This window comes from Anarhichas minor, unplaced genomic scaffold (genome assembly GCF_050575085.1).
Source record: "Anarhichas minor isolate MPS153535 unplaced genomic scaffold, ASM5057508v1 ptg000023l, whole genome shotgun sequence".
In the NCBI taxonomy this organism is placed as follows: domain Eukaryota; kingdom Metazoa; phylum Chordata; class Actinopteri; order Perciformes; family Anarhichadidae; genus Anarhichas; species Anarhichas minor.
Genome location: NW_027466469.1, coordinates 7105715 through 7177803, shown reverse-complemented (window position 1 = coordinate 7177803; position 72089 = coordinate 7105715). Strand labels below are relative to the sequence as shown.

At 41.9% G+C, this 72089-nt stretch overlaps 2 protein-coding genes and 1 pseudogene across 2 annotated transcripts; all 3 read right to left on the bottom strand.

The window, feature by feature from the left end:
• Positions 1–37: 37 nt before the first annotated feature.
• LOC142955261 (uncharacterized) lies at positions 38–6643 on the bottom strand (annotated as a pseudogene).
• A 7822-nt stretch (positions 6644–14465) lies between these two features.
• chia.1 (chitinase, acidic.1) lies at positions 14466–23906 on the bottom strand. The gene is made up of 11 exons (XM_076096820.1): positions 23888–23906; positions 22413–22442; positions 22098–22302; positions 19122–19178; positions 18837–19002; positions 17731–17855; positions 17043–17166; positions 16395–16577; positions 15449–15565; positions 15127–15253; positions 14466–14674 (listed from the first exon to the last, which is right to left on the bottom strand). Exons 1-11 carry the CDS (start codon positions 23904–23906, stop codon positions 14466–14468), a joined length of 1362 nt encoding a protein of 453 aa, XP_075952935.1.
• Positions 23907–29081: 5175 nt separating this feature from the next.
• Positions 29082–66470, bottom strand: cntn2 (contactin 2). Its single transcript, XM_076096841.1, has 22 exons — positions 66410–66470; positions 61183–61324; positions 60680–60855; positions 59367–59462; positions 56360–56572; positions 55430–55532; positions 55034–55215; positions 53361–53497; positions 51792–51921; positions 51074–51224; positions 47224–47351; positions 43356–43531; positions 41393–41513; positions 40157–40315; positions 39740–39889; positions 38211–38281; positions 37220–37454; positions 35585–35700; positions 34477–34663; positions 32379–32491; positions 30638–30806; positions 29082–29191 (listed from the first exon to the last, which is right to left on the bottom strand). The coding sequence occupies exons 1-22, from the start codon at positions 66468–66470 to the stop codon at positions 29082–29084; spliced, it is 3126 nt and encodes a 1041-aa protein (XP_075952956.1).
• Positions 66471–72089: the final 5619 nt, after the last annotated feature.

Sequence of the window (72089 nt, the reverse complement as noted above, 5' to 3'; positions counted from 1 at the left end):
ATGGTGTCAATGACCCGTGCAGGCAGGCCTGCCGCGTTCAAGTTCCACCTCTCACGGGCCAAGCCCAGAGAGCTATCCGGTCTGGGTGAGGGTGGTAGATCTCCCCGCCCGTCTGGGACAGAAGGTCCCTGCATATGGGGAGGGGCCACGGCTCGTCCGCTAGAAGCTGTATTATTTCTGCTACCCAATGCTTGGACGGCCACCGTGGGGCTATCAGGATTAGTGACAAGCCCTCTTCTCTCACCCTGGTTAAAGTGGGGGAGATCAGGCTGAGAGGGGGGAATGCATAGAGCAGCACATTTGGCCAGGAGTGGGCCAGCGCATCCACCCCCAGGGGTGCATGCCTTCACGTCCGACAGGGAGAAAAACCGCGGACAGTGCGTTTTCTTGCGATGCGAAGAGATCTACGTCTGCCTGGCCATATTTCTGCCAAACTTGCTTCACCACCTGCGGGTGGAGAGTCCACTCTCCGTACAGAGGGTTTCCCCGGGACAGAAGATCCGCCCCTCTGTTCAAAACGCCCGGAACATGTGTTGCTCGAAGGGACAGGAGCCTGGTGGTGCTCCACACAATTATCCTCCGAGCCAACCTGTGCAACTGCAGTGAGCGAGTGCCGCCTTGGCGGTTGATGTATGCTACCACCGTAGTGTTGTCTGTTTTCACCAGGACATGGCATCCTTGGAGAAATGTTTGAAAATGCTTCAGTGCATAAAACACTGCCCAGAGCTCCAAGGGGTTTACGTGAGTCTGAGCCTGCCTCGGGTCCCAGGTGCCATTCACTGTTCTGCCCAACATGGTTGCTCCCCACCCTGAGAGGGAGGCATCCTTTGTCAAGGTTACCCTGGATGACTGTCCCCAGGGGAACTCCTGACGTGAGAGCCGTAGAGTCCCCCCACGGGCGGAGCGCGACTACGCACGCTGGTGATATTAGGCTCGTTCGACTTAAGCCAGGCGTGCGCAGAATCGATCACCGGCGATCGGCGCACAATGCATGCTGGGTAGATTTGCGTCCGACGTGCTCCGACGTGATGGAAACGTGCGTAACGATGATCTCACGTGAGCGAGGCGGCCGCAGATTTTAGAGCCAGGCTATGCAGAATTGCTCTCCACCGACTGCATGACCCCAGGGCATGATGGGACTTGCGCTGACGTCATGATCACGTGGGCAACGATAACCTCACGAGAGCGGGGTGGCCGCAGATTTTAGAGCCAGGCGCTGCAGTTGCTCTCCACTGACTGCGTGACCCCAGGGCATGATGGGAAACTTCTTGCTGTCTTCGGATCAAAGAGCTGATTGGCTCTCAGATTTTCTTTAGTGGAAAAGGTGGGCGACCGTGGCTCACTGGGTTAAGAGGGTTGGCTGATGACCACAAGGTCGGCTGTTCAAGCCTTGGCCTTTGACGTGTCGTGTGCACTGCTCCCCATAAGTTAATTAAATAAAAATACCACTTTTAAAAGTCGATTTATTTTTTTGGAAAATCCCATTTGTGTGACCTCAACATATTTTGAAAATACATTTGTTACATTTGTGATTTTGATGAAATATAAAATATAAACATCTCATATGCCCGTTAAGATGATTTGTTGTTAAATGTATTAGTTATTTATTGTCTATTACAGTGGTTCTCAACCTTTTTTGTGATGTACCCCCTATGAAATATTATTTCAGCCAAGTACCCCCTAACCAGCATTTTTGGTTGAAAAAAATACACAGCGCTTGTGCCATCAGTGTCTGATTTAATAAACTGTCAACACTGAAGATTGCATTGCATTGAAGATTGCATTGCATTGCATTGAACTGAGTGCTTTTGCATTTACATTTTAGTGAGAAACTTGTGCTTCACTGAGGACCTTTGTCAGTCTTGGTGGCAGGGAGGCAACTGCTGTGATCAAGCTCTTCTCCAGGCATAGTCTGTTTCTTTGCTTTGTTTTGATCACAGTCATTGCAGTACACAGATCTCTATTTTGGATAAGAGCTGACTCCACTGGTTCGATCACAAACACCTGTTCAACGAAAGTGTGTACAATTTACACAGAGCTCATCTGTGAATATTGTGTGTGTGTAATTTTACAACAAAATGGAAATATATACTAATACATTATGTAGAGACTGCTCATAAGCTGCTTATAATATTACATACAATGTTCTCACAATCAATTCTAACATGTACATATATACTGGAGATATAAAATATCTTCCACAACATCATCTGGAAAATCAGCAACACACACACACACACAACAGCAATCACTGTGATGGGCACAATCTGTTGTCAATTGTAATGGGCTCCCCCACAGTAGATCTGCTACATTTCAAGCAGGTGTGGTAATTTCTTGTCAAGCAATTGGGTACATAAAGGCCCCTAAAGTACCTCAGTTACACCTGCAACAATGGACAAACTAACCCTTATCTTGAAGGATGGTGAAGGCTCCGTAGAGTTAAATATTGACAGGCAAACTCTAGATCGACTGACAACTGGTGAGTAAAAACAAGTAGGATACCTTTATAACTGTTATTTGTTTGTCCATTTGGATGGCCATCATTACCTTAAATCTGTTTCCAGATCCCACGTTTGCCAGGAAAGTAATGGCGGAAATAAGAGCTGGAGGACCCAATCAAGGTAAATGTAATTTTTATGATAATTGAATGCACAGGGATAATTCTTTTAAATGTTTAGACTATCTTTCGCTGCAGTAAACTCACAAATGGCAATGCATCAGATTTTTATTCCAAACAGTGTTGTCACCTATAGCCTCATTAACCTCAAACATTTTCACTCTGGCCTACAGTTTCCCCTATCTTAACTCAGGTTCCGACCCAGCCAGCAGCCACTTTCATTCTTCGCTCCACTCCTGTGCCCAGGCCTACAGTTTCCCCTGCCTTAACTCCGACCCCGACCCAGCCAGCAGCCACATTAAGTCCTTCCCCCACTGAAAGAAACCCGGAACCACCACAGTCCTCCTCTGCAGACAGCTTGGGCCCGTTGCCATCCTTGCAGCCAGAATGTCACGAATTCCTGACAGGTATTGTGTCTTGTTTTGTAATGGATTATAATAAATATGAATTTTTTTAACATTACTCTAATGTTTTTACAGAATTCAAACACCGGACCACACTTTTGTTACTCGAGCTTACAATGACTTACAAAAATGTGTACCACCGTAATAAAATATCATTTTACAAAAAATTGGAACAAGCCTTTAAAGGCAAAGGATACAAATTCACCAACGAAAAAATTCGGAAAAAACTGGGAAACCTGCTGACGACTTACAAAAGGGCCAAAGATCGATCTCGGGCAACAGGAGAGAGCAATATCACCTGGGAATACTACTTGGTAAGTGCTTGCTCTGTGTACACATCTTAAATGTTAGTTGGACTCTTGGTATCAATCTTCCATCCATTTTCCCCAGTCAGTAGTTTGCCACCTATAATTTAACTATGTAACATAGTTGTATCTCTGCAGACAAACGTGAAATAACCACTTTGTACATATGATTTTTAATGGAATCTTGTGTCCTTTTACAGCAAATGGATGACATATTTGGTGGCTCCGGGGTGGGGAGTGCACCTCCAGGGACGGTCCTTTCCACACCACTTTTCCCCAGTCAGATGGCATCAACTGTGGAATCGTGTGACGCTGACGAACAGCGACCCGGTCCTTCAACTGCCACGCAACACACAAGAGCACCTAGGGGGAAAAAAGGCAGCGAGCAACAGTCCTTTCATGACACCTACCAGTCCCACGCTGAACGAAGGACCAGTGCACTGGAGTCACTGGTAAGGCCGGAATTGGCGAGGTGGAGGCGACTGAAAGAGAGAAGAAGAGCGAGATTTGAAAAGAAAATGTTGACTTGTATGGGTCAAATGCTCAAACAGCAACAAGAAATGCTGAAACAGCAAAAAGAAATGATTGGACTACTGAAAGAAATAAAAAATGTTTACCAATATTCATGCGTCTGTGTTTTTGATCAATTTCATTAAGAAACTAACTCTACAAAACTAGCAGTGTTTGGCTGGTGTACCCTGACCACTATAACCACTATAACCACTAATCGACGATCCCCTGCTGATTTTGCCTGGGTTCTTGCACCCAGTTACCATGAGCTGCCACGTGGAGGCACAGCAGAAGTCTTGATGATGTAGAGGCACTTCAAAAGGGAATGTCTTTAAAATATTACAAGGTTGATTTCTACTTTGCGTTTGACCTGAAATGCCTCTCATCACCCTGTGGCATCCTGCACACCAGCTCACAAAAATGTGGAAAGAAAATTTTAACTGAAAGTAGTGTGAAGGTGTATACTGTCCTTATATTTGGGCACAGATCATGTCTCTGTACTGGGATGCATCTTGGTTGTTGGGCTGTGGATCATCAATGTCCTCTCTAAGTTGAAGACCCTGCTCATCTTCATCAAGTTGGTCACCTGACTCCAAACAAATGTGAAGGATGCAACATGCTGTGACAGTTGAACTGATATTTGCCACTTCCTTCATGTACAGACATTTGAGCCTTCTGAACTTGGATTTCAGGAGGCCAAAAGCATGTTCGATGGCCACACGAGCTGCAGTGAGCTTTTGGTTAAAGCGCCGCTGCCTGGCGGTTAGGTGGCCATTATCCCGGTAGGGTTTCATCAGTTTTCTCAACTGAGGATAAGCTGAATCACCGATGATGTGCATTCCCTCTGGGACCAGGGCCTGAGGATCCTCTTCCAAAAGCCATGCAACATCAGTGTTGCGAAATGCTCTGGCATCATGCCAACTACCAGGGTGGACCTACATTGACATGACAGAAGCGCCGTTTACTGTCACAGAATCCGGTGAGGATGATGGAATAGAATTGTTTCCGGTTATAATAGGCTATGGGATTGTTGCAATGTGGTTTGACGATGGGAATGTGACATCCATCGACAGCACAGACTGTATTTGGAAATCCAGCTGTTGCAAAGTGTAACTGGGACGTGTGGAGTGCTTCCCCTGTAGGCCACGAAATGTGATGGGACAGATGTGTATTGACCAGGGAACAGAAGTGATGGAGATGTGTTGAAAGTGTAGATTTTGAGATGTTGAATCTGTCTGCCACACCCCTATATGACTCCTGGTTGGACAGAGTCCACAGACAGGCGAGAACACTGTTACAGACAGGTAGTTTGGTTTGCTGTCTTTGCTGTTTATGTAGTGTGGTCCCAGCGTGGTCATAAGGTCCTAGTTAGCAAAGAAGAGAGTCAAACTGACATGCAAATATCAGTGATTATATTTAGCCTTGAAACGCTGTAGATAAGCCTACCTCCACTTGTCCTCTTGAGAGCCTGAAGTGACTTCTGAAGTCAGTGGCTCTGTACAGAGGGACGACCTCCTCCACAAAATGTGGTATTTTTGGAACCAACCTAGAAGAAGAAGAAGAATGAAGCTGATTCTTTAGAGAATTCTAAAGAACTCTTTAACCATATAGGGAACAGTTATTGAATTATGAAAACCATGTTTCACCACAATGCCATCCTTTTTATTAAATAATAAAAAATACGAATTGTTATAAATTACATTCCTTGATTATTCTACCGTTTTTAGTTTTATAATTTGCCTAACATTGGAGGATCATTAAACATGAGGATACGATGCTAAATTTACTTTCTTAACCGTGGCCATATGTTCTGGTTAATTTTAAATATTTAAATAAAACAAATCACCTTCTCCGTCCAAGTCCAACTTCATGGTAAAGTAGAGGGATCTCTTCTGCCTCAACTTCATCGGCGATCAAGAAAGCAAACCCTATTTCTTCAGCCAGTCTTCCAAACGTGGTCCGAAGAATACAGGTCATACAGATGTAATGGACAATACTCTCGCCTCTGTCAGCGTGACGCGATAAGAGAGCGAGTTTATTTTGAGACCTAGGTATTCTGTACATTGCGTGTGTTCTATCCGACTCTTTTTCCAATTTATATTGAACCCCAGATCCGTGAGATGTTTTATCACCGTGGCGGAATCTCTGACTGCCTGCTCCTGTGAGTGGGAGCAAATCAGGTAGTCGTCTATGTACGAGAATATTCTGATGCCGCTGTTCCTCAACGGAGACAGTGCAGCCTCCACACACTTGCTGAACACCCTCGGGGCTAATGAAAGCCCGAACGGGATGGCTAGGTACTCTTAGGCTCTGCCCTGATAGGAAAACCTGAGAAACCTCCGGTGTGCGGGATAAATGGCGATGTGGAAATAAGCATCCGAGAGATCGATTGTGACAAACCAATCCCCCGGACGAATCGAGCGACAGAGCACTCTGTGTGTTAACATCCTGAACGTGTATTTGCGTAGGTGCTTGTTTAACACACGGAGATCTAAAATGGGGCGGAGGGATGAGCCCCCCTTCTTCGGGATGAGGAAGTAACGAGAGTAAAAGCCTCGCTGAGCTTCCTCGTTCGGGACAGCTCTGATCGCTCGTTTGTTTAACAGGGATGCTACTTCGTCCTCCAGGACGTGAGCTGAATCCCCCTTGGCTACTGAAACCAACACCCCGTTGAATCTGGGTGGTTTCGTACCGAATTGTAGTCTGTACCCCCGAGAGATAGTGGACAAAACCCAGGGGTGCACTGCGCATGCGCGCCACTGATCCGCCCGGACAGCGAGTGGGCTGCACACACCCTGCGGTGACATCACCTCCCTTACCTAAAGGGAGCGGCCTTCCCTCGGAGGAGCGTGAGCTCCCCCTGCGGGAATTATGGGGCCATGACATGGTTGTGTTTTTATTTCGTTTTTGCCCTTGGCTCTTGGCCTGGCTGCAAAAATGCTAATTTTATTTCTTTGTTTGCTGAACTGGGTAGAAGTGCTTGGTGACACTGTACTGCCCTTCGCCTCTGATGCTCCTCCCCTCCTGAAACATGAACTCGGGGGTTCTATTTCACCTTCATCTTCTTCCTTTTCTTGGACGGAGGAGGAGAGGGAGAAGCAAGGCTGGTTAGGTCGTACGCTTCTTCTTCCCATCCCCAGGGTGGGGAGGGCGGTTTCTTGCTGCCCCTGCAGCAAAGGAGTGTTTGCCCCATGGTTTGGGGTTTTCTGAACGAGGCTGCCGTTTAGTCTGCTGACCAGCTGCCTGTCTATACGGTCTGGCACCCTCCTGTCTCCACCTTGTTGCTGTGGCTGTAGCCGCAGAGCCCGCCCTCTGTGTCTGTGGAGCGCGAGGGATGTGTCTCCGGGGCAAGCAGAGGTCAAAGGCTTCACCTTCTTGTTTCCTGAGGGTGCTGGTCTCTCATCTTTTCAAGAGCTGGACCAAACAGACCTTTGGCTGGGTCATATGCCGCATCCATGACCTCTGCCTTCTGAGCATCACCGAGGCCTGAGAGATTTAGCCACAGGGCTCTCTCACCTGAGACTGCCAGGCCCATTACACGACCGCAGCCCTGCACTGCACCCCGTGATGAGCGTAGGATGAAATCGTTAACCACACAAATCTCATCCCATAGGGTCGGGTTAGGTGCCCCTGTGTCCAGCTGACCACCCATCTGCTCCAGGATTTCTGCCTGGTATGCAGATAGCAGAGTCAAAGCATAAATGCAGACTGTGCCGCATATTTATACATTCTCTGAAAAACGGAGGCGGTGAGGCGATCTGTTTTATTTGGCAGAGAGATGTTTGAGGAAGCGGAGAGAGAGCGCCGGTTTGGGTGGAGGTGATACGCCACTGAAGGCTCCACTGCTGGGGGCTCAGCCAGACCCAGTTCCTCCTTCCTCTCGACTTCCAGCTTTGAGTAACCCCTCGTGGGAAGCTTACTCTTCAACGAGCTGGACCAGTATCTGCTCATTTCTTTCATACAGACAGGCACTGCCGGCAGAAGTTGTTTCGACGGCGGCTGGGCTGGTGGGAGCCTCTTACAGTCATACAGGTCTCTCTCCCCCCCTGTAGCATCCTGGGCTGCTGGCCATAGTATGCCCAACTTGGACGCGGCCCGTTTGCAGACCTCGTATAAGTCGCTGTCCATCGGGGAAACAGCGTCGGATGCACTAGGGCAGGGGTGTCAAACTCATTTTTACTCCGGGCCACATCAGCATCATAGTTTCCCTCAAAGGGCCGGTTGTAACTCTAAGACTGTATAAATGTAACGACTCCCTAACATATTGTTAACTAACTCTCTGCATTTGATTAGTTTATTAAAGTGTAAAAATATTGTACATGCAGTTATATAAATGTAAAATTATATTTAAGTACATTTCTGTTATTATAAATAAATAATTTTAATTTAGGGTTAAGAAACCCACATTACTCTATCAAAGATCAAACTTTTAAAGAAAATAACAAAGACAAATATCAAACACAAGTTATTACATTAACTTTGTTCAAAGCTATTTTTGTCACCTCTCTGCATCACTAATGTCCCTCCCTGCCGTCGTCCCGTGCATGGCAGCTACATCCAAGAGCTCCTCACTGAGAGTCAGGTCTTATAAACATGGATAGATGCGCTGTATCCGTGTTGTCTGTGCTTTCATCAACAGCTAATGAAGAAGACGAGTACCTGCTCATCTCTGTGTTGTTAGATTGCTGCTAGTTCCTGAACTCAGTCTGCGATTTTGTTTCTTCACAAACTGACATTTGTAAAAGTCTGTATCTGGTCGGAGCACACCTGCTCACACACCTTTAGCATGCACTGGGCTGTAGCTTTTGTACATATATTCTGCTGTGATTGCAGTCTGCCTTTTAATTCTTGGACAATTTGATGTTTTTCTTGGAGGCTAAATTTTGCTCTGTGTTTGGTGTCAAAATGCCGACGTGAATTGTATCCTTCATCACCGACACTGCCTCATAACACAGAAGACAGACCCATTTTTCTCCTTGAAGCACAAACATGTATTCGCTTTCCCCATCTTAAATTACATTTTCTTCCCTCTGCATCAATTTTTCTCTTCGTGGACATTTTGGGATCAATCACTTGTTGGAAAACCGCTTTACTTTTCCAAAATAAAAAATACATTTTTTTTTTTTTTTTTGCTGGTGGATTCGCTGGCCACATAAAATGACGTGGCGGGCCGGATGCGGCCCACGGGCCTTGAGTTTGACACGTGTGCACTAGGGGGTCTGGGCTGTTGGAGAGGAAAAGTGGAGTCATCCTCCTCTTCCTCCGTGTCATCCATTTCGAGGAAGTCAGAGTTGGCATCGCCCTCTGCGTCCTCACAGCCCAGCTCCACATCAAGGAGCCCCTCGAAAAGTGGAGGTATTTCCCTGCATTCAGCCTCCATCATGTCCGCCTAGCTCGCGGCAGATGGGTGGCTTGCGTGGTGGTTCCTGACAGGCACGGGTCCTGCTTATTGGATACCACCACTCTCAGTCTCCTTTCCAGGATTTTCTCTGGCATTGACGCACAGTGCAAACATGCCTGGGGGTCAGCCAGCACTGCATGAGCGTGTTTATCGCCCATGCAAGCTATGCACATAGGATGAGGGTCCCTGCCCGAGATGGACGCCCCGCATGACGCAGGGCACAGGCGGGATACAGCCTCTTTGGTCTTTGGTTCCGACCCTCTGGTGACTGCAGTCAAGTCAGCAGAAGGGAGCGAGCGAAGAACTTTAAACATTAAACATTTAACACTTAAACATTTAAAAAATGTGCCATTTGAAGATACAAATTCAATTCAGAGTTTTTGCTTCGTAAAATATCTTAATTGACCGTCAGTCAGGTATTATTAACTTCCAGCAACCCTCAAATCAAAGAATAAAGACACTTTACGCACAATTTAGGTGTATTTTCCCTTTAACTCAGGAGATGCAGGTAGCATGTTTTATACTTAATGTGAATATAATTAATTTAATCTCATTTCATTATGCAATATGTATACTTTGTTGGCAGCTTATTCTGAAAACCGGATGTTCGTCTGTAGAAAACCGGAAGTTGTCTCACGTTAATCTTTCCGCTAACTTTGCAAAGTTCTTCGCTCGCTCCCGATCTGTGCCGTTTGGTTGCGTTTACCGTAAGTTTCAGCGCATATGTGCACTACAATTTAAGTGTCTGCTGAGTTGACCACGGAGATCTGAGTGTCTGCTGACTTGACCGCAGTCTCTGGTGGGGGTAGCGGCCTTCGACATGGCGACTGGAAAGGGAGGGAAATACTAAATAATCAGCCGTACAGGGCGCGCCGAAATGCGTAAGCCTGTCGGCCAATTGTGCTAGCACACGGGGTTTAGCCCGGGTGAATAGCTTATCGAAGGAGTTCGCTCGCCGTGACACGTTAGCTTAACTCCGGGTACTCCGCTCGACTAACAAGCTAATGCTAACCGAACACTGGTGCTCGCCGTAACGCGTTAGCCACCGCAAATACTGTCACACAGTCACCGACCACACCGGTAACAGATACCGGGTAGTCGGGGAACAGCTCGCCTTGACGCGGACACTGCTCAAAATATTCTGTGTAACGTTTTAATTATACTTCTCCGAAGTACTTACTCAGCACACTCCCGACTGAAGCCCGGAGCTGCGTTCGGCGACGGATTCCTAACGTGTCGTCTGTGAACTGTCGAGCAGCAATCCAAGCTAGCCTAGATGCGCTGAGGGAGCTATAGTTTCTTCACGGGAAGAAAGCGAGAATGATTTGCGAGGAGGCAGCCGGCTGTAATAATAGGTAGGGGCGGGGCGGGCCTCCCACAGCCGACCTGTCTGTCATTGGAGCTTCCATAGTTGGTCACGCCGAGGCGATTCCCCATAGTGAAACACCGAAACGAAGTTTGAAAAAGAACCCTGAAATAGAGTGTTGTTTTCTAGAGATTCATAACGTACAAATGTTGATTTTTATTATTTTGTCATTTGATTTAGTTTTCACCAAGTTAAGATGGCCAAAGCTTATTCATGTCAGCTGCTAAAATATCAGCATCAAAGCTGCTCTTAGAGAGACATGCACCTGCTGAGTGCCAGTCATATCATGTAAGGTACATTGTGGTTTCCATTGTGATTACGATTTAATATCCCTGTTAGTTGAATAACATTCTTAAAAAAAACAAAAAGAAAACCAAAGAAATGTTTCATATGCTCTCTTTTAAACATATAAATAATACACTTATCTTTTCACTTGAGCGTGACCAGATATGAAAGACATATTTATATATTATTTAACAAAATACGGCCTTGCAGAAAACAACTAAACTGACAAACTGCAAAATAATGTATTAATTTTTCTTATATCCTGGCCTCATGATATGAGACAGGGACGAAGTGAAATGCAGATATTAAAGAAAACAACACACAGAGAACATACTTCATCATGACAGAATGTGGTTACCTCTGTGATACATGTGTTATGTTCAACGTCCAGCAGTGACAAGTCACTAATGCAGTGAAATGTATGGAATCAAAATAGGGTAAAAAGTCTGTTTCATCACATCTGAATGTGTAAAGACATTGTGTATGAATACATTCAAACTTGTGAATGTGAACTCATTCTGATCAAATGTATTCAAATGTTTGAATGTCTAAAAAATGTCTGAACAAATATATTTAATTTCTGAATCCCAAAAAACATATAGCTGTGCATGACATGTGAACAAATGAAAAAGATTTGCACACATATAGTTTCCAATCTGTGAGTGCAGCAAGAAGATTTGCCCAAAGGTTTTCACCACAGAAGAAGGTTTGTGATTACATAAAGGTTTACACTTCTCTGTTTACGGCTTCTTCCTGAACAGCCGTTGAGGATGCTCAGATGAATATATCATTAGACTAGATGGTTGCAGGTGGACTAGTGTTTACAGGTCAATGGGAACTATGGAGGAGTCTTCAGCTTTGTCCAAATCCTGCATATTTTTGTCATTTTGTTCATGAACATTTTGCAATTCTTTTATTGTTATATAAACTGCACGGTGTAGTATGTCATAAAAAATGTAATATAAAAGTAATAGCCAAAACAATGCTATAGTATAATATATAAAAAAAACTATAAAAAAAACTCATAGCTTAGTATACCTTGAAAAGGTCATAAGGTCATAGCCATAAAATGTCATAGCATATTATATCACATAGAAAATGATAATATAGTCTATATATATATATATACATATATAATTTATATTATCATATATCATAAAAAATACCATGAAAGTCATAGTATAGTATGCTATAAAAGTAATATGAATGTCATAGAAAAGTCATAGAGTTCTCATATAGAATGACAATATAGGGCCCCCACCCCCTCGCCCACCTGATAGAGCCTGCACCCCATGTACTAAAATGTCAAAATGTAGTATACCATAAATAGCGATGATATTGCATGTCCAAAGAATCATAAAAAGTCATGAAAATCTCATTTGTATTATGTTATAAGTTGTTAAAAAATGTCATTGTGAAATATGTCATGAAAAGGTAAAAAACAAATCATAGTAACCCTGATAAGAACAGTGCTGTATAAATAAAGTTTATTTAGACATTCATGACATTTGTCATTTTCATTTCTCACTTTCGAAAATTAATTGTTATGACATGTTTATGACATACTACACTATGACAATCATATGACATACTTTGACTTTTTTTTTAGATCTGCAATAATTAGTCTACTAGTCCATTAGTCAATCGGCAGAATAATAAGCACCAGCTATTTTGATAATCTAATCATCATTAAAGCTATACTGTCAGGAACCTTCTTTTGAATTGATTTAAAAAAAAGTTCTCTTATTTTACTGCAGCGGGGTCTGACAGTCTGCCCCGACTGCTTCTGTTCCCTCTGGTTCCCTCCAGTAGTATACGGCGTAGGTGGAGGTGCTCCCAGCGCGGACTGGCAGAGCAGCGAGGCTCCTCTCTGCTCCTGGCATGAGTTGAAGGAGGAGCAAGGGGGGGCTGCGGCTAGCAGGGCCGTCTTTCAATCAGAGGGTCGGCGGTTCAATCCCCGGCTCCGCTAGTCGCATGTCGATGTGTCCTTGAGCAAGACACTTAACCCCAAAATTGCTCCCGTAGTTGTGCCTACGGTATATGAATGTGATAGAATCTGACTTGTAAGTCGCTTTGGATAAAAGCGTCTGCTAAATGACTGTACTGTACTGTAATGTAATGAGCTGCTCCTACCAGCTCTGACTGCAGGTTGAAGGCGGAAGCCAAGCTTGATCTGGATCAGTCTTTGGCTGGTCGTGAGGAATCCGACCCAGTGGCACCCATGACACTTATTAAGAATAACTATATAGAAATAGCCAATCTTCACGCCGATGGTCTTGTTTACTTATGCAGGTCACGTAGAGGCATCAGTATGAAACTGTTTCATAAACAGTTCAAAGTTACTCGCAGTCACTTTAAAGTCATAGTTCATGCTAAAAAGCCATTCATTGTTTTATTTCATATTAAACTGAATATATTTGGGTTTGGACTTGGATATAGTGGGATGGGAACGTCTGACTGAACTTCTAACTGTTTTCTGATCATTTATTTTTAGACCAAACGATAATCTCAAAAGAAATAGGAAAATTAATCGATAATGGAAATAATCGTAAATTGCAGCCCTACATATCACCAAATTATCATTTTTCATGGAATACTACACTGACATTTTTATGACATTTTTAGGGCAATTTTTATGAAAAACATCATTTAGGATACTATGCTATGTAATTCTTTATGGAATACCTTACTATGATTTTTATTATCTTTAAAACATAAAATATCATATATTTATGGTATGCATATTATGGTATGACTTGTTTTATGACATCTTTCTATTCCCTTCTATTCTATTCATTTTTATGACTTTTTTATGGTATACTTTACTATGACATTTTTTATTACGTACTATTTTTTGGCACTCTATGCTATGACATTTCTATGGTATGTTATTATTTTTAATGGCATTTCTGAAACATGTATAGTATTATTTCAATGGCACACTATAGTACAACCTTTTAACCGCATACGATACAATGATTTGTTTTGTATAACACATAATTCATTTTTTATGGCATACAATATTATAAGATATTTATGAAATATTTGTGGAATACTTTATTACTTTTATGTGCATAAGAGTTCCAAATATGATTGCCTGTCGGTTTCTCAACATAGCCCTTCACAATGATGGATTTTATTCGGTTTACGAGCGCAGACACTTTACTCATAATCCACCCATAAATCTATGGAGAGACATATAGAAGAATATAATACAGTGGCGTGTGTAATTGTGGAGTGGACACTGATCATGGATGTGTAACTTTCACTTTACACTGGAGTAATCAAACTAAGGATTAATGTAGGGAAGCAGTATAACATTTATTGAATCATGCAATTAAAACTTCACAAGAATAAAAAGGAAACCAGTCACATGATTCATCGTGTCAGTAGATTTTGTTTAATTTGTTGAAAAAAGCCGTGAGCTAGCTGCAAAGAGCAATTTTCTTATTGGTTATTTTTGGTTCCTGTTGTAGCCCAGCGCCACAAGGTTAATCAGCGCATACTGACACTCAGACATAATTCACTGTGTTGGACATTCATAGACTTGGTGTGTGCTCGTAGTTCAGTCTGTGGCTCAGGGCCAGTTGCAGCACTTGCAGGAGTCAAAGTAGATGAGGTTGGGCTGGCAGCGGTGCAGGTACGTGTTTCCCTGGAAGCACTGGAAGTAGGTGTTCTTATCAGCTTCGTTCACATACAGGCCATTGGGGCGGCCACGGCAGAATTCTGCAATGGGGTCCCTGGTGGTGGTGGGGGCTGGGGTGGTGGTGGGCTTTGGGCCGAAACCTGCATATTCACACATGGAGAAAAAAACGTCATAAATGGAATAAAGGCTAAACCAAGCTTCTCTGACAACCGACTAAGAACTACACCAAAACTGAAATACAAATTATTATTAAAAACTTGAAAGGCAATTTTGATTGTTTCAGGGTTCTGGGATTGGGCTATTGATCGATCAATAGATTAGATAAAAATAGTACACTGTAAATTCTAATTAGTTAACCTTCTTAAAGATTGGCCAGTTGGCTTAATAACTAAGAAAAGGTACTTGTTTCACTTAAGTAATGTGTAATAGGTAAAAAATCTGTATAAAGTTCTTGAGACTTTACTTCAAATGTACTCTTGGCTCAGTATGGACTGTTAGGAATTACTATTGCAAACAATAAAATCCTTTCGAGTGAAAAGACATCACAGTGAGTGGAAACAGCTTTGTAAGTTAGCTGAGCTACAGTATTTACCCATTGAGATCCTGAGGTGGTTGACGAGAGGATAAGGTCCAGCCGAGCAGAAGTATCCACCAAAGTCATCCATGTCCAGAGTCCACACATGAGCACCTCCCAGGTTGTTGGCAGTCATAAACTGGACCTACAGGACGAGCGCATCAGAGACAAAAAGGATCACACAGCAGCTACAGGGATATTAAGTAGACCTAGAATGGAAAAAAGGGGAACTGCTCTCCTCCACCAACCTTACTAGAACATTTGATCACAGATCACGTGAGTGGTAATTTGTCCAGTGTCATTATAATGACCATATAATATATAGTATAATAGTGGATACCTTGGAAGAATAGCTGCGCTGGTCATCATAGCCCACCCAGGAACTTCCATAGGTGGCGTAAGGAACCTCCTGTTCAGGGATCCATTCAGCAGTAGCACTGGAGGCGAAGTCACAGATCTGATAACACATAAACATAAGCAGAGTTAGATCAGACACGAACACGGGGCTTTGAGATGGAGATACTCCTACCATCTTTACTGATAGAATCAGTTAAAGGGACAGTGTTTATAATTTAGTGGCATCTAGTGGGGGGGGGGGGTTTGCAGATTGCAATTTAGTTGCTGCAAATAATTTGCCATTGTTGAGCGTCTGAGCCTGCCATAGAGTGGCTGGCTAAGTAATGAAATACTCTTCCATGCCAGTAGGTGGCAGTAGGTAGCGCAATAATGATTTAGTTAATTTAATAAGACAGTAGAATTAAATGAGTAGAACAGCGATGAAGAAATACTTGAAAAGGAGAAATGCAGACTCTGAACTGGGTCTTGGACAACATTCTAACCCAGATGAAAAGCCTCGTATGAGTGGTGGTCAAAAGAAAGAAGAAACGGTGAGCTACATGCAACATGGAGGACTCAGGAGGACCTGCTCCCTCTGTACAATTAGAAGGCCTTTAAAAGCTAACAAACACACGATTCCTAGTCTTATGGCAAAATAGAGAATTATAGGTGATTGTACAATCATATAATGAAAACATAGTTATGAATATTATATTCCCTTTCTGCAAATAGGTCCCCTGAAATGCTTCACACTCGCCCACATTGATTTTATTATTTCAAATTTTGGATGTGTTTAGGTGCTCAGTTGTTTAGCACCATGTTCTTCTTGATCAAATGTAGATGACTACAAGTCATGCTGATGTTGAGTCATGAAGCAGCAATAACCACAATACCTATCGTGTTCTGTATTTAGGCTTTTCAAAGTCAGCTGAACAATGACTGTGCAGTACCTCATAGTAGGCCCAGAAGCCGGCAGTGCGAGTGTAGGGTCCGGCGTCTGCGGGACCGTTAGATGGTGCTCCCAGGCCGGTAGCACCGGTGGTAAGGCGGTAGGTTCGGCCGTAGGTTGGGAAACCCAGCAGCAGCTTCTCGGCTGGTGCTCCCAGAGCCAGCCAGTGAGAGATGGAAGAGTTCTAACAAAAAGGAGATAAATATGACAGCATAAAACTCAGTATTATTGACATTGGATCAGATGCCTCCCTGGAATGTAAAAGGTTTGCCTGTATTGTCGATCCAACTGTGAATAAACTCTGCAGCTTTCAGCTCATAGTTCAGGTTTATAGGTCAAGCAGTGAGGAACACAGATTTCTGTCGAAGGAATTTGTGGAGACCAAATAATAGCTAAAAGGGGAGGGGCTTACATCCACATGCTGGATAGAAAAAAATCTGTTAATGCAGCTTTAAGTGGAAAAGGCTTTCTGAAAACCATATTTAGCGTAGCAATGCTAAATGTTGTTCTCATCAGTGAGATAAAACCTCTTAAACTGCATTTTGGACAATTAATAAACACTAAATAAACACTCAAACTAACAGAACATACTGTCAAAGAGTGTGTCTTGCAGAAGTCCGTCTTGTGTGTGTCTTTGTGTGTGTCTTACGATGTTGTGATGAATGTGTGAGCCGGAGTCCACAGGGCTGCGGTACAGTGGGCTGTTGTGTCCAGTAGCCGCCTCCCAGTGTCCATGGTAGTCATAGGTCATGACATTGATGAAGTCAAGGGAACTGTTGATTTTAAACGGTTTTATTTGAGATCAGCAGAGAAGTTTCACCATTATTGGAGGACGTAGTAAAAAAGTACATGCAATTCATTCAGTTTAACAGTAAAAGCTGTTTCACACCAAGCATGCATCTACGTCCAAAAAATGTACACGGAAATTTAAATATATATATATATAAAAAAAGCTAGCAAACCCCTGCGGAACATTCGTGCAGGGAAACAAAAATAAACAGACAAACTTAGATTTCAGCAAACTTGCAGAAGTTGCAGTAAGTTTACAGCCAACAGCTGGTTAGTTAGCTGATAACTACTAAGGACTGGGAGAAAGGTATAGCAAACCGTTTTTATATTTGAAAAAAAAATGGAACAAGGCAACGCAGACAATTGGCACCAGACCCTGTGCGCATAGTAAAATAGAACATTCCCATACCAATTTTCCGAATTCCTGCATCTCATTTCTTATCGCACTGGTGAGAAACAGCTTTAAAGTGACCTTCCTTTCCACCTAACTAAAGATACTCACTCTTCTGAGCATAAACAGACACTGAGTCCACTGAAATCAAACTCACTCTGCGATCTTATTGACCTCGTAGGCTCTGTCGATGGTGGGAAGGAAAGAAGCCACGTTGGCTGACAGCAGCAGCTGAGTCTTCCTGTTTTCCTTGGCGTCGTCCTCAAAGGCTTTGGAAAGTTCCTGTAGAATGAACCAAAAGAGCTCAGGTCCCCCACATCTGATTGTTTCTGTCCATCTCCTACTACAACACCGCAGGTTTTGATGGAGACATCCCACAGCACTTTGTTTGTTCAGTCACTCAGTGTGTAATTTGTCTTTTTTTAATCGTTTGTCACCTCGTATCAAAAGCTGTAACTAAATGGATTTATATTTTAAAATAATGTTGTCTTGCTCAAAGGTAACATTATACTTACTGGAAAAACAAAGTGATTCATTCTTTACTGATTGGCCCATAGGGGAGACTACACACGTTGTTCACAATGTGTACCATGATTGTAGCCATGCTGCTGACGTGGCTCTATGGACAGCAGTACCAGTCGGCCGCTTGTTGAGGTCTATTGGATTAGATGCCGTTTTTCCAGAGGAAGAAGCCGTCTGACTTTGCTGAACCTCAATAACTTTTCCCGTAGCGCAGCCATGATGTTGACATATCGATGGATTGTTGGTTATTGTTATCACTTTGATGAGCTCCTGACTTGTCATTTAGCTCCACCATCAGCTCAAACTTTTCATTTGTGTAATACTTAAAGTTCCCATATTGTAGATAGTGATGTTTTTTTTTATTATAAAGCATATCTAGATGCTATATAGATATTGCGAACGTTTGAAAAGGCTTAATCAACGGAGAAATGTACACAGTCTGTATTCAGAAACTGTTCCTTTAAACTAGCAGTCAGGACCTCCGTGAGGTTTGTGATGTCACAACGATACAGTCAGCGGTAGAAGTGCTGCTAAGCTCCGTGTATCAACACAATAAGTGAGTCCCCGACTGTAGTGACGCTGTGAAGATGGAGACGGTGCAGATGCTGATGACCGGAGAACACTGACCAATCTGAGCAGGTATGAACATTAAAGCATGTAAACATGTTCTAGTAGAAACCCAAAATACAAGTAGGAACCTGAAAATAACCGTGACATGTCTTCTGTAAGTGTATGACTAACCGTGACCAGCAGAGTGAACCTCTCCTTGTCCTGATGTGGGCTGCCATTGTGTCCAGGATATTCCCAGGCCAAGTTCAGCCCGTCAAAGTTATGGGTGCGGAGGTAACTGATGGCTGACCTGATGAAGGCTGCGCGGCCCTCGGGCCTGCCGACCACGGCGATGAATCTGGTGGGATGTATAAAGACAGATCTCCATTTAATCAACCTCCATTGTTGTGATACAGAGGCAGAGGGAGGTGTCTGACCTCTCAGTTGAATGGGTGTAAAGGACATGGAGGAACTCACGGGCTCAATCCATTGACTGTTCCTCCGACAGACAGAAGAGTCTTCAGAGCAGGATTACTAATAGAGAGAGAGAGACAAACAACATCTTAACTGTAATCACCACATCAATAAACAACACAAAGTTTACACTCAAACCTATACTGATGGCTTTGTACTTCTCCACTTAACTCACTTGCTGATTTGTTTCATTTGTAAACGATAGGACTTACGATGATGGTTCTCTGTTGCAGACTTCTATCTCGGGAGCTGTACAGGAACTTGGGATTGTTTCTGATTCTGACAAACCTTACCTCCACATATGTTTTTAATCTGATTGTAATTTTACCCTGGCCATATTCAACTGTAAGTAATGGCATATTTTACACTTTACATATTATATTCAGCACATACCATATCTTCACTCATTCGCCTGTACTTACTATTTATTGGTTTGGAGTCGCCGACATGCCTTTCGATGAACTCAAATGAATTACCTAGTGGCTATCCATTACATCAAATCAAAAATAAATCAATTTTAATTCCAGGTTGTTAAGCAACAAAATAGGAAAAAAACCAAGGCGGTGAATACTTCAGCAAGGTACTGTACATCCCGTCCTCTCTACACACAACCCCATGGGTGTATTGTTTATCCAGTTCATTCATCGGTACACAGTATATACAGTTGTGTGAAAAAGTGTTTGCCCCCTTCCTGATTTCTTATTTTTTTGCATGTTTGTCACACTTAAATGTTTCAGATCATCAAACAAATTTAAATATTAGACAAAGATAACACAAGTAAACACAAAATGCAGTTTTTAAATGAAGGTTTTTTTTATTAAGGGGGGAAAAAAATCCAAACCTACATGGCCCTGTGTGAAAAAGTGATTGCCCCCTAAACCTAATAACTGGTTGGGCCACCCTTAGCAGCAACAACTGCAATCAAGCGTTTGCGATAACTGGCAATGAGTCTTTTACAGCGCTGTAGAGGAATTTTGGCCCACTCATCTTTGCAGAATTGTTGTAATTCAGCCACATTGGAGGGTTTTCGAGCATGAACCGCCTTTTTAAGGTCATGCCACAGCATCTCAATCGAATTCAGGTCGGGACTTTGACTAGGCCACTCCAAAGTCTTCATTTTGTTTTTCTTAAGCCATTCAGAGGTGGACTTGCTGGTGTGTTTTGGATCATTTCCTGCTGCAGAACCCAAGTGCGCTTCAGCTTGAGGTCACGAACAGATGGCCGGACATTCTCCTGCAGGATTTTTTGGTAGACAGCAGAATTCATGGTTCCATTTACCACAGCAAGTCTTCCATTTCCTGAAGCAGCAAAACAGCCCCAGACCATCACACTACCACCATCATATTTTACTGTTGGTATGATGTTCCTTTTCTGAAATGCCGTGTTACTTTTACGCCAGATGTAATGGGACATACACCTTCCAAAAAGTTCAACTTTTGTCTCGTCAGTCCACAGAGTATTTTCCCAAAAGTCTTGGGGATCATCAAGATGTTTTCTGGCAAAACTGAGACGAGCCTTTATGTTCTTTTTGCTCAGCAGTGGTTTTCGTCTTGGAACTCTGCCATGCAGGCCATTTTTGCCCAGTCTCTTTCTTATGGTGGAGTCATGAACACTGACCTTAAGTGAGGCAAGTGAGGCCTGCAGTTCTTTGGATGTTGTTCTGTGGTCTTTTGTGACCTCTTGGATGAGTCGTCGCTGCGCTCTTGGGGTAATTTTGGTCGGCCGGCCACTCCTGGGAAGGTTCACCACTGTTCCATGTTTTCACCATTTGTGGATAATGGCTCTCACTGTGGTTCGCTGGAGTCCCAAAGCTTTAGAAATGGCTTTGTAACCTTTTCCAGACTGATAGATCTCAATTACTTTGTTTCTCATTTGTTCCTGAATTTCTTTGGATGAAGTCTAGCTTTTGAGGATCTTTTGGTCTACCTCACTTTGTCAGGCAGGTCCTATTTAAGTGATTTCTTGATTGAGAACAGGTGTGGCAGTAATCAGGCCTGGGTGTGGCTAGAGAAATTGAACTCAGCTTTCCAAAGATGTGATAAACCACAGTTAATTTATGTTTTAACAGGGGGGGGCAATCACTTTTTCACACAGGGCCATGTAGGTTTGGATTTTTTTTCCCCCTTAATAATAAAAACCTTCATTTAAAAACTGCATTTTGTGTTTACTTGTGTTATCTTTGTCTAATATTTAAATTTGTTTGATGATCTGAAACATTTAAGTGTGACAAACATGTAAAAAAATAAGAAATCAGGAAGGGGGCAAACACTTTTTCACACAACTGTAGCTATAAGTACTCACCTTTATTATAAGAAATAAGAACGTTTCTGGTCTTTCCAAACAACAGAACTGCCTTGTCAAGTACATTTCGGGGAAATATATTTCCTCCAGGATTACGTTTGTCTTATCATAGAACGAGGAAGTCCACGAGGAAGGAGGTGTTTCTTTGATTCACGCCGATTTATCAATTTGATCTACTGCGTTGTGTCATGTGATCAATACATTGACTTTTACTGAGTTTGTATTGGCCCTTTATTCATAAACAGACATCACTGATATGGTCATTTATCCTCATTAGATACAATCACAGACGCAGTCTGTCAACTGAAGAGATGGAGCAATACTAATGTTAGCCTTGGACTCATGACGGTTTAAACGACCGTGACTAAATTAGCTCTGAATTTGAGAAAACTATTAAGCAGAAGGAGTCTCATGAGGTTTTTCTTTAATATACTTTTATTATGAAAATGTGTTAATGAGGTTGGAAATGTATATAATATCTTGCTTTTTAAAATAGAACATGGTTTTACCTGACGACTCAATATGTTTCTAATGTGTAAAATGTTGGTACTTAAAACAGGATTCCAGGCTGAGAATGGTTCTGGGTCTAAAACCCAGACAGGAGGCCATCTGTGGGAGGGAATGTAATGTAGGTCTTGTTTTGGCTTGAAAATGGATATTAAAGACACGTTCACTCACACATTCTTGAGGTTGTTGAGCCTGCTGTACTGCTGCTCATCATTCCACTCGATGGGGATGATCTGGTTGAAGCTGTTGATGGTGGACAGAGCGTAGATGACGTGTGTGCACAGGAAAGGGTCAATGTTGTCCGGGGTGAATTTGGCACTGCTGGGCCTGTACTGGGCCCAGTTGGTCATGTGGCACACCAGTCTATTGGATGAGGCTGAGGGACGACAGTGGGATAACAGCAATGAGACTTACCTGTGTTTGTTCTGACACTTTGATCGTGACGGTGTGAGGAAAAGTCAATGTCTGTACAAAACTTATGCTTACCAATGTGCAAAACGAGCAGAATGCCCAGAGCTACAAAAACAAACAGAGAAAACAGAAGGAGAGAAGATGTGAGACTTTGGCATTATAGCCATGTGATATATAGAATGTATACATACACGTCCAAGGAAGGAAAAATAGAATGAAACAACAAGCAACTAAAATTAAAGTTGCTGCGAAACAACCAAACCAGAGGACCACATAGACCATTGTTGCTCTATTTTATGGGGGACAGGTGATCTGGAGAAACAGAAGCGGCGTACATGATGAAGACTCATTTGATTGATGCAGCTTTCGTTAGGCGCCTATTCAAGTGTTACAACATTATAATGGAGGTATATGAGGCTATTCCCTTTATGATGGAAGTATATGAGGCCATTCCCATGCTTTATTATGTCTCATAAGTTGTTGCAGCAATTTTTGGGTTGATACCATTTTTGACCATTTAATCCTAGAGGTGACATTGATGTCAAGTTCCACAAAGTAGTCTCACTACAATGAAATGGCTACTATGAGGACTGACTTCATCCCACATGAATACAACTGAGCTCATTGGATCCACAAGAGGCTCAGCTGTCCAGTCAAACCCAATTTATTTAATTCCAAGACTGTTGAGGGGCCGTATGCAAAAATATTTAAATGCACCATTTTAGAAAAACACTTATTTTCTCCCCAGACTGCGTGTGATTATTAATGGGCTCGTCTGTAAAGGAGAGACTCATGGGAACCATAGAACCCATTTTCATTCACATATCTTGAGGTGAGAGGTCAAGGGACCCCTGTGAATATGGCCATTCCAGTTATTTAGCCCCCTTCCGAACAAGCTAGCAGGACATGCTACCAATGGTTTCATTAGATCGAGTAGTTTCATATGATATATACATTCACTAGCTTTAAGACTGAGCCCGCTAAAGCCTCTTTAAAACACTAATGTTGGAGGCAACATTCGATTAGTTCAATTATTTGGTTAATGAATGTGCAAATTTAACAGTAATTATGTAATTTTATTCATTTGAGAGCAATTTTATTACTTAATATCAAATATCTGCGAGATTACAATCTAGGATATGACTTGATTAGATAGTTATGTAATATAGTAACACATTTTAACAAAGTAACATAGATACATTTAGAATTTGTAAAACATGAGATCAACAAGATTAATAACGGTTGAACAATACAATATTAAGCAGAAATTAGCCCAGCTCAAAATAGTTAGAATAGCGATTTCAGAATAATTTCTAAACGGCTTAATTCAGTTATGACTGAATGATGAAACAAATCACTGAATCAATGCGAGTGAATGAATTAAAGAGAAGAGATCTTCCTACGTCTCTCCTGGAGTTTTTGAAAAATGTAAACTATATCTGTATAAAGTTATTGGCATCTTATATGTATATGTATGTGTGTGTGTCTTTGTGTGTCCATAACTGGTAAACGGAATTAAACTCATGAAATGTGTAACTGGTTACTGTAACCTGTTAGGAGTTTCCCCATTGTGCTCTCTGAAGATCCAACCAATCTGATTCAGCAGTGAACCTGTGAATGATCACAAAACATCCACATGAGATGATGGTAAAACACATGAACAACAAAAGCAGATATCGTTCAGCTACTGCTGATACAATTATTATGTTAACTTTATCTTTGCTCATTTGTTTTCTATATTTCATAGATATGTAATTAAACAGCATTTTTTTCTCAGACAGAATAAATAAAGACATCACTTTAAACAGATGTATTGACATTTAGCACTATTCTTTAACATATGCAAAACAATTTAATGATTATTAAACAAAACTATTCCATAAGTTAGTCAATAATGAAAATAATTCTCAGTTGTCGGCCTACAGCTGCTAATAATAGCTGTACAATGTAAGCATTCTTCTCCTTTTTTAAAATAGAAGATGTAATTGTTTGCACCTGAACACATGAAGCAACTTGCAGCTAAATGCAAGTTGTATACGACACAAATGCAAACATGCCGATGATCTCATTACCTTTCTTCAGGAGGAGGCGAAGCAGAGGCGAAGCAGAGTCTACAGCTCGGTGGCATCGGGTCAGATTTATATGACTCATAGTCGGTAGCAAAGTGCAGCTGATAAGGGCCGGCGGTGGTGGGAGTCTCGCTGACGTGCACAATAACTCCACTTCCTGTTAAGACTGGGCTAATTAGACATGCTGGGAAATGCGCTATCAGTTCAATTACTACATCAAAGCTCCTGTGGTGATGTGAAGTGTGATCAATGTGCAAGAATCAGTGAGTAATGATCACTGGGTTTTGTTCAGTGTTTGGACCGAGGCAACCCCTCTATGTGGACGGGATTATTGGAATACTTTGTGCAATCAAATCAGATTTTGTTGACTTTCAATTAGCTCCATTGTCAAACTTTTCCTTTTCTATATCTACACATTTTAAACCTCTTAAACAGCTGTTGGACCATTAATCATTGGTCCAATGACACCAACAGGAATTGATGCAAACGTCAGTAACAGGATGGTCTCACATAGCCAGGCCTTTCTGCATAGAGCTGTATCATCGCTGAGAAAAGCTCTTGGGCGCACTAAGCACAAGATGTTGCCTTTGCAAAACAGATAGTGGAAGTGGAGAAGAAGACTTATACCCACAGTCTACATCCACTGAGTCAGAGGTGTGACATTAGGATGGCACTGTCAATAAAATCCCGGTTCTATTTAATTTAACCCTATTTTCTCACTGAACATTTTTGTACAATGTATTTTGTCAATTTTCTAGAGTAAACACACATAATATCGTCAAAACCTGCTTAGAATATATATGTAGTGTGGAACTACTCGGAAATTTGCTGTGGAAATGTATGGTCCTCACATTAGGATAGCTAATAACTTTGCCGATCCCCTGACCTTTGAACACACTTTGATCCATAGCAAGCTTTCTGTTCCTTAGATCAGTCTAACCTCAGCAGCCCTTCTGCCTCCAACACCAACCTCAGGGGCCTTGACCTGGTTGGTGTGTTAGTAGTTGTTGTTTTTTGTGAACTGGGCTTATGGCCTTCACTGTCTCTTTAATTGTATCTTAAAGAGTTGCCTGTTACATACCGTTACATTTGTATGTATATGTCATATGTCGATAAAATAGAGAATGTCTGACAAGTAAATTTGGTTCCCTGAGAATCAGAGATATCTTGCCAGCACAGGTGTTTTATAGGTAAACTATAGAGCATCTTATCCTGTTGAAATTTTAAAAAAATGTAATGGAGTAAAGTGCTAGTCTTTTTACTCAGAGAACCAAGGTCAAAATGTAACCAGACGAACTGTCAGGCGGCATGCCAATGCGGTAAACTTGCATTCTCTCTAGTGTCCATCAGGGGGCGATATGGGATATATGGGAAGTTAATCCATTGACACAACTGTGAATGTAATAAATACACACGTTACGCAAATACAATCCCAAAGTGTTTATTTGAAATCAAATTTACAAGTAGCACCCTCCCTCCCACCCCTCCCTCACATCTCCATTCAATCACAATTATGAAAAAGCCCAAGGGCTGCATTATCCAGTGCATTCAGCCAAGCCATAGGAAACAGACTCGCTGTTACCACCTTAAGTGAGTGATGACACCAGTCAGTCCGCCAGAACATTCAGCAGCTGGGCTCAGAGACACGGTGACATGACTGTATGGCTCCTCAATGAATACTAAAGGCATTGGGAAAAAACTTTGTACACAGTAAAACACAATAAACAGGACATCATTCAACGGTTCTGAAAGCATCTCCACCTTCTGCTCTAGTGCAGAGATGAAGCAGGTGTGTGAGGCTCAGCATTTCTGAGTGAAAGACAGTGGTGGTGATTTCTCGTATATTGGTCGAACCCAAATGTAAACCTCAGTTCAAGATCATGAAACTAATAATCATGACTGTCTACAGCTAATAGATAAAGTGTTATTCTAGGTGTACGTGTTTTGACATTTGTGATATTTTGCCTATTATATCACCAGGCCTTGGCATGTAGTTGATGGGTAAGGGATTGGACATTCCTTTAACCAGCAATTTGGGTTGTTGGGTTTTTTCCTGCAGGGTCTTAAAACTTTGATACATACAAAATCATTTCATACAAAATGATCTTTCCTAGTTTGCGTAATATATTGGTTTTTCTTTTACCCAAACTAATGTAAATGAAATGATATTGTAAGAGAAAAAGTATAAAGCATGTCATGAAGAGTTACATTTCCTGACAAAATAGAGAACATCAATCAAGTATTCATCCTTAGTCATCATTCATGAAGGCAAAACAAGTAAAACTAAAGTAACACAAAAAGGTTTTGGTTGTCCGAACCATTGAAATATTTAGGCTTGTGAGTTCCTTTGGATCACCAATTAAACTCACAAGCTTGTTCACACAATGATTCTGTCATTTTGAAAACATTTATTTAGTCTTCTTGAGTGAGTGTAAGAATAACCTATCCATACAGAGCACAGACCAAACTGCTGAATCTGTATCTTCAGGATAGATCCTGTGGTTTCTACTGTGATTCAACAACTCCTGATGCTTTGGCTTTGGAGCAGTTGACCTGAAACAGTTACTAGTTTTTTCCAGAGCTTTCAACTCTCCCTAAGACTGTTTCCAGGGCCAAGACTGAACCTTCATGCTGTATGTTGTTAAGATTTGAGATAGCCTGATATAGTGGGAACTAAAACATGGCTGTTATAACAGAGAACAATGCTGACCAGACCTGACCAGGACAGGAGAACTGTGAGGAATGAGTGACAGACTGAATGCGCACACTAGAGGTCATATCCTTCCTGTAAACTGCAGTGAACCGGACATGTTACGTAAGAGCTGATAGATGCTGACAGGATTACAATGAGAGCGATATATGACACTGTTAACTATTCTCTGATAACTCTTTCATCTCTAGCGGTGGCTAATCCGTTTCATGTTAATAATCTACCAGCATAAAAGCAGCTGCAATAAACCCGATTAACACTGAACAGAGGCGTTTTTACATCGTTTCAAACAGTGCAGGCACAACAAAATGTGAGCAAATAATGAAATACTCCTTTCATTCATCCAATTTGACAAACCCCAAAATGAGACATAAGAAATATAAAATGTAAACATTAATTTGGACTGGTGACGTTTTTATGTAGCTTTCCATAATTACAGCTAAGACAAAACACAAGCAAGCATAAAGACATTAGCAGGAGCTGAAAATCCATGATAAAAAGTTATTCAGTGCTTCAATGAGTGACTGACTCTGTGTTCACGCTGTGAGCAACAAGACATAAGTTCAACAATGGGGTGCTGCTTTTTAGGGGAGTTGTGGAAAAACAAGGCAATGTTGTATCCTGACACAAATGCTTACATGGACAATGATGACTTTCATGTTAACAGTGTACAGAATTTGAAGTGTACATGATAAGCTGCATTATGAAATTCCATGTTTTTCACAATTTGGGGAACAGGCACTTTACAATTGACCCTTTGCTAAGCACCGCCCCCTGCTGCTACGCTAAGCTGTCCGAGCCACCATGGAGCCCACCCTGTCACTAACTGCACACCCTTGAAGGATTTGTTCATCTTTATAAAAACCTAAAGTGATTTCAGAGAGAATCTGCGTTTGAAGGAAATATCCAGGAGCCAATAAAAAAGTGTAAACGTGAACCATCACATCACCTGCTGATGGAGACAGAAGACAATGAAATGAAGGAACAACTCTGTTCCTGTAAAGCGGGGTAGATATTTATTCACTGTTACAATCATTTAAAAAGCTAAAGCAGCATGTGTATACATTACCTTCAGCAGCTAGCATAGCATATGAGTGCTAACGCTAGTTAAAGATGCGCTAACGTACTCGGCTAATGTTAGCTCCATCTGTTTTAAAAACCTTTATCTCTTACAACCTCTCTGGGTAACAAGTATCACTATTACACGTTTCACCACGACGAGCTCCAAATCCACTAAAGCAGCCTGAACATGAAGAACATCTGAAACCACCGATGAGTCTGTGGAGCAGAGACAGATAACTGTTAGAGCTGCTGGCTAAAGCTATGTTATGATTGGCTAAACTGTGGTTGAGGGACAGGACTTAGCGAAGAGTCCATTATGACGTACTTACCAAGCAGTGAAAAATGCACGAGGAGCTTAATATTGTAGATGCAGACCTTTACAGCTCTTTACAGCACCCACAACCATTCAGAAAACAGACACTTATCAGTCAAGTTGCTCTCAGAGTGGACAGAACAGGCAGACACCCATCACATGTAAGACTGCACTGTATGTATACAAGTTATACACATCATTTATTCTATGAAAAATGTACACCTGAAGTCTGTGTCTTGCCAGCTACAGTTCGGAGGACGAGTGTATGAGACGCGTCAGCCACATATGTGATGGTCCCGGTAAGGCATGGTTTCACTGACACCGGTACATAAATACACAACCAGACAGGGATTCCCTGCTCCCTCAACCCTTTCAATCCATCCAGCTTAAAAAAAGACCCTCTTTGTTGTTATTTTTATTTTTTTAAATGAAAACTGAAACCCCTCCTTCCTCACCCACCCGTTCAATCCCTGCAGTGCTACAATCTTCCCCGACCACCTGAACCCACCCCAACCCCAAACACAGGCTGAGACACAGGACAGCTTTAGCTTCAAGCCATTCAAAGCAAAAAGTCCACAGATCGGCTGAGATCACAGGCCGGCCAACGACACAAGAGGGAGTAGAAGCAAGCCGGTGAGGAGGTGGAGAGGTTGACTGGACAGTGCGGAGGAGGCCTCGTTCTGCACCATCATACCAGTTCCTGTGCGAGAGACAGTATGCAACAAGTCAATTTAACATGATGTGACATTTGTGAATGTAACATGAATATTTCCAGCATTTCATACTCTTAATCAGTAAACTAACAGGTTCAAATGTGTCCCAGTTAATACTGAACGTTAATAGGGCCGGTGTTTGAAACTCAATAGACCCTTTTCCTGCTGACATCACGATTACATCACAGTGTTGGCTGGAAGCAAAACAAAGCAAAGACTGGATGCAAACACGAATCACCTCAGAGTAGTGGGCTAAAGTTACACATGGGAAATCATCATCAGCTGTAAATCAAACTTTATCAACTTTATCACGTGTTTGAGAGGAAAAACTGATTCAAGACTAGCAAGCTATACTATTGGGGAAACGTTTCAGAGATGGAGAGAAAATGTAGCCAAAAGTTTAGCTTAGCCTTCTGCTAATACTAGTTAGCCATCATGGCTGCTGCATCGCAGCGGTGAGCTCACAGCTAATGCATAAGGCTAAACTATTAGAGAGATGGAGAGAAATGTTAACTATTAGAGAGATGGAGAGAAATGTTGCTAATAGGCTAAACTATTAGAGAGATGTTGCTAATAGTTTAGCCTTACTGCTAACTGTGAGCCTTTGACTGTGGTTAGTAAAAGCTAATAAGGTGCGTTTTCTCTTCATCTCTGAAATCCCCCTATAGTATAAGATGTAAGGTTGCTTTGCAGTGGAGGCTGCTGTTGCCAGTGCTGGAATAGCAGCTCATTCTGCAGGATGTATATGGCATCGGTTTCTCTTCGCACACTTGGTTTCTCTATCAGGTGTGTACAAGTCTAGCCATATAATGGGTGCCGGAAATGAGTTAGAATTTATCCGATTCCCTCGTCTTGAAGTCAATAGGTTTTTAAAAATAGAGTTTTTGGTTAGATGCCTGAAATAAGGTCTGTGGTTAACACAAGCTGAAGTCATTTATGAGCTCTGTTCTACGTTATAAAATACCCCTCCAGTGAATTTCAAGTGACTTAAAAAAGTGGTTGCTAACAAGTGGCTAAATGAGGCTACAAAACGTGATCACGCCCAATAGCCGCCTTCAGCCTTTTTTGCTGAACAAAACGTTTAAGCATCGAAAACTTGTGTTCCCCACAGAGCTAACTTTCTGCAATAATCCAAAATTCAAAGGAAAATTGTCTGTGTTAGCGTCTGGAAGTCGGCCGGAAAAGGTGTTCTGTTGAAAAAAGTGAATATTTCACAAAATAAGTTATCAAAACAGGCCAAGCAGGCTGACCCAGACCTCCCTCTCACCGGCAACATGTTCCAGCTCATTCTGGGGGATCCCGAGCTATTAATAACAAACATACGCTTTGTGTTCACTTCATTTGTTCATCAATGTCTATTGTACTCTGCTTATTCCACCAAAACATCCCCGTCCCTCAGAGGAAGCTTCAGTGTGTGCTTCTCAGTTCCTCACCTGAGTCCCGGGACACGATAATCTCGTGTGCTGGCCCGTCCCCTCCTTCTCCCCAGGACCGGATCTCCAACACCACGTAGCCGTTGTCTTTTGGCAGCGGCAGGCTCATGGACGTCTTGGTCTTGTCCAGAACCTTCAGAGAGTTCTGGCCCTCGTGTTTGTACAGAACCTGACACACAGAACACAGCAGGTCCAGATTTAAGTTCAGACCTCATCGTTACAACACAAAGTGCATTTTTATACTTTTCATCAGTTCAGAATTCACAAAGTTGCTGACAGTGTTGTTCTGTGATTTGTGCACTGCAACTAAAACAGCTTGTGTTGGAATCAAAGGATCATTGTTACAGCTGTTATCTTTTGATGGTCATGCATGAGCTGGTACAAGGCTCATCAACATGATCTTTGATTATCTTATACTGCCTCTTTATTGCTTCTCATATCTCACATGTAGAGCAGATTACACGCATTGTGATTGGACAAAACATCAGGCAGCGTGTGTGTGTGTACTCATGCCGAATTACATGAGGATGGTTATTATTAAGCCTCTTAACATGATCATCACATGAACTTGACAGCTAAAGTTGTGTGTTCATTGTTAATAATGTAACATCAGGCTACACAGAGCCCTCTATAGATCTTCACTCTGATTTATGCTGTTTTTTGGTCTGACAGTTGTTTTGAGCATGCGAGTGTCATAGACACTTCAATGGGAAGCCAATCGATCGCTGCATTTCTATCTTGAAGTAGTCTGGGACCATGTCACCCTACACATCGTCATAAGAACATAACAAGTCAAACTGCAAGTCTTGCAAGTGTCTGAATGCTAGATGTTAAAGCAACACAGCATACGAACCATCATTTGTTGCCATCTTGTTTATTTGCAACCATGTGACACGAGAGAGTGGAGCTAAGTACAACCGCACGCTACAAGTAACTGTAATGAACTGAAAACACTGTAAAAGACTTAAAGTTGTAAGACGAAAACACGGACAACTCCTAAACTGGACAACGCCGCGGTAGCGACCTGTCAATCACCATGTAGCCCCGCCCTAAAGCATCCTCTGTTTTATGGTCTGTTTGACTCTAAATGGACCATCATTTACTAATTGAACATCATGCTGTATTGAAGAAGACTTGAAACTAGAGATTGAGACCATAAACTCATGTTTACAATGTTTACTGAGGTAATAAATCAAGAGAGAAGTAGAGTCATTTTCTCATAGACTTCTATACAACCAGAGGAGTCGCCCCCTGCTGGACATTAGAGAGAATGCAGGTTCAAAACACTTTAGCAATGGCTTCACTTTTCAGACCCGGAGTTTGCCTCTTGATCTCAACAGTTTACTTAACTAATTCCTGTGCAATTAGTGATTTTTACATAGCTGTGGCCGAGTCCTATTAGGACTAATATGTTAACATTCAAGATGTGCAGTTAGGCCAGTCTTGCTTGGTACTGACTTTATAATGATTTATTGTTCCACAATTTTACCAAGTGAAACTGTAACACCTGAATATTTTAGCACACAAGTCTCATGTCACGTTTTAAGGACGTGACGTCTCATTGCTGTCTCTCAAGTATTCACTGTTGTCACTACAGTCTGACCAGAGTTTATTAAGTGTCATTGCCTTAAGTCCACGCTTTAGAAAACTACTACCTGGGAGAACCCTTTTAGAGAGTGACGTCTTTTATGTTACATGAAGACAAACACAGACATGCACACACTAGTCAGACAACACTCACTTTGTAGCCCAGCACTGCTGACTCATTGTGCATGGCCTTCACGTGATCCCACCTCACCGTTACAGATGAGCCATCAGCCTTCCATGACACGTTGCCCGGACGACGATTAGGAGCTGTAATGGAAACACAAACATGTTGAAAATGTATAGAAAAAGAAAGAAAATGTGATTTTGGGTGTGGAATAAAAAAAAAAAACGTTCAAAAGAAGAAGAAAAAGTTAAGGTCTGACCTTGATCTTGTAAACTATGGGAACTATAAAAACTAGGTATCTCTGCAATTCTACTTCATATTTGTGTCTCACCACCTTGTGGAAGTGCAGCGCTAAATCACTGCAGCAGCACTTTAAAAGGTGCAATGTGTAAGTTTTGGCCATTTGAGTTCAAAACATAAAAAGATGAGTCCTGTCTTGTAATACCATCATGAGTGCCTGTAGCGTCCAGTCTGTCCTCAGTCCAACATGTATGCTCTGATTGTTTGTTTATTGGTTTAAATCCAAACAGGCAGAAACGAGAAAACAACTTACGTTTTCGTTTTGCCCTCTTTCCGTCCAGGAAACTACTTCGCCAGGAGACAGACCTTCAGTTAGCGGTTAGCTGTAGCAACTCAAATTCAGCCAGCACAAACCCCACCTCTGGGGGTCTGATCCCAGGGGACTGCCCTGACAACCCAACGGATCAGTAAGCTTTTTGTTGCTGAAGTTAGAGAGGTAAGACACAGAACTCAGGGGTTTGCGGCGGCTCAATTGGAGTTACTATACAGCCGCCAACTAAAGGTTTGTCTCCCAGAGCTGCCGACTGCTCTCTTCCCAACAAAGTAGTCTCCTGGTGGCGGGTCACAGACCGTACAGCCCCCCTTTAGTGACACAGTCAACACATAACTGGCTATCATAAACTATAGGCCGACACCACATGTGACGAGTATCAGACAGCAGTGGTTTTTTGACCGTCTGTCAGAGTTTCTTGCCCGGTGAAATGCTGCCCCATATTTATTTGGAACATATGAACAGACATAACACATCGCACCTTTAATATAAAATATAAACTTTATTTAAAATGCCTGTAAATACATTCACTGTGACACACTTAGAGGTATCCATTAATCTCTTAATCACTTACATTATCACTTGTGTATTTACCAGAACATTAGCTTGTTTATGTATTTATTCATCTATATTTCATGTAAGTACAGTATGTCAATATACTGTATGTGTGTGTCTACATTTATTGATTTATGTCGCCTGTACAAGGTTTGAGCAAGCCATTATTAAATGCTATATTATGCACTAGGCAAAGTACATGGATACATTTGATTTGAAGTAAAAATAATGTGGTCTAGAGATAAGTGGGGTCTGTTTTGACAGGTGTAGGTGTACCAGCTGACGTGGCTCCAGGCAGAGAAGTGAATGTTGCTCTGCAACAGGGATCATGTCTAATCATCCATTTGAATACGTTTACAGCCACAGACCCAGGACGTACCGAGCACCTACTCTACTTCCTGAGTACTGAGAGTAGCCACTCGCTGCTGCTGCAGCTGAGAGGGATCATCCATTTCTGCCAGGAGGAGAGGCGGAGGAGGCTACATGGCTCATTTAACCTGGATGTGTTAGTCACAGGATCTTTGATGCCTGAGAAGATGACTCCTGTGTGTGTCTGGGTGTGTTTGTGCAACTCTATCTGTGCTCCAAGAGCCTTTTTATTAAGTGCACTCTCACACCTCTGGTTCGGTTCATTTGGTCCAAACAGATGACGATCAGCAGACGGATTCAACAGTAGATTCGCTTTTGAATTTGAGCTAAAAACATGTGGCTGCACATGTGCAGCCACATGTGCAGCCACTTTTAAAGCAGTCTCAGTATGGCTTGATTAAGATTGAAAGCACCCTTACTAAACTGATATGGGCTCTTCCTGTTGGATACTTGTTATCTCAAATGATCATGCTCTCATTGTTGCGTGAGGATAATTTCAAACTAAAAGCAAAGCAATTAATATTCTGTGAATCTGTCCCTCTTTGTGACCCCACAGCTTGACTTGTTTTTTGCTTAGTGAGCGGTTTCCACACTTGTGGCAGTGTATGCATGTGTCGGGTACTGCAGCCGTACGTGGTTTCCTGGTGGTGACGGTGGTGCGCGGCGAGGGCGGCCCGGTGCCGGCGCTGTTGTACGCCAGAACGGCGACGTGGTACCGAGTGCTGGGTCTCAGTCCGGTCACTCTGGCTGTTGCTTCCAGTCCCGCTGTCCGCACTCGGTCTGCTGCCGCTTCGCGCTCGTGCTGCCGCCAGTACCGGATCTGAGGACACACAGGGACGCCAAAAAACACATTTACACACATAACCTGAGACACTGCTTCTCATTAGTATGGTTTTAAAATAAATACAAGTATGATCAAATGTATTATAATTTCCTAACGTCTTTTCGCCAAATGATTTGCGTTGTATCAATGCATGTTGTAAATATTGGTCAAAATGGATACAACATAAAGAAAGGAAAGAGTTGGCATTGTGATTTTGTTTCTTCCTCTCCTCCCTCATCTTTATGTATGTGGTATTATCACATTCATAATTCTTTCTTGATTTCTTTTCAGTGGGTTCTCCTGGGTTTGTATGTGTATTTGTTAGATACATGTTATAAGACATTAGTCATTTTAGAGGACTAGATGGACTGAGACTGATATGGACTTGAGGTGATACTTTCATTCGTCCTGGGATTATTGAGAAAGTAAACATATGAGCTGTATTTTATTACCACTGCTGACAAGTCAATGTTCTGTACCCCTGGGCTTCCCTACAACAAAAACTACTCAGATAAAATACAGACACAGGTCCAGCTGATGAGACATGAGACAAAATGCATCTGTTTTCACATTAAAGGGAGCAGAAATATTCCTGATAATTAAGTGTAACAATAAGTGAATTTAAACCTTCTCTTATATTATTATTTGAATGTCAAATATTCACATGAGAAAGAAGACAGTTCATTCATGTTCTCACCCTGCTGTGTAGCTTAGTAAGATACTGTTGATTGACCTGGACTATATGTAGAAATATAAATGCATGTCCCACATTTCTCTGTACTTTGTAAAACAAACTGGTCTGTTCATGACTTAATCAGGTCATCTTTACCCCCTCTGAATTTTACCGAACCACTTTTCTCTTCCGCTATCTGGTCAGGTTGGACAAACATCCACATGTGTATCCATGCAGTGCTTCACCTCATATCCTCTGAGGATGCCGTTGGCGCTGAGCTGCTGGACGGGCTCCCAGGACACCTGGATCTCAAAGGCGGTCAGCGCCGTGGCGTTGATGTTTGACGGTCCCACTGTTGGCTCTGTGAGGAGAGGTCAGGAGGTCAGTGTGTGCAGCGCACTTCATGATGTACAAACTATGAATCAGTGAATTCACAAGTGAGCTGACTGTGGTCAATCTACTAAAGGCCCTCTAGCGGTGGAAGAAGATACTGCAGGTGACCCTGTGGTAAACCTTTCTTTACATGTTTCCCTCACTGCTGGCCTGCTTCCACTGTATGCTGCTGAGTATTATTCCCGTAATGTGCCTCCATTCACAATAATATATCTCTGACAGAAATAAAACTGTAATGTCTGTCCAGAAGGTACAGTAGGTAAAACACCTCATAATAATACAGTGATGTTAGAAAAAGGTTGGGAAATATCTCCATGACAATGCTGGGCTGTGCTTATTTCGGAATCTTGAAACTAGGCTCAGAGGATGCTGGTATCCTCTGATCCTGTTTATCTAAACAGAGCTCATGGAGTGCCCTGGAATCACCCAATGTTAGGTTGGATGAAGCCCGTCTCAGTGTTCTGTCTCTGTGGTCTACAACAACTAATGGAAAGACTTGTAAAGTCTCCTCCAGTTATATCATTATTATTATTATTATTATTATTATTATCATACTGGGAGTTACAGGATTCAGCGAGGAGACAGATCAGGATGTTATGTGGTGTGACTATAATATAACAGCTAAAACATGGCACACCTACTCATTAATAACAAAGTCATCCATAGAGCACACTGTGCACAGACGAAGCTGCAACCCAGTGACACTTTTACAACGAACTCTTCAGGACTATTTCTTCTCATGTTCTGACCGTTTTCAGAGTCATGTTGTTAAAGTTTTAGCAGATCTAACTGAAGATGTCTACCCAATCCTTGTCTCTGTCTTCTTAGATAGTCCTGATACGAGTCTGAAGTTGATACAACGGAGTGTTTTCTCCTGGATTCATGGCTTCCCTTGGTGTATGCCATCATACTGAAGTGATCTACTGAACACAGTGAACCATGAATGTATGACAGCAAGGCTGCTACAGTCGAGGCCTGGCATTCCTTCACCTCCTGGGCACTGCCGAGGTGCCCTTGAGCCAGGCAAGAACAACAATGCTCTTGTGATCGGCTATATTTATGGTTAACTCTCCTTGAGGCTTCCTGTTTAAAAGCCTCCTTACATGTCATCATAATGCTATTGTCTGTTGTCCTTCTGTTTGGATTACATATTTTCTTGGTTTAATAAAAAAAAGAAAACTGCTGGGCAGTAATGCAAAATATCTGATTGTATTTTACATTATTTATCTATATATTTACAAAAGGCTGGTTGACTGCAAGGATGCCACATTCGAGCACAATTCTTTGTATATTTTGTGAATTGTGTTTTGTTTTGTAGCCGACTGCTGCAATAATTTATTTGACACTTTACCTTTTGTTGTAAAATAAACCCAATAGTCAATAATCATTATGATAATGATGTTGATTGTAAATGTTATCTTGAAAATAAGCTTTGTAACACAGCGTTTACTGGAGGTGTAGCACTATGAACCTGGTGGTGAACTCACCCTCCTCTGCAGAGTAGACCCCAGCGATCTGGCTGAACGGACCTTCTCCTCGCCGGTTGTAAGCTTTGATCTTCACCTCGAAGGGACTGTACGGCGTCACGCTGTCGTTGTAGTAAACGTATCGGGACGACTCCACGTGAGGGACACGCACCACCGTCCAAGATTGTGTGTCCTTCTTCCTGAATGCCAGGACGTAGCCAAAGCCATCACCATTCTGGTACTCTCTGGCCATGGGCTGGAAGGTTCAGCAGAGAATCAAGATGTGGCCCTCTACACAGACAAATGGGCCCAATCCCAATGTTCCAACAGACATCTGACACAACTTCCCTCTGTGTGTGTGTGTGTGTGTGTGAACTCTTAGGGCTGTCCCACTGCAACATCAGCAAGCAAATGAGGTATCTCCCTTTCCTCTAAGGATAGGTTCACACTCTGTCGTAAGATGATAGTCAGCTGGACACTGATTATTTCTGTTCATACTGGTCACTGGGAGAACACGTCCTACTGTAATGCACCTGGGGATAAACTCCACGGGTCTCATTCTTTAAAAAAAAAAAATGCATTTGTGAACTGTGAACCTATCCTTTAAGTCCATAACCCTGCAGGTATCATATGATGATCCTACAGTATGTGTAGGATTAGAACATGTCTTTGGGCATTTCGAGTGGAATAGTGGTATATTGTAATGTATATGAAACATTAGTTGTATATAAAACACGCAGTGGTGCTATAATCACATGAAGGGTCAACATGTAGATTACTTGAGTGAGTAATAAGTAAGTTAAACAGACAGTTGCATATTAGGAAGTGTAGGATTCAGGGACTTTGATCCATATAGGGACAGGAAGTCAGGATGCCTCTGCTGCTTCACGTTTGGCCATTATTGTGCAAGACCAGCAGTCTAACGGAAGTGTAATACTTTAAGTTCCACTTTAGTTGAATGACAGCTTTTTAACATAATAAAGGGGAATGTGTACAATATACATCCACTCACCGTCCAGGTCACAATGAGTTCGTTGCGGTCTCCTCCTCCTCCTCCAAGACCACTGGGGGCCACAGTGGGAGCTGAGGTCCAAATATACAGACACAAGATGATATACATGATATAATCCACATTATCAGTGGATCAGTGGAAAGTATGAAACAACATTATGCTTTCAGTTCCCTCACCCACATCCTGAATCTGTTTTCATCTCACAGCATTATTTGTTTAATTGGCAGACACACAAACGTATTAACATAATGGTCATCATAACATTTGACTGTGTAGCCCGGCGGCTCCAGGCAACACTAGCAACTACTAGCATTACACACCTGAATCTCTGACTGAACTGTCGGCTAGTGAGATGCATTGTGGATAATTTAGACACCATTGACTTTAATGCTAAGTTGAGTGCCCTTATGATTATAAACAATTCAGAGTTATGCCAAAAATGGGCAAGTTGCAATGACTAGAAACAAAGAACATTTTGCGTCCTTAGTCCCATGCTAAGTGTGGAGGATTTCAGTATTAGAAATATTATAAGTAGGATTAAATAACACCCCTAGTGGTGAGTAGAAGTGTCACAATAATAATAATGTCAAAATAGGTTAAAAGGTCACAAAATATTTACTTGTGGAATGTATTATGTTTACAATATTTTTACTTGTAGAGGATATTATGTTACAGTATTTTACTCATTGAATGTATTAAACCATAGAAGTATAGTCACTAAAGGTATTAAAACACTGTATGAATAGTTTTGAGGGTCAGAAAGGGAACATTTTGAGTGAGACTTTACAGAGGTGCAGCAGAGAACAGAGGGATGGACAACTGACCACCAAGACCTGAGGAGGAGTCCGGACGACTTCAACCAAACACTGAGATGATAACTGCCCCAAGCCAGGAGGGGCTATTGAATTTCGGCCAATCACAGAGGCTGATACTGGACATTTAAACTTTCGGACAGAGACTTTTAAATATAGGCTTAGTTCCAGAGGTGTTTTTGCCAGAGGTCGTGCCGTTACCACTCTGGGTAGTTTACCAGCTGGGCTGGGCTATTTAGTGGGCCTTGTGAGAACTCTGCCCTGGGGACATATTGATATCGATAGAGTAATTCAGTTTGCAACTGTTCTAGCTTCTCTTGTTTATTAAATACTTTTTGATTGTTAACCGGATCCAGTTCATTTTTGGTGCGACTGGAAAGTCCAGCGGTCTGGGTCTCCCCTGAAAACATCTAACCCTAACACTAACAGCTCCCTTAGCCCCGACAGCCCCCTTAGGCCCAGGCTAACAGCCCCCTTAGGCCCAGGCTAACAGCCCCCTTAGGCCCAGGCTAACAGCCCCCTTAGGCGTAGGCTCTGGCGTGTCGGAAATGAATGCAGCGCACAGCGTATAGAGTATAAACGCCTCCGTTTATGCTCAGAGCTCGTGCGCCGTCTATGGAGTCTTGCGTTTGGTATAAACAAAGCTCAGCCGTGCCTGGGGCTTAGTGCAGTGTGAAAAGCCTGAACAAGTACCGGATGCGACCTGTGGCCCCTCACCTGCTTGCTGTGTGCGGATGGTGTGCGAGGGCATGCTGGGCTCTCCGCTGCCCAGGATGTTGCTGGCAATGACCTGGAATTCGTAATCCATCCAGGGCATCAGTCCCATCACACGAGCCGACTCTGCATTCCCCTCGATGTTTACCGGGTCTGGTGTTATTCACATAGAAAGATATGTGAAGCAACAATAATCAGTCTCAATGTATGTTTAATCAAAACATCTAAAAAAACATAATGCCAAAATAAATTCCCACAGTTTCCAAGTACTGATGTAGTCGTCGCATTTAAAAAAACTGTAACCAGTCGATGTTTGGTTTCATACTGTAAAAATGAACAATTTATTTTAAATTGTTCACAAGATTGTTTCAGTACCACACACACACACACACACACACACACACACACACACACACACACCTGTCCTCATCTTCTTCCACTCTGATGAGAGCGATGATCGGCCCATGATGACATATTTGCCGATGGGACTGTGGTTATCGTAGCCACGACTCCACCGGAGCTCCACCGACACCTCGGCCACGTTCTTCACTAGTAAACCACCAGGAGGTCCTGGGGGGCCTGGACACAACGCAAAGATTTTATTGATTTAATGAGTAAATTAAATGATTCATATTTTAGAACTGGAGTAACTGGAGTTTGATCAGTACTTCATGATGTAGATGTCCACATGACTCACATTACACTGACAGCAGTACAAACTGTAGTATGATCCACAGACTGGGCGATACTACATCTATATACTGTAGTTCAACACAGTACTTGCTGCAAGAACTGTGACAAACTGGCATTTCTTCATTTAGTGGAACTGTTTTTAACATTTTAATTGAAATGTTGTAGTTCTTGATGGTCAAAACAGAAAACTGCTAACGTTTTTTTACCAATAACTGCAGTTTCTCACATAAAATAATCTAATTCAGAACCAGTGTTTGCCCTCAATGAAGCCTACGGTTAACATGTCTGTGTTTTCTTTCTGCTGATGTTATCGGAAAGACTTCCGTGCAGCGCTCTCCCTGAAATCGATGACACGTTGGATTGGATTTGATGTTCATTTCCTTGCAGCGTTGGGAGATGGGATTTTGAGGAAAATGATTGTACGCAAGTCATAGCCCCGAGAACACAATCTAACATGAACAACAGATCTGTGTTGAAATCAGCAGGAGAGCTAGTTAACTTTAGCTGTTAGCAACCGGTGGGCTTGTTTGGCTAAGCTAATGGCCAACGTTAACGGAAGTTCCATTGAGTTACATTATGATGTGTTCAAGCTCTATTCAGTAAAAGTGGGCGAAGGTCAGCTGTAAAATATAGTTTTTGGTGAGAGGAAATAATGAGCTGTTTAACGTTTTAACGTATCTGCCAATACGCAAGTTCAGGTATCGGAAGCGGGCAGTAATGAATGGCATTGATGCCTACAGCACATGTGAGAAGAGAAGACTAAAACCAAATACTAACTGTAAGCGACACAAACGGGACAAATTGTTCATTATGGAGCATTTTAATCTTACAGAGGGAAAACTATAGTACAAATACGAGCATTATCGTACCTCTGGCAACACAGTTTCTTTGTCTTTTCTCTGTGATGGTAAATGCAGTGACCTTGAGGAAATGACATGAGAAGACAGCTCTGAGGCATCTTACCTCGAACCACTAGTTTGGCTGAAGCTGAAGCACTGTCCACTACAGTCTGAGCTGTGCACGTGTACATCCCTGCTTGACTCAGCTTAGCAGTCACAGTCAACAGGTCACCAATGTTTTCCTTCTAAAAGGGCGCACACAGAGCAAATTAGTTCAACACTGTGTTAGTGAGGAGTGTAACAGACAGGAAATACAGTGATGAAGAGCTGCATGCTGCAGCAGACCTGACCATAACCAGCTGAGGTGAGGATTACAGGAGCTCATTTTCAGCTAGACCCACCACTAGCTGATGGCAGGGTGTTATCACATCAACACTCATTAAACATAGAGACATAAAGAGCAGGGACATGAAATGGATAGTTAATCTCATTTGGGAGCTTATTTCTGTCGGGCCCTGTGCTCAGGTACCGTGAAATGTTCAACTTGCCGTCCTGAAATGAAGTAATTACGACTGGAAAATATCCAGCACACAGTGGCGTGGTCAATTTAGTCTCACTGTTCAAGACTAGAATTACCGCCTCACGGTTGTATGCTACCGCCAACCAGTCAGTTTACATCCATGTCTGTCCGACATGTCATCACGTCATCATTTTATCCTATTAGACATTAGTGTAAAATTGTCATAGTTATGAATTCTTGAGTTATGGCATTAACAACAGGTTTTTTGAGTTCACAGTGACCTTTGACCACCAAATTCTAATCTGTTCATCCTTGAGTCCAAGTGGACAAATGTGAAGAAATTCCATAAAGGCATTCCTCGCGGTCACGAGACACAGACGGACAACCTGACAACACACTGCGGCTGTTGCCGGTGCGGAGCCATACAAAATGCGGGGAAACCTTGTGTATGTTGGTCATGTCTGTCCAAACATTGGCGCCAGTGTAACAGCATTTACTTTCACCACCAGATCTACAGCAAATAAATCGTCAAAACCATATTAGCATATTAATAAACAAGTAAGCCCAGTGGTGATGAGGGAAGCCTCGGCCACACTGCACTGCATTTTATTTGGACTTAATAAAGGGAAATGTAGAGCTGTGAGGCAACAAATACTAAACACCTGATCCTCAATCCTATAAAAGTCCCAGTACTGTAAGTATTGGATGAAAGCCTGATGTATATTCTCCCTCTGTTCCATAGAGCTCCATTAAAAACACATCAGTGAGTCACACTGTTGCAAAGGTTGACATGTTCCTTCATTATCAGGAACACACACACTGCACAATCCCACACACACACACACCGTATTGCTGCCAGAAACACTCACTAGAGCACCAAAAGTGGATTAATCCACTGCTGAAAATAGTTCCCAACAAAGGAACTATTTCCCATCTGTTGGGAGCCACAGACAGTGAAGGGAAGTGAGGAAGCAGAGAGAGAGATGGTCTAACACGTTGTTGGTTTTGGTCCTTCAGTGGGATTAATTAACGATGAGAAATCATATTTCTCCATCATCATGTTACTAGATGATTCAGTCACTTCTCTTTAACTACATAGTCAAATAATACATCTTTGTACTGGTATGAACTAAATTATTCAAATCAGAGAAATTATTTGTAAAACAGGGAAAACTGCTAATTTACTTTCAGAGCAACACAGCTTCAGTTTTCAGAGTTTGGTGGAGAGCGTAAAAGGCCGATGGAAACATCACCATAAAGCCGTGCAGTGTTTATCATCTTCAGTAAAACCTTTGATCATAGGAGCAGCAGTTGATTTGCAGTCATTTCATGACAACGACTAACACTAACAACCTCAAAGCTCAGGTGGATGGTAACCATGGTCATTTGTTGTTTGATGTGTTGAAGCTTAAATGGAACTAATGAGAGTTCATCTCAGCCCTCAACTATCAGTGAAGTCCCCTCTTCACAACCAATACTTTTACAAACACACAGCAATGATGAACATCCATGCAGTAGAATTGTTCTGCAGGGCTTCCTTCTCTCGCCCATGCCTCACAGGACTCACCCCCTCCACCCGGTGGTACGGTCCGGCAGAGTCCTCCAGGTCCAGCAGGACCCCGTTGAGGGCCCAGGTGAAAGTCAGGTCCATGGTGGGATCGTGGGAGGCGTGACACTGCAGCGTCACGTTCTCCCCTTGGTTGATGTCGGCGTTGGAAGGAGCCAGCGTGATCTTAGTGGCATCTGCATAAAAATGAATGCTAGCTCAGATTCAAAGCGGCAGTGCTGTGAATGTTCCTGGTTCAAGACTGGTTGAGTCTTTTTTCACAGCAGACCTTTTGTCATGTCCTAGTAGGAAAAGCAGAGGGCTGCTGTCCAATAGACTTTTGTTTTAAGTTAGTGAAATAACCTGGAAGTATTTAAGTGGCAGCTCCGGTAAGAGCTGGTGGAATCCTCTAAATGCTAAGGAAAGGTGCTTCGTTGCTTCCTCTCTTTACTCCTTTAGCAGAGGATATACTGGACCATCCTTGATCAAAGGAAAGTAGATAATAACGTCCAACAATTCCTTTTGACAGCAACAATTAAAGGACACATATCATGCTCATTTTCAGGTGCATACTTGTATTTTGGGTTTCTGTTTATTGCCAAGTACGTTACACAAAAAAGGAATTTTGCAAGGTGAATGGTGCATAACAATAAACACAGTGCAATAGTATAAGACATCATTTAAAAATAGAAAAATATGAAAATGAACAGTAAAATATGGTGAACAAACTAATAAACAAATAAGAGTATGTTAAAACAAGTATAATATTTAAGTATCAATTGTATATTACAAGAGAAAGGATGTGCAAGGGTGTGTAACAGTAAAACAATTGTCCTGGGGATGTACGTGTCTGAGTCAGTGGGGGTCTTTATTGATCAACCCAACTGCAGATGGGAAGAAACTGTTCTTGTGGCGTGAGGTCTTGGTCCTGATGGACCGCAGCCTCCTGCCTGAGGGAAGGGACTCGAACAGTTTATGTCCAGGGTGAGAGGGCTCGGCTACAATCTTTCCTGCCGGCTTCAGAGTCCTGGAGGCGAACAAATCGTTGAGCGATGGCAGATTCCAGCCAATCACCCTCTCAGCAGAGCGAATGATGCGCAGCAGTCTGAACTGTGGCTGCAGCGTACCAGACGCTGATGGAGGAGCAGAGGATGGACTCAACGATGGCAGTGAAGTGCACCATCATTGTCTTTGGCAGGTTGACCTTCTTCAGCTGCCTCAGGAAGTACATCCTCTACTAGAACATGTATCCATGTTTTAATGTTCTAAAAACTCTTTATTTTTCTCATACTGTCTGAACATACCTGTACCCTGTCTCAAATGCACCATTTCAACACATTTCAGTGGATTTTCCAAGCTGATGTCCAAAACATACACCACAACTGGAAATAAACTGGGACACATTTAGAATGTGCACGTTTAATAATGAAATGGTTTATGTATTGTAAAGCTGTGACATCACAACTGTTCAGAAATCCTGATGCTCGTTTAAAGAAACATTTTGTGAATACCAGCTGTGTGGTTATGTCTCTGTGAATTGAGCGTTTCAATACTTTTACAGTGTTTACAAAGCACTTGGACCTGCTTTATATGAAACAAACCTTTAAAGCGACGCACCATCCGGCTGTCAATAACAGTTGCTGTCACTGTTTCGTTCATGTTCTAAATGGATCAATTGAAGACATCTTTCTAAAGAGGTGTGATCGGTGTTGAATTGTACAACACTGAGTTTGTCTCTGTAATCCAGTGGCGGGCCGTGCATTTTATACCTGAGCCTTCACTGCTGTCCTGCAGCTGAAACACCACTGAATAACCTCATGATGGCGCCACAGCTTAAATTGTAGGAAATATAATATTTTCTGCGCTCACATAGGAGACAACGGGCTGTGTGACCTCTGAACCGGAACAAAAAAACCCACAAAAAAAACAGCTGAGGCCCCGCACTTCTAGGAGGCTACGCTAAACTAGCTAACAAACAATAACTCTGCGTATGTCGGTATGCTTCGTAATTAACGGACAATGCATATAGTCCAAATCTATATAATTAACACAATGACAACAACAAACTCACAAGAACCAGTCACATATATTCATATGACAACAGAGCATGACAAATCAATCCAGCAGACCTGCAGCAACACGCATTCTGCTACACACTCAAGGGCCATTCAGATATTAGATGTAAAAAAACAAACGCAGTTCACTGACCAAATGCTGTTCACTTAAAGACAAACTCCATCCTCCTTTCTCTGTTGACAAAGAGTTTAATCCCACGGTTCAATCCCAACTCACAAATCCGTTTCTCCTCCTTCAGCCATTGAGTGTTAAAAAAACAAAGCTAGGTAAAAAAAAAAAAATCTACACCAAGCAAAATGCTAAAAATGTCATAATTTCTTCCATATCTTTCAATTTGAACTCTTACTACTCCGACTAAGCTTTGCTGGCTACTTTTCGCTGCACCTCACTGCAGTGTTGCACATGGAAACTGAGCTGCACGTAATGCTGACGTACTTGTAGGCCAGCTAGCAGGCTCTGACACGTCAAAGAATACGCCCAACATGTCAAACTAAAGATCTGATTGGTTGAAGACTATGACAATCAACAATATCGTCCCCATTCACTTAAACTGCACATGGATTCACTTGTGAGTCTGCAGGCCTCTGGCCTCTGTTCTTACCTAGAGACACAGAGGTGAACTCTGATTGGATAAAAGCTCTACTTAAAACAAGCTGCACTGGAAGTAGAGCAACTGAGGAAGACAGTAGCTGTGCAATGAGAAAATAAGATAATGGAAAAATATTTTTATAAATTATAATACATGTAGTGTATTTAAGAAAAATTATTAAATTATAAAATAGCTATAACTTTGTAATTCTGTTTAGGCCAGCAGAGAAGGCCTTGCAGGCCCTGACGGCCCACCACTGCTGTACTCATTTTCTATGTGTTCTAAATAAAGTTGCCTTTTTAAAAAAACACATCTGCCATAGCATAAGCGCATTCTGTGAGCACAGTGTAAGCCCTTATGAATTCTCCTCCACATCTTTGTCTCTTTGACTGCAGCCCGTGTAGTTAGTAACATCCTTGTATCGTGCATGCTGGCTCACTGTCATGGCTTTTAGGGACACTTGAAGGAACTGAGCTAGCTATAAAACGTGTTTCACCTGCTGTTTTCTGCAATGACAAGTCAAAAAAGTAAAAGTGACAGAGTTGGTCTTCTTAGAAGGTGTATTATACCTCCTTCCTCTTTAAAAAATCTACTGAGACAAAACTTTTTGGGCCGTTATTTTTCTGATACATCCTTATTTATTTTTGATGCCCATAGATATATATTTGAGACTTGAGACAGTTTCAAATTACCTTAAACATATCTTTGATATTTCCATACTGCAATTTCTTGTTATTTATCTGCCATATACACCGACATTGACATATCTGCAATAAGCTAATACTGTATAGCAGCTAATTTGTGAAGTGGAGTTTTTGGGGGAATTATTGGGATCTAAAACAATCTTCTGTGTTTTTATCATTCGGACTTCAATTGAGTGTAAAAGATAGAATGACGTTTAGACCATACATTACAAAGACATTTTTTGTTTTGATAAAGCTTCCATGATGTCACCCATACTATTCAGGAAGTAGCTTTAAAGTCTTAATTTAGGTTTTCCACAAAATGGATTTTGAAACTAGACAAGTCAACTAGTCTTAATTTAGGTTTTCCACAAAATGGATTTTGAAACTAGACAAGTCAACTAGTTAGGGAGGCCTGGGTGGAGCAGTCACAGCAGACTGATGTTTCAAGCTTTAGTTTGTTGCTTTGTTGCAGTTTTAAAGATCACACGGCTAGTACTGACACTTGATGGTTTGCTTCAGTGTGTGTGTGTGTGTTTACCTCTGACAGACAGGTGTCCAGTGCTGTTGGCTTTGCCCAGGTAGTTCTCAGCAAAACAGGTGTATTTCCCTTCGTCTGCCCTGCTGATGTTGTGGATCAGCAGGATGCCGTCTGGAGTTACGGTGACTCTGTCAAGACAGGAGCATACGGAGGGTAAAGAGTGCCCAGCTGGCTGACTTCAGTACTTCAGTACCAAGGTACAATAGGAACAACTCTCATGTAATCCGATACGACGTCACAAACTATTTATTCAAGTGTAATCACAGAACATGGACATCATAGGCCTCACAAAGATAGTATTTGTACAGGTGTTCCTGTTATTGCGTCCACCTCCTGTATGCCAGCTCTCACTCTATGTGGTGTAGCATTGTTGAAGAAATAAGTAAGTGTAACGAAGCACAATGTCAAGGTTACTCTGTCCGTTTGCATGCTTTAACCGTTAATAATCCCAGCTGGTCTGCTTCATCCACAAACCCACTGCTCTAGTCTTTACACTCCTGCTGCAGTCATAAGTCATACGTTTAGTTTAAAGGAACATTCTGGTTTTTTTTTTTACAATTTAGATCTTAGTTTTTCTGCAATATTCTCATTTTATTCTCCAAACTAATTGATTAAATCTGGTGATGTCTGGTGAGCCACTAGTAACAGCTTTACGTGTGATCAGGACACATCCACTGTTTAATTATCGTTATAAAAAATTAAAAAAACATAGAAGTTATTGCCTAACATTTTTGTAAATGTTCTATTAGAATTTCTTCACCTTTGACCTGAAGGACTGTACTCACATAGAGCAGCAATATTAATATGTAAATACAGATACATATGTGTAGTTGATATTTGGATATGCATGGCAGGGAGTGGAGTATGTTACCGGTCAGCAACCTCTGGGTCTGAAAAGTGAAGCCAAAGCTTCATGTGTTAAAGCTGCATTCTCTCTAGTGTCCACCAGGGGGCGACTCCTCTGACTGTATAGAAGTCTATGAGAAAATGACTCTACTTCTCTCTTGATTTATTACCTCAGTAAACATTGTAAACATGAGTTTATGGTCTCAATCTCTAGTTTCAAGTCTTCTTCAATACAGCATGATGTTCATTTAGTAAATGATGGTCCATTTAGAGTCAAATAAACCATAAAGCAGGAAATGCTTCAGATGATGTATACCACTTCTACGTGTCTCCTGCTATCTCCCCCTAAAGAAGAAAAAATGGCTCTATGGCAAGGGAGGAGTAGATAAGGTTAGTATGAGGTGGACAAAGGAGTGAAAAACCTTTCAAATGCAAGACTTCACCTCTCTATCGTGTGTTTAGCCTGAACCCTCAGAATAAATATGACGAACACCTACACTCAGGTGGTTTCAGACTCCGAATGTGTGTGACAGAATCTGATGAATTCAATGGTAATTCAATCTTCGACACAAACAGAACTCACTGAACTGTGGGAAGTCGTTTTTGATCTCACCTCCAACTACTGCAGGCGTCCTGGTGCTTTTCTACATCTTCCTACAGCTGACATGAGTTACAGGTTGATTGGTTTAATGAGCTGCATCTGTCAGACTGTGCAGGAGCTGAGGGCTGGCTCGCCCTACAGACAATGACGTCACTGTAGCTACTGCTGTTTATCGCTTGAGTCTGGAGTTAAGAGTGGAACGGGTGTGATTATCATAGTCTGCCTGGAGCAGGGTGAGCCTGTGGCAGTAAACTCGACATCAAGGGAGTAGTGTCTACTGCTATATGACTCAATTATTCATACAGGAGACTTACAGTAATGTGAAATTCAATCAGAAACATTCTCATCATAATCACTGGTACATTGACCTACGTGTGGGTGATTATGAGCGGCTTCAGGGTCCCACTGAGCTGGAGAGACATCTACATTAAAACAAGTAATACTGCAACTGTAGGAATTGCTTTAAGACATTTTTTCATGCAACCCTGCTTTTTGGTGACGGGATGGTCACATACATGCAGAAATATTCGATTTCATATTAGATTACATAAATGGTGAAGTACAATCTACAGATTAGAGCTAAATACTTTGTGTGAAACTGATTTAAAGGTTTAAAGTCGATCAATAGGAAGCTTGGCTGAGTAAGTTAGATAATGTTTTTTGGCTTCATAAAGATCTTCTACAAAACACTAAAAAACGAAATAATGTGCAACATTTCAAAGAAATCCAGTGATGGAAATCTGTGGCCTCTTTATGCAAAATGTGCTACTATTGCTTTTGTTCTGGTAGATCACACCCGATAAGTTGAACACTCCATGATTATAATGGATGATCTTGCTTTTCTGATTTAAATATCATATATAGTTCATGAGCCTCAGAATTTCTGTTCCTGGGCAACATCAAGCTAAAAAGGAAGAGGTTCACATGTCAGAGGTTGCATTTTTAACTTCGGGAAAGAGAGGAATTCACAGGAAAACAAACTGTATGAATATACTAATAAATATCAATCTATCTAAAAGGTTCATCCATCCCTTCTATCCAATCAGAATCAAGGATTCTCTGGGGGGCCACGGTATAATCCTCATTATAAAATGGGTAGCTCAAATCAAGCAATCTGATCATAGCTGTGCTATAACATCCACATTCCACTGCTTTAGTATGATGTCTAATTCATTTGCAAAACATCATTTCTTTTCTCTGACACTGAGTGATACTGAAAGAGTTGTCAAAGGAAGACCAGGTTACAAATACAAAGTAAAACCATTGAAGGTTAACCCCTATGGAGCAGTGGATTGAGCAGTGCCCATCACCAGAAAAGAATCAAGCTGCTCCTCCACATGCAGCGCCACACAAAGAGGAGATTCGACAATGTTGCTCTGAATATGAAAGCATGCAGGAAGGCAGAGGATAAACACCAACACTGCCAAACAAACGATCTGATGCAGATGTTGACACCAGAGAGATTATGGTTACAAGTGGCCACAAGTGTGAAGCCTCTCTCCAGAGACCGATGACAGTGGACTCCAATAACCTAATAAAGGCAAGCCTAGTATAAGCACTTATTAGACTCATCCGACTGACCATGGACATATTCTCAGTGGTTGCACAATAAATGGAAACATACAAATAATGTATATAAAGAGCCAAATAATGAAATGAATATAACGCTAGCCTGGGATGACAAAGAATAAACAAAACAAAACAAAAGGCTAGCTGCTAGTGTACGTTCCATAGCTACTGCCTCGGTATATGCAGGCAGCCAGCCCAGACAGGACTATTTTGTTGTGAACTTTATCATTTATTAATACAAATTTGGATTTGGATTTGGACCTGTTTTATAAAAGCAATAGCTCACTTCAAACCGGGATATGTTGTAATTATATCACAACTGAGGGAATTGTCGTCATACCACGGCCTGTCAGGAGCTATTGAGCAAAACAACTCTGTCAGGACACACTCACTGTACTACTGCCCACGTTTCTGTCCTCACAACTATTGTTTCTGGTTCTAATTGTGAGCAAGAGTAAAAGTAAAGAACAATGTCTGATGTGGTGTGTTACATATAAAACACAGGTCTCCTACAGTATATGATAGACTGTGCAGCAGGCTGCATTTAACCAGCCATCATTTCCTGTACTGAATGCATATCTAGCTATCCAGTTCATTTAATGCTGTATGTTACGCTGAGCCTCATAGTTTTTATATTTCATGTTTAGCCTGTATTGTGTGATATAAGTAGTTGAACTCTGAAGTCAGAGCCCAAGTCTTCCTCAGGCGAATACCCACAGGAAGGACATGAGAGCTATAAGTAATGCAAAATAACCAGTATTCATTTTACGGGGCTTCTAAACGTGACGCGAACGCACCGTGCTGTGTATGGACATCAGGTTGACTCAGTATTACCTGCTGCTGTTCACGAGCAGCTCTGTCCCACGGCTCCAGAACAGGCTGGGCTTCGGAGCAGCTCGAGGGCGACACTCGATCATCACCTGCCCCCCTCTGGCTGCTGGGATCAGTCTCCTTACTGGGTTCAACCTGAAGTCTGGAGCCTGAACTGGAGGGACGGGTGGCAGGAAAACAGCGCAGAGTAGAAAATAAGCAGGTTGATGGATGGGATGCAGAAGGGAAGAGTATGGGAGATGGAGGAATAGTGGAAAAACAGAAAACTTTGAACTTGAGGCTAGAGAATGGTACAGTATTAAATCGTATTCATCTTAAATTTGCATAAATACAAGTACAATTTGCAACCAACCAACAAAAACCTGGTCTAAAGTCAATGGCTAGGTATGTTCCTGCTGTTTATTAGTAAGATGCGCCTACATAGACGGGTTCACAACGCGCGTACACTCTGCTTGTTACACACACTTTGCTGCTGCAGCTTTCCTTGAGCCCAGATTAACTAGTTAACACCGTTTGACAAGCAACAGTGGACTTTGACATGCCCTAAATGCACCTGTGCCATGCACTATAGACCATGCTCTACAGATTGTTTAAATAGGGCTCTTCATGTTCTTTACTGATACAGCTCTCAATGTTTAATTAAGTATAATATGATACTTTCAGTATTTTGAATGCAGTTTCAAATGACGGACCCTCAAGACAGTCCTCCTTAGACGTCTACCTTGGACTCTGAGCTCAGCAGTGGAGTAGACGGTGCCATGTTTGTTTTCAGCAACACACTGGTACATCCCAGAATCCTCCAGGGCCAGATTACTGATCTTAAGACGAGCCCCGTTCACCTCTACCCGGTCCTGTGGGGTAGAAGAAGAGAGAGAAGTGGAAGTGAATTATGGGATATGTAAGCTGAGAAACAAAGCATACATACATACATGTCTCTTTGTGGTTGTTTTGTTTTTTTGGTAGTTATTTTTTGTCTGTGGTTGCTTTGCCCATCTTTGTAGTCTTTTTGTGTCTCTTTGTAGTCTTTTTGTGTCTCTTTGTAGTCGCTTTGTGTCTCGATAACATCCCTAAATGTGTCACAGCCGTCATTAAGATAAGAATTTCCAAAAATATACAAACTAAAAATCAAATCCATTTCAGTGTCAGCAGTAGAAGTCAAGTTACTGGCAAGTAAATGCATAATTTATGTGTAGTCATTCACTACATTTATACTCTTAATTGTGTAATATGATGTAAGACTCTTTCACACTTTTACAACTTTGAGCTGTTTTTAGCAGGGTGTCCACCAATCTAAACCATAACTAACAATCTAGAACAAATGAGACCAGAGAGGATCTCCATCCAGGAGGCTTATCTAAACACTGCAGGTTAGGATGAGAAATGGTAAGAAAGTTATCTTTCTTTGAGTCAAATTATTTTCAATTCAATTCAATTCAATTTATTTTTGTATAGCCCAAAATCACAGATTACAAATTTGCCTCAGAGGGCTTATTTCTTCTACTTTATTGAGTAAAGGGACGATCAGAACATTTGGCATCAGCACAGCTCGGTCCCACCTCACAGATTTGTCTAAATCAAAGGAAACTGACTTTCTCTGGGTGGAAGATATGAAGCTCTCGAGTAAGTTCAGACAGGAAGACTATACTCTTGCATGAATAAGCCCGTAGTTTATTTCTCAAACATCTACCATTCACTCCTCACACATGCTCACTCATTATTTCATTGCTGTCATTGTTCTAGGCTGTCAATCATGATATCAGCTGTTTAGATCAGCTCGTCTCTTCTATCCAGTAGCACAATGAAACAATGACATCGTTGTCCTATCATCATCTTGCTGCTGTCTCTTTAAATATGATTGTCTCTGTACCTTCAGTACCCTCCACCTCTCCATCTCCTCCCAGTCTTCATCATCTTCATCAACTCATCATTCTATCAGCCTCATCAGCCACCACCACCACCAGTGTCTGGACTCCACGGGGGGTCATATTGTTGCTGCTCAGGGCAGACGCCCCTCCATTACAAATCTCCCTGTAGAGTCCAAGCGCCAAAGACTCTGTCAAGACTTTATCATCCCACATCATCTGTTAGTAATAAACAATTATCTTTTCTTTATCTGACTTCTCTCTCCTGATTGAAATACCGTTACAGAGATTTTTCAACAATTTGGTGAGTGACCATTGACCATTAGTGCAAAAGGAAGATGGTGAAGAGACAAAACATCAGTGTTACAGTAGAAGGACTATTTGAACATCTTTGTGTGTGGAGGTAGACAGCATACTGCGTGTGTTACCTGTGTGCTGAGCGGCTGTCCGTTGCGTAGCCAGCGTATAGAGGGTCGGGGTTTACCGGCAGCAATGCAACTCCAGAGAAGCTCTGAGCTGATCTCCACCTCTGAGTCACTCATCACCTGCAACCACTCGGGCTGAGCTAGATGTTTGGAGGAGAGAGATAAGAGAAATGTAACATAGATAAAAATGAGACAGTAAATGGCATTCAATGAAAAGAAATGCATTAAGGAAGTGCACTACAGGTGCAGTACAACAAGACCTTTTGTTCCTTTCTGACATGAAATACATGACATTGCTGGTATGTTAAAGTGATGGCTTTTACATTGATGTTCCATATGGCTTAATTTAGACATTTACTGACAGGGCTGAGCTAAAATGTTATGATAGCGAGGAAGAGGAGTGTTCTGTTCTCTCACAGGCTGCATCACGGATGGATTTTAAAACATATTCTGCCCTTGAAGCCTTGAGTGTGAAGGACAAACAGTGAACACTACTGCTACATTTTCACATCTGTTTAACCATTGATTGTCAATTCTGCTGCCTGCTTTAGAATATCTTCAGAGCACAAGGGCGTTCAGTTGGGACTCCTTTAGTTCCTATCTGCTCACATGCTGCATTTTAATCCACACAAGCTGGATATTCATTTATTCATCCAGGCAGTCTGCACGAATGAACATTCATTTGGTCAGATCAATATTGTAAGAGGCTTTTTGAACCTGTCACACTGCAAGGGGAAAATAAGTCTTATAGACTGAGCTGATATGAGAAGATTGAGGTCTGTCAGAGCGTTTCATAGTAAATTAACTGATATTGTGCATAAGAGACAATGATTGAGATTCATTGCATCAATTTGGAAGGTTTCTCTGCATGTTTTACCTTGGGCTGCTGCTAGGTCTGTCACGATAACTACTTTTGTTGACCGAGATATTGTCCTAGAAATAATTGGAATTAGGACATTAATGTAATTTCAAGACCATTTTATGTCATTGATATAATGATAATATGATGCTATAATAATGCAAAGAGAACACTTTTGAATCTTAAGAATATTCAGATATTGGAATTGGGAAGTGAAAAAACATTGAATTATTCTAAATAAGTAAAATGTGAGTAAAATATAACCACAGACCCAAAACAATAAATAAAATGGACTCTCGGCTCTGTTAACAGAACTGTGCAATGTCTGCGCAATACCCAGGTCTTATAATGGAGGAGGAAAACCCTGCTGTTTATTCTGGCATCACTGGAATGGCTGGTGACATTCTTAAGTGAACAAATACACATGTAAACAAAACGGCAAAATCCAGGTCATCAAAAAATGATTGAGGTCATGTCCATATATCGTCTGATCAGTCAATACCATGAAATGATTGAGGTCATGTTACTGTGACAGGTCTAGCTGCTGGAGCTTTCTTCTTAATCAAATGGCATTCAACTTAGACTTGTACTGTGTTGAAAGTAACATGGAAATGTTTCCATGTCCCTTCCAGTGACGGTTACTTTAAGAGTCACGGTTTCTGCTGTGACTCTTAAAGTAAAAGTGACCAGGATGTTTATTCAGACATAAGACCAACATGTTAAACTGGTGTGAAATTGCCATCAGAACATCACTGATTAAACTGATACACTATGTGCTTTGCTGCAATACCACCAGATGTTCACAGATGTTCTGTACCTTGCACGTTGATGCGTCCCTGGTATGTGTCACTGCTTTCTGAGTTGTAGGCTTCACATTCGTAAACACCCTCGTCATCGAAGGAGAGTTCTGGCAGGATGAGGGTGGGGGCCTCGGCGCTGGAGCCCACCTTGGACGGCATCAAACCGTCCACTTTCCTCCATCGCAGTCTTGGGACTGGACTATATGACAAAACATAGAAAGAGACAGAGGTGAAATAAAGGAAGAGTTTGAGAATGAAACAGCACACGGACCAGATGGGGATGAAGTCTTTAAGAAGTTTTAGGGGACGACATACAAGTAAGAAGTACACGCAAGTTTAAAGCTGGACAAGGCACACATTTTGACCCAAAATATTGCAGACATTTTGCAATGATTTCAAGTTGGGAGACTTACTTTCCATAGGCGAAGCACTCTAACTGGGCGGTGTGTCCTGCTAGGGCGTAGGTCTCTGCTGGGAAGCGCACTTTGATGCTCGGAGCTGATTTCCTGGGATTGGCTGAAATAAAATATAATTGTAAACATTCACGTGAAATCCCTTTCATAATGTATATCTAAATGTTACACATTCAAACACATACACACAACTATAGAGACATTTACCTCGTTAATGATGTTGGCCTGTGTTTCGTTCTGAAGCAACATACTTATACAATTACTGACAAGATAGTTGTGAGATTATATTCATGATCTCTAGTGGACAATTACTACTACTATGACTTAAGAGATCACCTCTACCCTCATGTTGCCTTGACACTCTGACAGACTGCCCCGCTCAGTTCTGGTTCTGGTTCTACCGTGCCTCCCTTTACTTCAGTGGGCCTAGCAATACGGCCTGGGCCTCCAGCAGCATAGTATTGTTGGAGACCCAGGCTGGCGGAGAAGAGGCCCGATGCTGCCCTGTCACATTAATGTCGGTTTGTCACGTACAAGTGGTAGTGGTAGAGAAGTGAAGATGACATTTGGAAATGATCGTTGGACCATGCAATGGGAATGGGCCAAATTTTCCACCACTTTCTTGCCAGCCCTGTAAGTGTTGCTGCCGAAGCATTTTCCACAGAAGATAGAACAATTATTTTATAAATGATACTGAGATTTGGAAATGGTTTATTTCCACCAATACCAATTATAAAAAATAGAGGAGGGGCCAGCCCTCAAACAAGCTTGCTGTGAATACACCCTAAGACAGGATACCACTTTTAACATTATCACCACACCAAATCTCTTCAGCTATCCCTCTGTCCTCTGTTTGTTAACAGTTATTCATCAGTTACACACACGTTCTGCATCATGTGGCTGCTAATAGATCAGCCATGTCCCACATACCGTCCGGCAGCACAGTGAGCTGGTTGGCCTTGCTGAAGGTGCTCTTGGTGCTGATGTCCATGTTGATAGTAGTGAAGCAGAAGTAGTTCCCGGTGTCGTTTGGCTCTGCTTTAGCTACGTACAAGTTCCCCGTGACCTGCGACACAAACCAGCGGCCGTCGTCCTTCTTGATGAAGTTGGGGAATTCGTTGATCAACCAGCGGTAGGACAGAGCTGCAGAGGAAACACATTCATTACGTCTTATTGCCGTCCTACCAGTACTTTGATTTCAATATGGAAATGATCAGCAGAGGGACCCTCATCGCAAAAGAGGTTTATAATTCTGCTCATTTAACCTTTTGCCTACTAGGCCTATTTTTAGCCCCCTGCTCGAAAATTGCATACTCCTACTCTTTTGAGTACACTACCCAAACTACAAGGTTTAATAATTTGGATGCTAGAATACTGGTAACACTTGTGAGATGTGTTGAATTGTGTAAATATTTTGTATATGTTACTGGTTAATATAGTAAAATAAGACATTACACAGCTGAAATTGAAAATGTTCAGCTTCACCTGGAAAAAATGCACTTTCATTGATAAAAGGTTATTGAAATAATGCAGCTTGATCCCTAAAACTTTCCCAAGTCATAGCATAACTGATCAGTAGTTATTAAAAAAAGGTTAAAGTGGAATAAAGTGGAATAAAGTTAAGAATAAGAAGTTTTAGTACAAAGCGGTCAGGCGAGGTCATCATTTTCGAACCAGCTGTTGCAGCTCTTACATTGTACTTTTATACACTATATAACTATATATTTCACTTTCTTTATCACTCATATGCTTCAATACATCCAAATACAGATAATAGGAATCATATTCATATTCATAACATCATCAGAGCCAGTTTTGGCTGTCATCTGTAGGATTTTCTCATTTCATGTGTGTGTAGGTGGCTGGATCTCAGCCTATCCTCGGTCGATTTCAAAAAACAACCCCTCCTTCGACGCGTCAGAGTCTAAGGAAGACCTGTGTCGAGTTTGGTGGTGATCGGCTAAAGTTTTCTGCAATAAAGTTGCCAGAAATGACGCGTGTACCCCGGCGGAAATTTCCGGTCGCAGGCAGTCTGACCACTCGCCCAAGCCTGCTTGACCGCTCTTATTCTGGAAACAAGTCGGAAGTCAACAGTATGCAGTTGGCAACAATGACTACAGCTTTGGAACGGAAATTCTGCGACGTTATTATCCATATTTTTCATAAAACTTGGGCGCATACCCACGATTTTTTTCGGCGGAGTTCAGCATGAAGGTACGTTTGATCACTCACAACTGTTTAGTGTTTATACGGATCGGAAAACAGAAGTTAGTTACGTGTTCCGCCACATGTGCTAATGCTATTACATGCATTGCATGACTTGGTAGCCGCTAGCATTAGGGTACAAACATTGATTTGCGGTACTCATAACGCCGATTTCTGGCCCGGATTTGGTGCTTTTATGCCACGATATTTTTATGCTTATATGAGTAGCCTATAGTTGTGCTTGGAGTGTGTAAGAAGTGACTTATATGATGTTGTTGTCCACACGTTGCTGTTTCATCCAAAAAAAAAAGTAGCCACGTACATGCTACTGGCTAATAATTATGCTATTTTCCGCATTTGATTTGAGGGGTTCTGAGCCCGAAGCCCGAAGCCTGAGCCAGAAGGTTAAATCACTTTGATCTGTGGACCACCTATGGACGCTTATCCCACCTGTGGGCTGCGGGTTTCTGACAGCTGATTCTCTCATTTTTGATGGTGTCTAACTGTTTCGCTCATCTTCCAGGTGGTTTAAAACCTCTTTAAACCTAGCCTATTTTTAGGCCTCTGCTCGAAAATTGCATACCCATGCTAAATAGACTGTAAATCTGTAACTACAAGGCCTATTTTAATAATTTTGATGGTATAATACAGGTAACACTTGTGAGATGTGTTCAGATGTGTAAATATTGTGTATATGTTACTGGTTAATAGTGAATGAAGATGGCACACAGCTCAAATTGAAAGGTTTGAGGTTTGCCTGAAAACAAAGCACTGAAAGCATGAATATCTTTTTTTAATGATGCAGGTGAAAGCTAAAAACTCTCCCAAATCATAGCACAACATGTCAGAAGTCTCTCTGCAAATATTTTCTTTGATAAAGTGAAGCAAAAAAAAGTTAGAGAGGTTTTAGTACAGAGAGGTCACGGGAGGTCGAGCTGATTTGTCATTTTGGAAGCAGCTGTTCCAGCTGTTCCATTGTACTTTTATATACTATATAACTATATATTTCACTTGTTTTATCACTAATAGTATTCAATCTATCCAAATACAGCAGTTTGGCATCATTGTGAGAGCCTGAGGCCTCTCTAAAACCTGTCTGTGTCTGTGAACCACGGATCAATTCTCGTCTGCCTGTCAGAGTCTCATGCATGCATGAGTGGTAACGTGGGTTTGATTGACAGAATCGTTTGCCGGAAAAAAACAGAAACGCGCCGTGCGTAAAAACTGATTCGCCGAAAGTGAATTCCCTTCCCCCACGGTCCCCCAGGCGGTGGAGCGGCTTGGGTTTGTGGTGCTTGTTGACTGTATATTTGTAATGGTTTCACGGAGAGAAATTTGGAAGATATCTCTGGATTCTGTGTCGAATGCTCGTGCTTTTTGATATCTCGATTGTCCATGTTAGCGGTTAGCTTTTGGTTCGCAGCGCATGGCTCGCCGAGTCATGGCGAAAAATACATGATATTGTGGTACGTCTTCTAGAAATTATATTAGTGTGTATAATTGTGTTTGCAGTGTGTAAAATGGCTTACATGATGTCATTGCCCAGAATTTTCTTCGTTAAGTCGGTATATAATATGTGTGTAGCATTCATTATATTTGTTTCTGAAAAGTGCATTCTACGACACGCTCTTCGCTAAACAGTCTCGCTCGAACCCCAAATGGTCCTCGCTCGGGCCCAGAAGGTTTTAAAATAATAAATAACTGGCGTGGAACCCTGAAGTAGAGTGGATACCTGGGTAATGTATAGGGGGCTGGCAGGCCAGGAAAGCTCCGATGCCTTCGTATGCTGTCTGAGGACTCCTGCTGTCCGGAGGGAAGTCATGGAGGTCTGGAGAAACAAAAGATTACTGTCACATACAGATGGTAAACAGAAGCAGCAACAGTACACAGTTGATAGTAACTAAAGCATATTAGTGTAAAGCAGTGGCAGGCTGTGCATTTTATACCTAGGCCTTCACTGTTGTCCTGCAGCTGAAATACCACCTTATGATGGTTAGGTGGTATTTCACCATATGATGGTGCCACAGATATTATTAGTTTCTAAGGCTGTAACTATGTACGTATTAAATGTACGTACCGTTTGGTACGAGACTTACAATACGTTTGAATAGTAGTAGAGCATTTGGAAAATGCAGAAGCTTAAATTCAGGAAAACATAATATTTTCTGTGCTCATGGAGGACAATGGTTCTCAGCTGGTCTGGCTGTGGGACCCACCATCATTCCTTAATGACAAGTCACGGCCCAAAGAGATCGCCTTATGATTTTACTTTCACAACTTTAACATTGAACGTACTGCTCTGCAATGTCTTTCCTCGTCTCAGCCCCCTGTGTCATGGTGTGTGGTACATCTCGCTCAGTCAGAATGCCCATATTTGATTGGCTGAGCTGCATCACGTGATGTGATTCACTACCCAACAGCCTCTGCTGTTAAGTTTCGTTTCACGATAGTCACGTGCTCGCCCACTGACCAATCACAGCACCACTCTGCACCTCGCGGCAGAGCTACACATGGACACTGAGCGGCATGTAACGCTGACGTCATTATAGGCCGGCTAGCAGGTGCTGACACATCAAAGAATACGCCCAACATGTCAAACTAAAGATCTGATTGGTTGAAGACTATGACAATCAACAATATCGTCCCCATTCACTTAAACTGCACATGGATTCACTTGTGAGTCTGCAGGCCTCTGCCTCTGTTCTTACCTAGAGACACAGAGGTGAAATCTGATTGGATAAAAGCTCTACTTAAAACAAGCTGCACTGGAAGCAGAGCAACTGAGGAAGACAGTACCTGTGCAATGAGAAAATAAGATTATGGGAAAAATAATTTTATAAATTATAATACATGTAGTGTATTTAAGAAAAATTATTAAATTATAAAATAGCTATAACTTTGTGATTCTGTTTAGGCCAGCAGAGAAGGCCTTGCAGGCCCTGACGGCCCGCCACTGGTGTAAAGTAAATCCTATCTAACTCCTTCTGTCTCTGCCACAGTGACCAGGCAGCTCATACAGGTCAAAAGGTTAAGGCTCTCACTCACAGCCAAATTTGAGGTTAGCTGCTTGGCTGATGATGGTGCCACAGCGGTTGATGGCCAGACATTGATAGGAGCCTGTGTCTCGAATGGACTCGGGGCTGCTGATCACCAGGTTGCCGGCCACCAGGGTATAGCGCAGGTCCAAACCCAGCGGGACCTCTGTGCCGTTCACAAGCCATCTGCAGAGAGACAGAGTGACGAGGACACAGCGAACAGGTGAGAAAAACATAACGGACCATTACACGGTTGAAGAGGCTGAAAAGAGTTGATGATGTTTGGTGGTGAAGCGAGTGTCTTTGTATGTGGGAGATGTCAGCACATAGTCATAGCTGCAGGACAGTAACATGCTGTTAAGAGTGGCTGCGCAACTGTAGTCATCAATTAAAAATGTCTTAAAGCTCAGGCTAAGTCCTCTGAAGAACACACCTTCAGAGGTCAGGTTCTGAGACACTAGTGTCTGTGTGTATGTGTTTGTGTGTTAGTGTGTCTGTGTGCGTGTTACCCACCTGTAGGATGCAGCTGGACTAGCTCTGGCCTGACAGCTGAGGGTCACCTTGCCTTCACTCAGGCCTTCTGGGTAGATTAAACTGCTCGGCTGGTCTTCAAACAGTGGCCCGCTGTCATGACCCGACACACACACATCTCCACCTGCAAACATTTTCAACAACGCACTAGTTACACACCAAATCCTATGCCAGAGACGTCTCAATGGTGAGGACCTGCTGCTGTGTCCTGGACAATTCTATTGTGTACTCTTAGACAGAGTGTGTACAACATTCAGGCTGCCGGAGATTTGAATAAACAAAACTACGTGATGTTCTGAAAGGACTCATGGGTCAACAAAATAGAGCGTATATATAGATACATGATGCGTCTCCACTTCCTCCCACTGTACAAAAGAGGAGGCAACTTTCGGGTCTGAAAAGTGAAGCCAATGTTAAAGTGTCTTAAAGCTGCATTCTCTCTACTGACCAGCAGGGGGCGACTCCTCTGGTTGTATAGAAGTCTATGAGAAAATGACTCTACTTTTCTCTTGATTTATTACCTCAGTAAACATTGTAAACATGGGTTTATGGTCTCAATCTCTAGTTTCAAGTCTTCTTCAATACAGCATGATGTTCATTTAGTAAATTATGGTCCATTTAGAGTCAAATAGATTATAAAGTAGGAAATGCTTTAGGGCGGGGCTACCTTTTGACTGACAGGTCTCTACCACGGCATTGTCCGATCTGAGAGTTGTCTGTGTTTCGTCTTAGAACTTTAACCCTTTCATAGTGTGTTTTCACTTCATGAAAGTTAATGTTAATTAGCATCACCCTCTCGTGTCACTTCTGGTTGAAAAAAACAAGATGGCGACAGACAAAAAAACAAGACTGTGACGACTGAAATACCGAACTCGAGGATTAAAAACCAATGGGGGCTGCCATCTTGTGTTTTTGACGTCACGTGAAGCCAGAGTCTGCACAGCGGTGATCGGGGGGCTGGAGTCGCAGTAGCGACTGGTGGAAAGTACCATTACTCTAGTAGTGAACTGAAGTACAGTTGAAAGATACTTTACCTGGTAATATACACTTTATTCTACTTCTACATGTACTTCACTACATTTCAATGACAAATATTGTACTCAACTACCGTACATTTAAGTTGACAGGTATAGATACTAGTTAATTTATACAAAACACATGATCCGGTGACATCCTCAACATTACTGTCTTTCAGAGGCTGCACTTCTTTCTTTTCTTTTGTCATTATGATTAGGACTGGTAATGAGGATATGGAGTGATGTCTCTGACTTTATTTACATAATCCTTATGTTTAGGTGGGGAAGGTTTGCCAGGTGAGGTGAAGGTGTGTGACAGTCACCATGGTGACTCCTCTGCTCCAGTGAGCTATGACACTCTCATCAGATAGCTGTTTACAGTTTGTCTGTGTATACAGTCTATGGAAGAAACCATAAACGAATAACGTGTTCACTGCAGTGATTTTACTCACAGACACTTCATGAATGTAAGATTGCTCTGTTCTGCAGTTCTTTAACTCTAGCTGACGTGATGTTTTCACCAGCTGCTCCACAGCTGACCACGAGTGTCGGGAGCTCGGTCTCTCCTCTGCGCTCCGCGGTGCAGACAGCGCTGATGAAATATGAAGCGACATTTGATTTGAGGTTTTACTTAGTTTATATCTTTTACAATAGAAATGTGCTTTTAGTTATGGATCACGTGTACAAGCACAAATAACACTGCTGGTGTGACTGTTAATGATAAAGAGAATATATAAGTGCAGAGTAACGTGTGAGAGGCATCATTATACGTGTAATGATGCCTCTCATTGAATTCCTACAATCCGGCTTCCATTTACCACCTCACCATCTGTCTCCTAAATGTTCGTATGCAAGGGCCACAGTTTGTTTGAATAGATCACAATGCTTGCGTGTGGAGTGGTGTACGCCACAAATGAGAGCCCTGATCTTACACATCACAGCGTTCAGTAAAAGATCTGAATGCTTCTTTCACCACTGAACATCTTTACAACTCTAAAACCATTGTAGTACAACACTTTCACTGCTGCTTCAAACCTAATATGGCATTTATGTCGTCACATATTAATCTGAATCATCTGTCAACACATGTTCTGTGTTTGTCATTGTGTATGATTGGTCTGGTGGAGTGGAGCCATGTAACAGAGGGTGGCAGCACTCTACTCCTGTGTTTATGAGGCAGGTAATAAAAAGAACATCATTGCTTATTCAGAAAATATGTTTCCATCAGCCTTCATAAGACATTTTCTTTATCCGTACACAGACTTAATCAGCCAGTGTGGATTCAATATTAGGGCATGATTTTTAATCAAGCATTTCCAGTTTTCTTTGTTCTATTTTAAACAGCCCTTAATGGGAACCTTCCATCCCTCAACTCAAGTATTTAGAGCAGCTTTTGTTTTGGTCTTTTCCATACTCTCTGAGTTCAGCTATGTAAACTAGAGACTCAGTGTGCACAGTGTTGTATAATGTGTACCGATGTTAACAGGAAGCAAACATTGTTTGTATGTTTTCCATAGGGCCAAAACAATGTGTGCAGAGCGTTGTTACTCTCCATCGAGTGTGTAGCTTTGTCACTGCACACACACACACACACAATAACATATCTGTGACAGAGCAGTGACTCACTTCCTTGCAAGCTTATTATTTAATCGTACACTGCGTCACCTCAGCAGTGTAGCTTCATGATGGCTACAGCTGCATTCTGAAGAGTACATTTTGAGTTCATGTTGTTCACATATTCACTCAAACAGTGTGGACAGATGAAGACTTTCCACATCTGTGTCTGAGAGCATGTACAGCTGTTATTCAGCTCAACACTGTTGATGATAAACAGCGATGCTTATGTGTACTATGTGCTCATACTGGCAGAGCTGGTTCATTCCAACAGAAGCTACAGCCGATCATCATCTACCTGTGCCATTCATCAAACCGGTGCGTCAGTTCAACACTAAGGCCCGGCAGAGAAAGCCGTCTCCATGGAGACAATTGAATCCTCTCCCCAAAACAACAATCATGAAATTACAATCCAGCCCATAAGCCCCAAAATGAACCTCAACCACCACATAGAACTCGCTCTCCATCGCTCTTACACTCAAACTCAAGCTGAAACAGAACTGAGGGAGAGTATTTTTTACTTTGGTTCAATTACTAATTCTAATTCTGTTTTGCGAACAAAAGTCGTTTTTTTAATGGCAATAATAGACAAGTTTCTTTCTTCAACTGTCACGATTTATGTTTTGAAATAGTTATTTATTCTGTTTTATTGAGATGTGTCTTGCACTTTATTTGTCTGTCTTACCCCTGCGAGGGTCTGCCCTTCCCCTAATTAGACACTGCTGCGTTCAATCACCTGCACCTCCTCAGTCTGCTTCACTTCACTTTCTGCCCCTGTCTGTTCCTCTCTGTGATCGGCTGCCCCACCCTTAATTGAAACCTGCTGTGTCTAATCACCTGCACCTTCCCTGTGTATTTAAACCCTGTGTGTCCCTTGGCTCAGTGTTCGTTCGTCTTTGGTGTAACCTGGTCCATCTTTCCTCCGCCTGCCATTTCCTCCCGGTACGTTTAGTGTCTGCTCCCCGTTGCCGTGCCCCCTCTTTCTTTGGATGTTTTATTTTCATGGACTTGTGATTCACATGTTTTTTTGTTGAATACTTTTTTGTTACAATTAAACCCACAATTATCCAACCCTCCGTTTCCCGAGTCTCCCTGCATTTGGGTCCAGCCCTTTCTTTTCTGCAAAAACCTTACATTATCATTATGAAGTGAGTGTTGATTGCACAGTGTAATGGCTGTAGAAGAATGAAACCATCTGTGTTTAGATTGGTTCCCTGTAAGCCTGGAATATATGTATTTAGTTCTGTCTGCCTGAAGGGTCCATACAGCACAGAGGAAGAGGACACACCTTGATGCTGATGAAGGTAATAACATCCATGTAACATCTAATAGTCCATGCTACAGCTTCACTCCTTCACTTCACTTGTCCTTACCTTTCACAATAAAAGCCCTGGACATACATCACTGCTTACCAGAGAGCATAGAATAGCTTACAGTAGCTATCCCCAGTGGAGATGTTACCGTTTACTGTGGGAACTCTACCGTTAACCGAGGAGGCAAAGAAGGCTAAGAGGTTCTACTGAACCGGATCAGCAAGTGGAAAGACCTGCTCAATTATTAATACCCCTGGTTGTTTTAGTGTGCTGTTGTGTCTTCTTATTCTGCAGTGTTTAACAGAACCCGACTGGATCATTAGCACCACCAGCTCAATGAACCAATGAAGCAACTGCTAATTTGCACAACAGCAGTGGATAGAAACTTTATTCATTTTAAACTTGGTTAAAATGTGTGCTACATTTGAACAGACACGAGAACAGTGAGGCAGCAGAGGAATGAAGAGAACAACCTACATTTCTTCAGTGTGTTTTAGCATTAGGCTACATGGGCGGTGTTTCAAGTCATTCAGATGAATGTGACAGCTCTGATACTGTCATGAGTTTGATCTGTTCAATGTGCTGACTAGCTCATTAGCTATCTATCACTAGCCAGAAGACATTTGTCCCCCTGGTGGATGTTGGTTTGGTAATTTGTCCACCAGGCACCAGCACAAGACATGTCTATGCTTGTAGATAAGAAGGAGACACAGAAAGCTAATGTGGGTCTCACTTCAAAGGCTGACGCTCTCTGTTGAGTTGAGAGACGTCTGTTTTCTGGCTGTTAGTCTCACCGTCAGCCAATGATAGAACAAATTGAAAAATAAAATGATCTGATGGCTGTATGCAAAGGATTCATCCGTCTACATAGAGGAGTCGGTGTCATTCTGACTGGAACATGGACCATCAGGTCATTTGCAGAGCAGATATTGTAGCAATTTACTGTCAGCCCTCATTATGTCACTCTGTTACATTAGTGTTGATGTTGGCTTTCATGTGCTGAGCTATCATGCTTCGACTGATCACAGCTCCAAAAGAGCCAGGTTATTTTGTTGCATTTTGTCAAATCAATGTGTGGTTGAGACATAGTAGCACACAGATGGACAGATGCAAGTTGTTCATTTCCAAACTAAATCCTAGACCCAACTTCTGATCCTAAACAGCCTTTAACCTAAACTCCGTGGGCTGAAACTAAACAGAGTTCTTAAGTTATCATCAGAAAACCACGTGGACATGCATATTTGTGTACATTACAGAGGAACTTACCGACAGCCTCCTTCAGGGCTACTGAGCTGAGGACCAGCAGACGCAGCAAGCGCTCCATCATCTGGATTAAAACAGGATCGCAAACGGATCAGGAGCAGATGGGATCAGAACCTGATCCCCTTATCTCACAGGAAGAAGAGGCGTTCAGTCTGGGCCTGTGAAGGAAGAAGAAGAATACTTACACGACAGCTCCAGTAGCTCCATGGAGGAAGTGAGTTCATCAAGCATTGTAACAATTGTTTTTATTAAAGTTGACTTCCCATCCATTACTTAAATCCAGGCGGCAACGTGAAAAGTGAAGGCAGCGCTTCAGGGCCACTCTGCTCTTTTTTTTTCGCTAACCAAAATTATCATCACAATTATTATCACAATTAAAGTGAATTAAGGATGCAAAATGCTAGCTTGCTAGTGTTAGCTGGTAATGAAGCGTTTGCTATGCTAACAGTACCTGGTCCCACTCTTCGCTAGCGCCACCTTGAGCTCACCCTCTCGTCCAAATACGGTCACTTCCAGCACCAAAAACAAGATGGCCACGGCCAAAATGCCCAAACTAATGGGTAACGTCACGGTGAAAACCTCAACTTCTTTTACACTGTTTATGCTAAAACCTAAACAATCTATCCAGTTTCAATTCAAAGCACTGGTATCTGTACTCTGCACCTGTGAAAATCATGACAGTCAAACTCTTGTAACACTGTTCATAGTAATGTACATACACATGTTCTGAAAACATGTTTTTATTTCTCCCTTTATGTTATTTCCATCCATCTATCATGTTTTGATCTGGTTCTGTCTCCCTTTGGAGGCCAACAACTTTTCTAGCTATGTTTTTGCTTTGTGAATATATCATGCTAATTTATTTGTTGACAGCCCCACCAGTATCGGAGACCCTTGTGTATTTATTGTTGCGTAATAAATCAGATCAGTTCAACTTTTGTTCAGCTACATCTTATTCTAACGGTGGAGCCCGTCCTCTTGCTGCTAGTCATACTTAAAAGAGCCATGTCAGTAGCTAAACACTTTGTGGTAACCTCAAACCATTCTACAATGTATCACAAATATTCACTAGAATACTCCAGTGACCACCATTTATACTGTATCTGGTCCTGAACACAGCCCTGTCTCCTGCTGGCTGCTTCAGGTAAAAGCATGAAGTCATTTAACATTTCCTGGTTTCAAAGACTAATAAACAATGCACAAAAATATAATAGGTATGGAGCAGTAATGCATCTTTTCTTTTTGACCTGGAGGTGGAGGTTGACTGACATAGTCAGTCAGTGAGTTCTGAGTTGTTAGTGTTCCATTCTGAGGCACTACAATCATTGAACGTCTTACAAAGAACACTACTGTATCTGTTTGGTAAGCTCCAAACTAGCAATATTGCAATTTTTTTTCCTCATGTCTCTGCTCCAGAGACAGCCATGGATGAGGCATTATGGTTTCGGCACAAACGTACACTTGCCATCAATAAATAATTGATATGCTAATTATGGCAATTTCACATGACATTTTAGACAGACATGGATATAAACTGCAACATGACTGTTTGGCAGAAGCACACAACTGCACGCTAACAGCTTGTGGACCCAAGGAAGATTAGCGGCCGCTAAGGTGTCAGCTAATGGGGATCCAGTTAATAAACTAAACTAACATGTTAATGATAGTAAATACAGTTGAATGAGGTGAAGTAATCTGGAGACAAAGGTATTTTTATAGATTATTTGCCCTCTAATTTGCACTGCAGCACAAAGCCCTTGTGTGTCTGTCCTCTCATTTGTTAACAGCAAGTCACAATCAACTCTAATTCAAAGGAAGTAAACCAGTTTCCCTTTCAACATAAAAATGTGTTTTGAAACAGAAGTTGGGGATTTAATGGCCTGTCTAACCATGTTGACATTGTCGTATCTTGCATGCGACAGGTCTGTTGAAGTGATGAGGAAGGATGCTCCGTGGACATCTGTTCTTGCTGGTATAATAAAGTTTATTACAAACAAGCAACACATGCCATTACGGACGTCTAGATCGTCCGGAGGTCTCAAGTCGAATCCGAAAGTCCCTCCTTCTAGGGCGCTCGCTTCATCTTTATATAGGGTACATGTTATGTTTACATCTGGGCGGAACGTAAGAGAATGTATGTGGCCCCCTCATTCTGCACATCCACCCTTCTGCCCCTGGTCTCCTGCACATCTGGTTTTCATCTAAGACAAATACACTTGGGGTCTTCGCTTGTACTGTGTAAGGCCTGAAAATATACCACAACATGAACTACATGTTGCTTTGCTGCATGGCTCTTTGCCTCATTTAAATCAGAGCTCAAAACATTTTGTTTACAATAAATTAGATACATAACTTATTTTACCCTGTAACTCTTTATTTGTTTGCTTTTCAAAATGCAGTTTTAATCTTTAACTACTTATTTGCTCGTTCTCTTTTTGTTTTATTGTCTTTTTAATGCAATTTGAATGTTTTCTTAAGGTTTAATATATCTCTACACCCCTGTAAAGCACTTTGAATTGCCTCGTGTCTGAATAGTGCTCCGTAAATAAAATTGCCTTGCAAACACTATTGTTTCTATGAGTTATTGTTTCATCATTGATAGTGAGTGTAGTGATTTAGGAATCCAGCGTCCCAGAGACTTTGTGGCCACATAGTTCTGAGTAATTAAAAACATCCTATTGTTTTTTTCTACCCATAAGACCTGTGAGGCTCCCTCTTCTATCAGTGTGTATCACCTCAACACTCGTCTCTGTTCACAGCCAAACCTGACGGTCCTTCCCAGGAGAAGACCCTGCGTTTCAGGCTCTGATATAAAGGATTACGATCCTCCATGTGTCACAAGGCCTGACTGACTTCACTCAGTCAAACACACATCACTGTCTGTCTGAACTCACACAATGCGTGTGAAATCTGAGAATGGAAGAGATGGAGTGCACGAGAGGAGTAAAAGTGGGAGTGAGAAAATGACTCTACTTCTCTCTTGATTTATTACCTCAGTAAACATTGTAAACATGAGTTTATGGTTTCAAGTCTTCTTTAATACAGCATGATGTTTATTTAGTAAATTATGGTCCATTTACAGTCAAATAGAACATAAAGCAGGGTATGCTTTAGGGCAGGCTTACTGTGATTGACAGGTCTCTGCCACTACCAGAGACATACGGCATCTCTGCGTAACTCCGCATCCCAAATATGGTAACTTCTGTTCATTGGCTGTAAAAAACATGGCGATGGCCGTAATCTATATATCTATATATATATATATATATATATACAGTTGTGTGAAAAAGTGTTTGCCCCCTTCCTGGTTTCTTATTTTTTTGCATGTTTGTCACACTTAAATGTTTCAGATCATCAAATAAATTTAAATATTAGACAAAGATAACACAAGTAAACACAAAATGCAGTTTTTAAATGAAGGTTTTTATTATTAAGGGGGGAAAAAAAGCCAAACCTACATGGCCCTGTGTGAAAAAGTGATTCCCCCCCCCTGTTAAAACATAAATTAACCTCTTATTCTCGGAGCCGTTTTTGAGGTCTCTGAGCGAAAAAGCATAGCCCTACAAAACTGACCATAGCTCTGTAACTACAAGGTCGATTTTAATAATTTTTGTTGATATAATCAGATCACAACACCTGTGACATAGTTTACATTGGTCATATTGTGAATATGTTGCTGGTTAATATAGAAAATAAGACATAACACAGCTGAAAGTGAAAATATTCAGCCTCGCCTGGGAAAAATGCACTTTCAGTGATAAAAGGTTATTGAAATAATGCAGCTAGCTCCCTGAATCTTTCCCAAGTCATAGCATAACTGATCAGTAGTTATTAAAAAAAGGTTAAAGTGGAATAAAGTGGAATAAAGTTAAGAATAAGAGGTTTTAGTCAGGCGAGGCCATCATTTTCGAACCAGCTGTTGCAGCTCTTACATTGTACTTTTATACACTATATAACTATATATTTCACTTTCTTTATCACTCATATGATTCAATACATCCAAATACAGATAATAGGAATCATATTCATATTCATAACATCATCAGAGCCAGTTTTGGCTGTCATCTGTAGGATTTTCTCATTTCATGTGTGTGTGTGTGTGGCTGGATCTCAGCCTATCCTCGGTCGATTTCCAAAAACAACCCCTCCTTAGACGCGTCACAGGCTTAGGAAGACTCGTGCCAAGTATGGTGGTGATCGTCAAAAGATTTCATACAATAAAGTTGCCAGAAGTGACGCGTGTACCCCGGCGGAAATTTCCGGTCGCAGGCAGTCTGACCACTCGCCCAAGCATGTTTGACCGCTCTTATTCTGGAAACAAGTCGGAAGTCAACAGTATGCAGTTGGCAGCAATGACTACAGCTTTGGAACGGAAATTCCGCGACGTTATTATCCATATTTTGAGAAAACTTGGGCGCATAACCACGATTTGTTTCGGCGAAGTTCAGCATGAAGGTACGTTTGATCACACACAACGGTTTAGTGCTTCTACGGATCGTAAAACAGAAGTTAGTTACGTGTTCCGCCACGTGTGCTAATGCTATTACATGCTTTGTATGACTGGGTAGCTGTTAGCATGAGGGTACAAACATTGATTTACTGTACTCATAGCGCCGATTTCTGGCCCGGATTTGGTGCTTTTATGCCACGATATACTTGTGCTTATATGAGTAGCCTATAGTTGTCTTTGGAGTTTATAATAAGTGACTTATATGATGTTGTTGTCCAGACGTTGCTGGTTCATCGAAAAAAAAAAGTGGCCGTGTCCACACTACTGGCTAACAATCATGCTATTTTCCGCATGTGAGTTTGAGGGGTTCTGAGCCCAAGAGCCCCCAAATTTGGGGGCGTCGTGCTAAAGAGGTCTGTGGTTTATCAAAGTAATTGAGATCTATCAGTCTGGAAAAGGTTACAAAGCCATTTCTAAAGCTTTGGGACTCCAGCGAACCACAGTGAGAGCCATTATCCACAAATGGCAAAAACATGGAACAGTGGTGAACCTTCCCAGGAGTGGCCGGCCGACCAAAATTACCCCAAGAGCGCAGCGACGACTCATCCAAGAGGTCACAAAAGACCCCAGAACAACATCCAAAGAACTGCAGGCCTCACTTGCCTCACTTAAGGTCAGTGTTCATGACTCCACCATAAGAAAGAGACTGGGCAAAAATGGCCTGCATGGCAGAGTTCCAAGACGAAAACCACTGCTGAGCAAAAAGAACATAAAGGCTCGTCTCAGTTTTGCCAGAAAACATCTTGATGATCCCCAAGACTTTTGGGAAAATACTCTGTGGACTGACGAGACAAAAGTTGAACTTTTTGGAAAGTGTATGTCCCATTACATCTGGCGTAAAAGTAACACGGCATTTCAGAAAAGGAACATCATACCAACAGTAAAATATGGTGGTGGTAGTGTGATGGTCTGGGGCTGTTTTGCTGCTTCAGGACCTGGAAGACTTGCTGTGGTAAATGGAACCATGAATTCTGCTGTCTACCAAAAAATCCTGCAGGAGAATGTCCGGCCATCTGTTCGTGACCTCAAGCTGAAGCGCACTTGGGTTCTGCAGCAGGACAATGATCCAAAACACACCAGCAAGTCCATCTCTGAATGGCTTAAGAAAAACAAAATGAAGACTTTGGAGTGGCCTAGTCAAAGTCCCGACCTGAATCCGATTGAGATGCTGTG

Bases quoted from the DNA above. Each gene is read 5' to 3' on its own strand.
- chia.1 (XM_076096820.1), bottom strand. The intron at 15,254-15,448 runs GTATCCACTATT...CTCGTCCTGTAG, and splicing joins AGCGCAGCTATTCTTCCAAG to GTCCAGTTTATGACTGCCAA. The intron at 14,675-15,126 runs GTAAATACTGTA...GTGAATATGCAG, and splicing joins CCACCTCAGGATCTCAATGG to GTTTCGGCCCAAAGCCCACC.
- cntn2 (XM_076096841.1), bottom strand. From the start codon at position 66,470: ATGATGGAGCGCTTGCTGCGTCTGCTGGTCCTCAGCTCAGTAGCCCTG. The intron at 51,225-51,791 runs GTAGACGTCTAA...CCGTCCCTCCAG, and splicing joins TGCTGAGCTCAGAGTCCAAG to TTCAGGCTCCAGACTTCAGG. The intron at 40,316-41,392 runs GTAAGATGCCTC...CGTTGTGTCCAG, and splicing joins AGCCAAACTAGTGGTTCGAG to GCCCCCCAGGACCTCCTGGT.